Here is a 60,948-nt window from a genome sequence, read left to right on the forward strand (position 1 = left end):
TTTTAAATAGCTGTGTGGTTTAAGGGCTGATTAAAATAAAGCATTTGTCCCTCTCCCCCCACTACCGGGAACACGAAACCTGTTGGGCTTATTAAGGCCTAGGCCCGCGAACAACCCTCTCCAGGATGCAACCCACAACCATTGGCTAACCTAGTCGGGTACTAACCGCATTAAGTAATAAGGGTTATGGGCATGAGGATGCCTCTCCACTAAACAGCTTCAATATTCCCCCATGACAACACATTCGAAATGACGAACCACGTTAACAAAACAGATTTTGGGACTTATTCTCACAAATATTGATTTACAAAGAATGTGCAGTGTGTGGGATGGTGTTGAAGCTGAGGAAGAAAGCGGGGGATTATTTGGGTTTCAACATGTAGCATGTTCTTAAAGCAAAGCTGTAACTAGAAAGTTTTCAACAGCTATTACATACCCATGTTTGGATCTCCCATGTCACGGTGCTGAGGGATGCCCTGAAGCTTCTCCACATAGCAGCTAGTGTGATAGACGTCCAGGTCGTAGCCCATTCCCTTGGAGTAGCCCGCCCTTACTGCCAACTCTGGCACCCAGATCTCCTTACAGTCGAGGAAGTTTGCCTCCTCCGTCAGCTCCCAGTATTTCATACGATTCTCGTACCACTCAAACACGAAGCTCATTTCAATGGTCACCTTCCCAACTAAGGTGTTGATTGGACCGATGGAGTGCACAGCAATGTCAAATGTAAGTTTGTTGTGTCTGTCAATAACATTGGGCTTGTTGGTGGTCTTGCTTTTGGTCGGGCTGACATATTTGTTATAACCATTGACTCTCATCATCAAGTTGCAATAGGTTTCGTCGCTATGGTCGTGGCATTGCTCAATGCCATCACATTTCTGCGTTCGGGGAATACACGAACCGTCATCACAGGAAAATTGCGCTGCCCCACAAGGAGTCAAAGTAAGAAGTCCGGTCTCCTCTGGCGTCTTCCAGTGATGTCGCCCTACTGGTAGCAGAATGTTTTCGAGTTTCATTTTATGAGCGTGAAGACTTGACTGCAAAATCCACGAATTATTGATTTGCAGAATTTCTGAAGCACCATCGCCCTTCAGATACATTTTTCCTTCGGGTGTAGAGCTTAATGTGTAAAAGCGATCCATGTAGTGGATACGACCATACAGTGTGAACTGGAGTGCTCGAGGCAACAGACAGACGGAACACTGGAGCTCGGAGATACAGTACCTCTTCCCAACACTGCCGTCTGTCAGCAGGACAGAACACTTCGACCAGAGCCTCATGTCCGAGTCGTTTCGCACACCAAGCCAAGTCAGAAATGTTCCAGTCGTATTGCATGTCTCCGACAATGTAGAAGACATTTTCAAAAATGGTGCATTGATCTCGTTTTCTGACGGGAACCTTCCCCCAAGCAAATGGCATCTCTTAAGCATCGTAGCATGACCGCCGTCAAATTTCAGTGCAACGTGAGTATATAAATCCTCACACAACTCCTTATCGTCGAAATGAATCACATTTACCTCTCCAGAGCTCTGCCAAGAAGAGTCCAGCTTAATAATATCGTTGAGCGGTACGAAGCTGGCACAATCAGCCGAGTCAAGCTCGGGCTCTTGCTGACTGAGGGCGTCTCCAGGCACCACGGACACCGCCAAAATAGTGCCAGAGAATGAGTCGCGTCCTTCCTGAGATGTACCGAGACAGAAGCCGAGTGGGACGTCTTGGGTACCATTGATGTAGTCATCGACAGTTGTGCTTCTGAGCGCCACAGCCTCCCGCTCGCGAATGTACGCCGTCATCTGCTGGAGGAAAGAGGTCTTATCTACAGCGCTGAGTGACGATTAATTGTCATGTTTTCGCTCATTCGAGTCGCTGTGTTTCTAACACTCAAATAACCACAAATATATTTTATTTCACCTAAATTGTCGATAACTCTCTGTGTGTACTAAAATATTAATATTCCCTAATATTTACCTCAGTTCAGGTAGTTAATTTAGGCTCCAATTTATCGAAATCTTTAATTATTCCATCTTCAATTACAATATAAAGCTCTAATATGATCTTATGAAAGTCCTCCTTATTTAACAGAAGAACAGTGTAGATTCAGGGACTCACCTTAGCCCCGTCAAGATGGTGTTTGAAGCAGAGTCTGCGCCAGACTTTTGTGGACAGAACGTCGTCAAAGGTGTAGCTCTGTCCCAGGTACACCACTCGTGGGTGCCAGGACTGTGTCACACCTGGGGGATGGTGGGGAGATGAGGAGGCTGAGAGAAACTTTAGCATCGTTATTCTGTCTGGATATTTGTGAGAAGAAGCTGTGATTTAAAATCCTGCCTTGTGATCATATTCACTTTCCTTCCTGAAAATGTACAGAGAAGTGCCCATTGCAACCTTCTGACAAGTTAATGTTTTGGCTGTTTCTTAATGTCCATTCCGCCGCTATTTCAAGAATTCGATCTCGACTGGCACTTGACTCTGGAGTTTACCTGCAGCGTGTAACTTCCTGATTGTCAGGCACGCCACTCAGATAACACATCAGTGACCATCCACCTCACTACTCAGGACACATCCTCCTCATCACGTAATGCCCATCAACCACATCACTAAATGATCATCCAGAATATCAAACAAAAAATAAAAAACTACAGAAATTTGCAACTAAATTAGTACCAGTGCTCAGCGGGTTAAGTCAAGAGTATAGGCTAAATGAACTGGACCTCTCATCCTTGGTGGACAGAATAAAAGAGATATGATGACAACGTAAAAAATACTGAGGGGGATTCAGCTACTCAGAACAATAAGTTCCAGTAGCACGGGTTATGGTGAGCCCGTAAGTCACTGACAGATAAGTACCACACAACACACAGTGGCACAACCACCCCCATCCCTTAGTACCTGCTCACCACACGACACTTACTTCCAATCATGACCTCTCCCGCGACGTTCAGAGAGAAGATAACCAGGTCATCATCCGTGAGGTTATCCTGGCCGGAGTGGCCCGGGGGCAGGAAGGCAGGGGATAGCGTGACACACAGAGTGTAGCTAGTCAGGTCCTGTGGAATCCCCTGCAGACAGTACGAGGAGTTACCGCCTCCTAGAACAATTCCAACAACACCAGCGCCTGCAACACAGACAATTATTATTATTTTAAATATGTCTTTTTTAATTAATGTAAGACGGCATATTTTTAAATTTTACATAAATAAGAAAAGGCTTAATATAATTGATATGGTCATTATTTGATGAGGGGATATGCTGTATATAGGACAAATGCCATATATTTAGGATACTATTTCTGTATGTGTGATATAATAAACCAAGGATTATAAGATTTTTTGATAAATATATATCTGATGTCAGACAATACGGTATAGGTTAGCGAAATATGATGGTTTCATATATTTAGAATGCGTATACATGTTTTGGTCATTGGGGGGGGGGGGGAAATATATTTCAGCGAAAATCACATATGACAGAGAGTTATATAGGCTCGATTCACAAGTTCAATAAGCCCAATTGAAATTTTTTTTACAGATATAATACTAGTCGTATCGAAAAATATACTTAATAAATTTTAACTGTTACGTAATACTCTGGATAAAGGAACTTACCTGGAACAGGTAACGAAAGGAGCACCGCCATACTGAAGACAAAGATCACACTCGCCCGTCTAACACCACCTAACACACTTCTGTCGTCACAACACCACACACTTCCACCACGAGTCCACCTCACAGGGCCACCACCACACCCCACACGACGACCACCACACCACCCCATACGACCACAACCACCACCACACCACCCCACACGATCACCATCACTACCACACCACCCCACACGACCACCACACCACTCCACACGACCACCACACCACCCCACACGACCACCACCACTACCACACCACCCCACACGATCACCATCACTACCACACCACCCCACATGACCACCACCACTACCACACCACCCCACACGACCACCACCACTACCACACCACCCCACAGGTCTACCACACCACACACATACTGCAGGCAACGCCTTCTGCATGCTGTCATCCATCATGCTGTCTGCTTTCGCCATCGCCAATTCGTCTCTGGAAGCAAATAGAAAGACCGAATTTAATTTATTTACTTGTGAAAGCAAGACCTGGGATCCCTGTAAACACTTCAGATTTCTTTTTCACAGAAGGTAGAACTGAAAAACTGAATGTTCCCTTTTTGGCTCTCACTAGAGACATAAATTAAGATGCATGAGAATTTCCCTGTGATTTAAAATTTTCATAAGGTAACAAGATATTAAGTTGTTTAACTTAATTATTATTGTCATTCACTATTAATGTAGTGCTACTGCCACTTCAACCTAGTTAGAACCTAAATGGTAGTTAGAGCCCCCGTATTTGCTCCCTTCGATTTGAGTGCCCTTAGATTTTCTGTGGTTAAAATCGAGTAGGAATTTAGCAGACCGTGTCTGCATTTTTGGCGAGGTCCTGCAGCTCTCGTCAGTCCTGACCGTTTTCACCAGCTTAACATCATTCACGTACAAATACGAGTTCACACATTTGGTGTGTAGTATACAGGCACAAGATGGTTTCAGGTGATGAATGTTGGATCATACACTACGACAGTTGCATTCCAGTTCTTCAACTCTCCTTTATTGCTCAGTCGTCTAGTTATTCCATGATCTAGTTCAGAGCCTGACATGACCTGAGCCTGACATGACCTGAGCCTGACATGACCTGAGCGTGACATGACCTGAACCTGCTTTCCAAAGTTATATAATAATATTTTGCTGGGTAGTGTATCAACAATGCTTTGGATGCCGAGGATGATATTGTTTACTTTAAATCCTAGTGTCTACTTTTTAGTTCCTTGACATCGCCTTACTTACAAACATGGGTGTACTAACTACACCCATGCTGGCCTTCTGTTTACAAACATCTTCCTTTGTTTGGTGTTTCACTAACAACGCCCACAATGTCCCCTTCCCCTAGTATCTCACAGGGTGTACGGGTTACTGATAAAGGTGTACAGCTTAGTGCATCCTTTATACATCTATTCATGAGTAACGGTAATCTATTGCTCAGTTTCCATTTTCCTTGCTGCTGTCTCATCTCTGGTAATGGGCCGAAGACCATGGTGTTTATAACACGTGTTGCTGTTTTCAGACCCCGTGGTGCCTACCGTCCTTGTTATATATATATATATATATATATATATATATATATATATATATATATATATATATATATATATATATATATATATATATATATATATATATATATATATTTCTCAGTTGTTTCCATACCTCATCCGTGGGCATTTTTATGTTGCCCGGAGACGTGCGCAATTCTGGATTTTTTTTTTACACAGGTGGGTATAGGAGCAGACGAATTCAGTCCCCGAGCCCATTATGTGCCTCTGCCACCTTTTCCACTATCTCCCACAGGCTGGGTATAGGGTCAACTACCCCCCTAAAGCTGGGAATCAGTATGGGGGTCCACTACCGCCCACAGGCTGGGTATAGGCACTACCGCTCGCAGGCTGAGTATGGGGTACATTACCGCTCGCAGGCTGGGTATGGGGGTCCATTACCGCCCTAAGACTGGGTATGGGGGTCCAATACTGGCAAAGGCTGGGTATGATGCGCATAATAAATGAACTAAATGACAAGTTTTAACTTTTGTTAGTCGCCTTTGAGCTGCCATTGTGATCGGTAATCTTAAGCTTGTGTAGCTGTGTGTGTGTCTAGTCCTCGCCACAGTTGCTGGTGTGGGTACCAAGTGGGTCGAATACTGGTGCCATAATTATGTAGTTAATTAACCAAATCTAGGTACTGATCCATTATGTGAGGCTTCTACCTTTGCCTTGTATTCCTCAACCCCCCCCCCCCCTCCTCATCCTTTCCCCAGTTACCTAGTCCTTCCCTTTCCACATTCTCATTCCCTTTTCCCCCTATTTGCGTCCTATCCTTCCCCCTCTTCCTTCTCCCACTTTCTACCTCCCCTCTTCACCCATCACCCGCCTCCCTTCCCTAAGGCAATTCAACCACCCTCAACCTTATCATTTCCACCACCATTACGTCTTTCATTTCCCCTCTTATCTCGTAGACATTCTTCCCCTCACAAACAATTTCTCAAAGGTAACCCTTCGACACTGTTGCTTCTCTACGCAAACTTTTTTTTTTATCTCCCTATCCACCGCCAGGCCCAAATCTGCCAAGAATCTCTCTCTCTCTCTCTCTCTCTCTCTCTCTCTCTCTCTCTCTCTCTCTCTCTCTCTCTCTCTCTCTCTCTCTCTCTCTCTCTCTCTCTCTCTCTCTCTCTCTCTCTCTCTCTCTCTCTCTCTCTCTCTCTCTCTGTCCCCTCTCTCTCTATTATCCATAAAGGAGGCAAATTGGAATAATTGGCGCTTGTCTGAAACGTTTAGCACTTATAACTCTCAGATCGGAAGTGATACACAGGTAATGCAGCTTAATGGGGGTTCAATAGCCGGCTTGAACTATTATCGACCCGCCATTAACGACAAAAAAGGAAGGTATGAAATCGTTGAGCATGAGGCAAGCATCGTTTATGATGAATCGTCGTTATAATGAATGTTAGAGAAGAGGCCGTCGTTATACTGGGGGTCAAGACAGAGGATGTCATTATAGCGGGGGTTCAGAACAGATATTGTCGTTATATTGGGGTTCTGAACAGATATTGTCGTTATATTGGGGTTCTGAACAGATATCGTTGTTATATTGGGGGTTCTGAACAGATATTGTTGTTATATTGGGGTTCTGAACAGATATTGTTGTTATATTGGGGTTCTGAACAGATATTGTTGTTATATTGGGGTTCTGAACAGATATTGTTGTTATATTGGGGTTCTGAACAGATACTGTTGTTATATTGGGGTTCTGAACAGATATTGTTGTTATATTGGGGTTCTGAACAGATATTGTTGTTATATTGGGGTTCTGAACAGATATTGTTGTTATATTGGGGTTCTGAACAGATATTGTTGTTATATTGGGGTTCTGAACAGATATTGTTGTTATATTGGGGTTCTGAACAGATATTGTTGTTATATTGGGGTTCTGAACAGATATTGTTGTTATATTGGGGTTATCACATTACTGTAGAGTAGTGTCAAAGGTTTTACGGTTATCAAAATAACCTCCGCCCATGCACCATGCTTTCCACAATAGCCTCAAAATCACGGCGAACCAACACCACCACAACTTCGTCAGAAGGAAGAAGGAACATCTTCCTCCAGACGTCGAAATCGAGGCCATTGCTCTCTCCCAAGGCTCTCTACACATTTATAGTGAAGTCGTAGACGTGTCTAGCCTTAGCCTTCCCCTCCCCGTAACCCATTAACTCCCCCCCATCCCCCATTAATACACTCTCCTTGTAACCATCCCCACTTTCAGACTTTATTGACAATTTGTCCTCTAGACTTCGATTAAAGCATTATTGCAACCCATTTCACTAATTGTGAGATAATGGACAGTGTTGAGCATTTGCTTCGGTTATTACAGTGTAGAGGTGCGTGTGTGCAACAGTGTCAGTATTGCTAATGGGGCAAACTGCTGATGTTGCTACCTGCTGATGTGGCCACCTTAATGTCCACATGTGTTGATGTGGCCACCTGCTAATGTATCCACGTGTTGATATGGCCACCTTCTAATGTATCCACGTGTTGATGTGGCCACCTGCTAATGTATCCACGTGTTGATGTGGCCACCTGCTAATGCATCCACGTGTTGATGTGGCCACCTGCTAATGCATCCACGTGTTGATGTGGCCACCTGCTAATGCATCCACGTGTTGATGTGGCCACCTGCTAATGCATCCACGTGTTGATGTAGCCACCTGCTAATGGGGCAGCACTTACAGCCAATAAGTATTATTACGACAAACAGTTTATCAGCTTTCAGGAATAAATTGGACAGGTACATGGGTGAGAGGAGGTGGTTGGAGTCCTGTATCAAGCTTTGTATCACCCTCTGTATCACGCTTTGTGTTTATGTATCGCAGCACGTATCATGTCCTGTATCATGCCATGTATTACACCATGATACATGTATCATGTATGTCATTATCAGCGTCCCCTGGGTTATAGGGGACTCGTCTAGTATTACCTAATAGGATTACTGTGGTGTTCTCCAACTATCATGAGTAGAGGGATAGACGGCATAGCGAGGACTTTTTGTTTTGGGAAAAGTTTAAGCTATGCCGTACCCTTTTTTTTGTAGTGGGTCGTTCCTTGAAAAGGGCCTTGATATGCCGTCTTCTTTTAAAGGGTGGGTTTTGGCAGAGTCCCAATTCCTCGCTGCAGGTTTGAGGAATTCTTATGGAGAAAAAGTCGTCTTAAAGAATTGTTATAGAAACAAATTACAGTCAGAGGTTGACCATTTTCAGAGAATATGTAAATTAAAGGTACGTGATGTATTTTTCGGTGTCAGATGTTAGTTCTTGAACCCGCCTCTTAACGTTTATAGGTGTAGTTTCGTTACTATCAACATAATTTTCATAAGTTGACCAGACCACACACTAGAAGGTGAAGGGACGACGACGTTTCGGTCCGTCCTGGACCATTCTCAAATCGATCTTATTTTCATAAGATTTAAAATCGCTGTATTTCAGACGCAGTAAACGAGACAAAATTAGTTACCGAGTTTCAGCTCGTGTCCCCCGCCTTAGTTCCCTTCTGTATTTCGCTATTTTCAGCCCAATTTTCGCGGAATTTAAAACAGTCATATTTCAGATGTATTAATATGAGATTAAATTAGTTACCGAGCTCCAGCTTCTGTCCTCTGCCTAAGATGTCTCGTGTAGTTTTGCTAATATGAACTTAATTTTCCTGAAATTTTAAGATATAGTTATTTCAGACGCATTAAGAAAAGAAAATAGTTACCTAGCTCTGGCTCCTGTTCTCTGACTTAGTTCTCTCTCGAAAATCGTTAATAACAGTTCAATTTACCTGAGATTTAAGAGTTTTTTCAGACGTAGTAAAATGGATCAATACAGTTACCGAGTTTCAGCTCTTGTCCTCCGCCTTAGTTCAGTGTTCGCCAAAACACAGATTTTCAGAACATCAGGCCAGCTCTTATCCCTCGCATTTACCAAATTAAACATGTTTCCCAGATCAAAGTACATACTAAACATTGAAGATAAATATGAGTCATGACCTCTCCTTCAATAGTCACATGTGCCAACGTATGTATGTGTGTAAATAAACACTCTCCAGGTAGGGTTACCCTCCTATAATAGGCCTTATCTCCCTCATTTGCAATAATTCTCAGCTCATGCCAAAAGAAATCATTCTCTCTCTCTCTTATCAGTGTAGATAAACATGAGACATCTCTTATCTTGAGGTTGTCTTGTTTTAAGATGATTTCGGGGCTTAGCGTCCCCGCGGCCCGGTCCTCGACCAGGCCTCCTTTTTGTTACGCACCTGCCAGGAAGCAGCTGTCTAACTCCCAGGTACCTATTTACTGCTAGATGAACAGGTGCATCAGGGTGAAAAAACTTTGCCCATTTGTTTCCGCCTCCACCGGGGATCGAACCCGGAACCTTAGGACTACGAATCCCAAGCGCTGTCCACACTCTCAATACAGTTTATCAGCAGGCGTGCGTATGTAAATACACGCTTATGTAGGATGAGTGTCAGGAGGCTTCTATCCTCCCATAAGGGGCTTATCATTGTGATAATTGACAGGTCACAGCAAATAAAATAATTATTTATGTCCGTTCCCCTCCGCTCTCACTACCTCACTCACCCCCCAGCTTTCCCTACGCCTATATTTCCCTCCTCACACTCTAATTTCCCTGCATCTCACCCCCTTCTCTTCCTCCCTCTTTCATTTAATTTCAGAGGTATTTACCATAAGTAAGTTATTATCAAAAGAAGGCACCAAACCGGGAAGGCTATGTAGCACAAGTAATAATAATAAATCATTCAATAAGCCCTCTTTACATTCTTACTCAGAGGTCTAGGGGGGTAGAATTATTACGGGCATGTTCTCTGAGTTCTTTGCATGTTCTTACATGTTCTCTGTATTGCTTTATACCAAAATGTACGATTGTTTCGGTTACATCTTTGCTTACTCTTGTCTTGTTCCAAATGTTCACAGCAGGTTTTCTATGTTCAAAGCATGTTCTCCGACAGTTCAATTCATGTTCTCTGTGTTCTTCACGTGCTCTTACATATTCTCTGTATATTTTAGAACAATCGACTTGAGAATGGTCCAGGACGGACTGAAACGTCGTAGTCTCTTCACTTTCTAGTGTGTGGTCTGGTCAACATTTTAGAACAAAATGTACACATGTTTATGTTACATCTTAATGCAATAACTAGTTCATTGTTATGTATGAACAACCCGCATCTCTGTTTTCTGTATCATCAAATATGATTAGAGAAATCTTTCATAGAATGTCATATTTATTTACTTACAAATTTATTTATCTATTTACAAATTATTTACTTTATTTAAAATTATTTACTTTTATTTACAATTATTTACTTTTATTTAAAGTTATTTACTTTTATTTAAAATTATTTAATTATTTATGAATTGTTTAGTAATTTACAAATTATTTTATTTACTTGCAGCTCAATTTCTTTCTAAGTATCCTTAACTAAGGATATTCGTTATGCTGTAACAAATTTAATACGACAGTCTTTTCCCCCCGTCCCATCCCAGTTCCTTATCCTGACCCCTTCCAAGTGCTATATAGTCGTAATGGCTTGGCGCTTTTCCCTGATAGTTCCCTTCCTTTCTTTTCTTAACGTTTCTTAACTAAAATAATTCTTCATTTAACTGAAAAATAGTCAAGTGAATCATCTTTGCATCATTTCTTAACAATAATAACTCTTCTTTCAATAAAAAAATAGTCTAGGGAATCTTTTGTAACGTGTCTTAACTAACATTATGCTTTGTGAAGTAAGAAAATAGTCAAAGGTAACTTTCTTCATAATATTTCTAAACTAAAGTTACCCTCTGAGATATCTTTACGAAGAAAAGGATACGTTCCGAGCCATCAGGGAGAGTCTTCCTTAAGACTTTTCTTAAGACCGCAGCGAGGAATTGGGACTCTGCCAGAATCCACCCTTAAAAGGAGGACGGCATATCGAGGACTTTTTCAAGGAAGGACCCACCACAAAAAAAGAGTACGGCATAGCTTAGACTTTCCCAAAACAAAAAGTCCTCGCTATGCCGTCTATCCCTCTACTGTCATGTTCAAATGTTGTCATATATTCTATTGCTGGTAATTTTAGAGGCCCTTCTCTTGACTTGCCACAGCGTACGAAATAAGGGATACTAAAACGCATGAACCAAAGCCACTCGTCAAACGTAACCAACCCACTCACAGAAAACGTGGATATTTGTGAACCGCTACTTTTCATAACTCCACGTATTTTGTACGTTGGGGACCAAAGCGTACAAAATGAGGCTTACTTGTTGTGAGGACGGGTTGAATATGGTAATTAATGACTAAATACACGGACACGTTTCTCACCACTTTCAGTTATATGTATATGTGATTTGCAGGTAGGAAGCTCCAGTGGTTCTTAGAGGAGGGGGCTAGCGTGACAGAGTAAGAGGAAGCGTTAGAGTGATAATGGGAGTGTGAGAAAAGAATGGCGTGAAAGAGTGAGAGGAGAGAGTGGCGTGACAGACAGGGGGGAGGTTGTGTAACAAAATGTGAGAGTGGGTAGCATGAATAGTGAGATGAGCGGGCAGTGTAACTGAAAAAAAAGTGAGGTAGCGTGACAGTGACAGCAAGAGAGGGGGGAAAGGGACGTAGCGTGAGAGACAGAGAGGAAATTTATTTATTTAAAACCATTTCGAAAAAAACAAGAAGCTGGTATAGGCGGGCTTCCAAGAATACTCTCCTCTTCTACATCTAGTGTTATGTTTTCATCTAATATGTTTGAATAAAATATTACTTGCAGCACGATATGCAGGGAGCAAGGGGACCAGGGTATTGATTACAGTAGTTAGTGAATACAATAAGAGGTAAATTACGTCGTCGGATAGTTTGCTGGTGCTGCAGCTAACTGGTTTGCCTGCCTGGGGCACCAGTTAGCTGGATTATTAACTGAGTGCCAGTAACTGGTAGGCGAGCCTGGAGCATTGAGGATACCCAGTGGAAGGAGCATTGAGGATATCCAGTAGAAGGAGCATTGAAGATACCCAGTGGAGGGAGCATTGAGAATACCCAGTGGAAGAAGCACTGAGGATACCCAGTGGAAGGAGCATTGAGGATACCCAGTGGAAGGAGCATTGAGGATATCCAGTGGAAGGAGTATTGAGGATATCCAGTGGAAGGAGCATTGAGAATACCCAGTGGAAGAAGCACTGAGGATACCCAGTGGAAGGAGCATTGAGGATACCCAGTAAAAGGAGCACTGAGGATACCCAGTGGAAGGAGCATTGAGGATACCCAGTAAAAGGAGCACTGAGGATACCCAGTGGAAGGAGCATTGAGGATACCCAGTGAAAGGAGCATTCAGGATACCCAGTGGAAGAAGCATTGAGGATACACAGTGAAAGGAACATTGAGGATACCCAGTGGCATTTAACTTGATTCAAAGGTATAAAACAGTTTTTTACATAATTATGAATCAGTTTTTTGTGCTATTATATTTTGATCTCGTTTGTTGTTATTGTTTGATATGACTCTGTTTTATTATTAGTGTTTGTAAAACAACGTGTCATACCAGTGATCGTTGGGAACGCTTTAAACAGTTATGAATGATTACTTCAATCCTAAATTTTGTGAACAAATGCGGAACAGATGCATGTTACTAGCGAGCTCGATATAAAGGAATAAGATGAGGTGTATAAGGAGATAGATCTCACTACCCTGGAGTTACTGATAGGTAATCACACACACACACACACACACACACACACACACACACACACACACACACACACACACACACACACACACACACACACACACACACACACACACACACACACGCACGCACCCACGCACACACACACACACCCACACACACACACACACACCCACGCACGCACGCACACACACATACACACACGCACGCACGCACACACACACACACACACACACACACACACACACACACACACACACACACACACACACGCACGCACGCACGCACACACACACACACACACACACACACACACACACACACACACACACACACACACACACACACACAATACCTAACCCATGATCATGTCCCAACATTTAAGAAAATACAGAGGGGACGCTATTACAGTGCTTGGGGAAAATCGTCGTTCGAAAGCATTTAGCAACAAGAATAGTTTTCCCTGGAACACGAGAAGCCAATTGGTTAACAACCAGGCCACCAACTACTGCTGGGTGAACAAGGGCCAAAGAGTTGGCAACTGGCACCCAGTTAATCCTTTCCAGTCCTGGTTCCAATCCTTAATTATTCACTTCTTTGAATAACCGATTGGCGGGTCGTATTTCAGGGGAAAACTAGTAGGCTTACCATAAGCTCTGGGAAGGCAAAGCCTTAAGCATACTAACAAGCGTCAAAGGTCTGATTGTGGCAGTTATTGTTTAGGAAGTTGTTAACTGACTCCAGAGTCATTCGCTGCGTTCAGAAGCCTACTGGCAATCACATTACATCAATTGTTAACGTGATGTAGCCACCGGTGCAGCAGTCATCTCGACCGCCACGTTCCGGGTTCGATCCCCGGGAAGGATGAGACATTTAGACACTTTTGTTTACACGATGTTTACACGACCTAGCTGTGGGTAGACACCCGGGATTTAAAGAACTGTTGTGGGTTGTATCCGGCAGAAAATTATTCGTTGATGTATTGATGCGTCAAACATTCTACCTCTCCCCGAAAATGGTAAACCCCTTCATATAGTGATTTACAAAACAGGATATTCACTACATTAATACAATAGACGAAAATATCCACCTGATAAGCACAAGTCCAGATTAACTTATTTCTCCGGATTTTCCTAAACATAAGCTGTGATCACAAAAAAAATTATCCAAAATAAAACCATAAAAACAAAACAAAAAATTATAAACTACACAAGCAAGAGAAATGAAAAAAAAAGTGTGTCAACGCAGGCGAGAATGAACATGAAAAGTGCACAACAAGGTGGCGGAGGCAGTGTGCGATACGCAGATGTAACTGACCGAGCACGATCTGAGTAACTGATCTGAGGACTAGAGTCGTGGTGGGGACACACAGCTGTTGAAGCCAGAGTGACGAACGGCAGACGTGTTAGTATGTGTGTCACTGAGGTACTCCGGTTCGAGGCCCCGTGTTGCTGCTACTGCTGCTGCTGCTGCTGCTGCTGCTGGTGGTGGTGGAGATAATCACTCTGCGCAACTCCCTAAAGTCGACAAATTAAGTTTAGTTGCTGCTATTGATAACAGTCTTACCACTGCCATTACCCTCGCCACCATTGTCAATACCTTTGGCACCACAGTCACTAATATCAGCACCATTACCAGCACTGGTAGTGATAATGGTAGTCTCCCATACTACCATTATCGTCGACGGCATTATTACCGCAATGGTAATATAACACCTAGAAACACTACATAAATACTAAAAGACAAATATATCCCAATGAGCTTTGCCCAACACACGTGGAGATGGTGTAGGAGAAATACGAACTTGGAGGTGAAGACACAGTGAGGACATGATCGCGACACACAAGATATTTACAGATAATGACCAGGTCGGCACAGACGAAATTACTTACAAAACGGTTACCATTTCAAATCAAATACTCAAATGAGTCAGAGATATCGGAAAGATTTCATCTGATTCGTTGTGTGAGACTGACGAGACAAGCTCCACACATGGATTTAAAAGTAAATAAAACAAAACAAATGGGTTTGATGATGTTTAATATGACCCAGTTTAAGGCCCGGGAGCTGCATCTCAACCCCTGCTAACACACAGTGAAGTATAAGAATGTTCAGAGAGGTACCCTCACCCCGCTCCTGTGCCAGATAAGTCCACTACGGGTTCACCATAGCCCGTGCTATTTGCACCCCTCCTGTGCCAGGTAAGTTACGGGCTCACCATAGCCCGTGCTACTTGCACCGCTCCTGTGCCGGGTTAGTTACGGGTTCACCATAGCCCGTGCTATTTGCACCCCTCCTGTGCCAGGTAAGTTACGGGCTCACCATAACCCGTGCTACTTGCACCCCTCCTGTGCCAGGTAAGTTACGGGCTCACCATAGCCCGTGCTACTTGGAACTTGTTCCGAGTAGCTGAATCTATAACAACAACAACGTCCTCCCACCAGACTGAAGTAGGTCGGTAGTTGGACTGAAGAGCAGCCTGTCCTCCTAAGATTTCCCAACGTCGAAAAACTGCCGTACTATAGTGCCCTCTTCCTAACCTACCAGAGGACGCAAAACAGAAATGGGATGTGGGCCTGCGGGCCGCTCCAAGCAACAGCCTGGTGGACCAAACTCTCACAAGTCGAGCCTGGCCTCGGGCCGGGCATGGGGAGTAGAACTCCCAGAACCCCATCAACCAGGTATCAACCAGGGATAGTATGACAATTTCGCGAGCCGCGACCATTTTCTAGTACGACAATTTTTTGACCTTTGGTAGAATTAGTTTAGTTCATTTATTATGCACCCCATACCCATCTTGTGGGCTGTAGTGGAAAGGGTTACAGAGGCACATAATGGGCTCGGGGACTGAACCCCACAATTCATTTAGCTAAGCAAGTTTACAGTCTTGATGAGCTAGTTACAAAATTCAGTATAAGTCGTCACATCAACCATACGTCAAAATGCGACGTTCTATTAGGAAGACGGGTTGTAAAGAGTGGACCTTGAGAAGTCTGCAGCTTCCTGACCTCGATAACGGGAATTATTAAACAGCACACAGACCCACCTTTTAATACCCTGTAATACCGACTGAGACGAAGGAATTATATTTAAAGAGAAATAATTTGTTATCATATACTAATCGTTTTAATGTTGCGATTCTACCGACAAACATTCCTGGACGACCTTCAAAATAATTTTTATTACGTTAATGAGGTTAATTGTGCATTAAAAATATGAAATTCTACAAGCTTTAACGGTGTTAGGACCTGACAGAATAGCAACATATGAACTATTTGTTGAAATGAAGACAAACTGAATTCTAATGATGCAAACACACACACTGTGTGTGTGTGTGTGTGTGTGTGTGTGTGTGTGTGTGTGTGTGTGTGTGTGTGTGTGTGTGTGTGTGTGTGTGTGTGTGTGTGTGTGTGTGTGTCAAGTCCATCCTCCTGAAATAAAAGTACCTAGAGTAACTATATGGTCGAAAGAATCAGTATATCGTGATTGACCACCAGAAAGCTGACTTTTGTCCTATTGAATTTGGACAGACCGGAAATTTCTTATCAGCAACACAAATAAAGGACCTAACCTATCCTTTCCTAGCAATCCTAGGCCAAATATAATACATGTATGTGCTCTCTTAGGCCTAGGAATATTTGAGCTTGGAGTTTAGCTACGTTTCTCCCGACTCTTATCAAATTAATAGTACAAAAAATGAGTTACTGGTGGTCCATCACTACATATATTGGTCCTTTCAACCAAATAGTTACTCTAAGTACTGTCATTCCTGGAGAATGGGTAATCTCCAATTCCAGATAAAATACTGACCACTTGGGCTGCACGGTAGAGCGACGGTCTCGCTTGCTGCAGATCGACGTTCAATCCCCGACCGTCCAAGTGGTTGGATGTTGGGCACTATTCCTTATCTCGCCCCCACCCCCGTCCCATCCCAGATCCTTATCCTGATCCCTTCCAAATGCTATATAGTCTCGCAATAGCTTGGCGCTTTCTTCAGTTACACAGCACCGCTCCTGTGCCAAGTCAGTCCACTACGGGCTCACCATAGCCCGTGCTACTTGGAACTTGTTCCGAGTAACTGTATATATAACAACAACAACTTGGCGCTTTCTCCTAATACTTCTCTTCCCTCTGGGTAAGTGAAGTATTTCCAAGTGTGTACTCACCCAGTACTCACAGTACACACAGTACTTACAGCGCGAATATGTTTGCACTTCCACGTGTTGCTACATGATATAACAGACCATAATATTGATTATTATTTAAATCAACAAAATTCTGCTCGACTAATTGAGTCATCTGAGGGAAATGAACTTGGAAGTAGAGCAGCACTCTAAATCACTCAGACTTACACAAGTCAGGATCATAACTCTTACACTGATTGGCCTCTTAGGGCAATATCCTCGGATAAACATCTCCAAGTTTTCCTAAACCTCTTAATCCCCCCCCCCCCCAGCACTTATTTTAATGCATGTCTAGCCATGACCAGACATTGCACCCAACTGAGCTGACTGGGGGGACAATGAAACGCCTTGCCAAAAATAATAATAATCTTTATACATAAACAGCATGAAATTACTGTATACAAATTATACAAACCTCTCTGAAGCTCTTGTCCCATAACCATTCACTTTGTCACCATAAACCTTTGTTGCAACTCGCTACTTCAAATACTTGGATATGTCTAATGACAGGTTATACAATGTCCACTCTATATAGTAATGGTGTAGGCTAGACTCACACAGACTAGTGATGGTTTAGGCCAGAACAAATTGCGGAAAATACATTGAATTTGAAAATAATAGTCTACCTAAATATGTCGTTTTCTTCTTTAGTTATTTTCAGAAAACTTTTATGTATGCAGTACTAAAGTAAACATGGAACTTCGGTACACACATAACTATACTCTGCCTGAGACAACGTTACCCAATCTTAGCGTAAGGGGTAGAAAATTACAAGCCAGTTATGGTATGGGATGATTCGGAGGAGTATTAAGCCCACCACAGTAACTAATTGATAGACCAGCGAGTATACTTTATTCCTGAACATCGTCCAAGACCCTCCTTTAGATGCAACCCAACATCAGTTGCCTAACTCCCAGGTACCTATTTACTACTAGGTGAAGAGGTTCATTAGGTGAAGGAAAATATCCCCACCCACTCACTACGGGCTCTCCATAGCCCGTGCTGCTTGGAACTTTTTGTTCCAGGTAGCGAATCTTAAACAATAACAACAAACCCACCCATTTCTGTCCCGCCAGGTAATTGAACCCAGGATTCCCGATTGCGAGTCGAGAACTAAGCCAGATTTCTTCTTCTTTCTTCAGAAAGTTATACATCTCAAAAATTGTGAAGGAGGCCTTTCATAAGCCGCCAGTTTCAAGTCCTCTTCGATGCCACTAGAGAGATAGATGGTGGCCCTCAGGTAAATTCAAGAGTTGAAAAAATGTGACTTCTACACACTATTAGCACACAGGCGATTAATTGTATGTATTAAAAGTATGATAAATTCACAGCTCTTTATTACCTTAAACGTGATATGAGGTTTGGAAACACAATTTTTTTCGCGATAATTTATTTATACAAGACAAAATTATTAGTATGGCATCCTGCTTCTAAGCAGTAATTGAAGAAATACACGTAAGAGACCAATATTTCAGTGTTATAATGAGAACATTCAGTATATAATTCACGTGACGATTCCTAAGTTATCTTCGCTTTCCCAAAGTCAGATAAGCACATGAATATGGCAGCTAACCACAGACTTCATAAAACAGTAAAGCAGGACAATAAATAAAGCATGGGAATTGATATTAGGCAAACAATTAGGGATAAATAAGTTTGAGGTACATATTCATATATATACTGACTGATAAAGACCGAAAATAACTGTCTCATACCACCAATTTATGTTCGTATACAGAATATATTTAAATACAGAAATATGGCAAAATAGTATATAATATAAAGGATGAAATAATAATTTGCACAGCAAGTTCACTGTTTCTGGAAACATCTAAAGCTTATTACTTAAAAAGAAAAATATTTGGGTCTCCATTCATGTGATTTCATTGGCAACAATCTACTTAGAAACGACTGTATCCCTGCTGAATATAAGGAAGTTGGGGGGTACAAAACATTGACTGTCAACTGATAGTGTAAGTGGACTCCCTCACAGCGGTCGTAAAGGAGCCCCAGCAAGGGCAGCAACAGTGAGAGATATAAACGAAGTTTAATCAAGTGGAAGTCGCTTTATTCTATACTCAATTTCCTTTCTTTAGGAGACATTTTCACTCTCCAAAACTTGTTCCACCCATACCCGAATTACATATTTAAGATATATATATATATATATTGAAGTAAATGAGAAATGCGAGAAATTTATTGTATTTCATTTTTTTTTTAAGTTTCTGGACATCCCCTTCCCTAGTACATACATCTCCACACAAAATATTAAACAAAATAGAATCATAAGAATCTCTGACTGAGAGGGAGATTAGGAGCAGGAGGAAGATGATTATCACAGGGTGACGTCACGTTGTCCCAAAAGCCCAGTACTGTGTGTAGATCCATCAAGCATTTAAGTGTCCAATGTTACGAAACCTGTACATCTTTTCTCAGAGACGCACAGGTTTCGTTAATGGACGCCAGAAGTGCTTGATCAATCTTGACTCTGGTGGAGTCGCGCAAACACCCTCCATTTGGCCAGTTGATGAAGTAGCCTCACACCAAATATCATAATTAACCCAAAATACTTAAAATGCATTAGTAAGCAACTTATTTCTATGTCATTAAACGTCGGTGCGTAATGAAGATACTGTGAAGCAATACAATTCGGTGTGTTTACATTTATAAAGAGTCCCTTGAGTATATAACAAACCGCTTGCATGGACCCTAGCCGGAGTGTATGCAATTCGCTTACATGGAGCCAAGTCATATTTATTCGCTGCATAAACATGATATATATCTTATTATTTGTTTGAAAAACTTTAATATGATCATTGCATAGCTCGCTAAATCATCTGGCCAAATGGTTAATCATAAGTCATATGAACAGCACAATATAGCTGTAATTAATATCTCGAATTGTACACAGTTTTTTTTATATTTTTAGGCTTTTTATTGAAATCCACACAACACACTGCTCACAGTTAACTACTATAAACTAATGATGTGAAACTTCATATTAATCTTTAAAAATAACTTTGGCTACAAAGTGGTTTATTGTGATTGATTGATTGATTGACTACACTTGATTGTGGCTCCCCTATATTTACCCACATTTCACATCATGACATACAAACACTTTATTACCAAACAGAAGGGGGGAGAGATTACAGGTTAGTTATAGCAAAATATTTGCAATGCATTTGGAATATACTATATGATGGATGCTTAGAAATTATAAATAATTTATAAATATTCTGTTCTTATTTAATGAGTCGAGCAAACATGACATTGGCAATCTTCAGACCTGTCTTCCTCAACTTGAGTCTACTTCTTAGCATTCTCGCTGCCAGGAGGATTGAGTCGCATCTGACGGGAGGAGAGAGGTGGTCAGCAGACCTGGCTAGTATATCAGCAGGCCAGGCTAGTAGATCAGCAGGCCTGACTAGTAGGTATCATGGGTGTTTAACTAAGCATGCACCAAATGTGCGATGGTTTGGCATCAAGCTATATCCTCGTTACTTGGGTTACTCTGCGTGTTTCTAGGGTGATTAAACAATTGGTTATGTAGGTATCAGATGTATAACCTGTTATTTCTCTCTGTTATTGTTTTGTTCTGATATAATACCCGGGACTTTAAACCACATGTACAGTGTTGTTTACATATATATAACAGTTTCTAACACCATTTAATTATGACTTTGCAATGCAGATAACTGGGCTAACTTTTTGCATTTAAGAACACTATGTTGGACAGTATTATTGATAGCCACAACATGCAAGAAATAAGTTGTATAGTTTGGTTCGCAAACGTCTTAGATTCACTGTGTTACATCAGTGTATCTAAGATTGTTATAAGGAAGAAGGACGGTGTCAAAAATTTATCTCATCATTTTAGTTTTTACAATTCAAAATGCTACTTTTATTATTGATATCTGAGCCTCAATCATGAAATCTGAACAAAATTGTATTTCTTTTTATACTTGCAAATTTAGGCGTTAAGATATATATGCTTTTAGCGATGATACGAATCGACGACGCGTCCTTATCCTCGTGTCTGCGTTTCGGTAGACACTAATATTTCTGTACGTGATTTTTTTTTTCCATATGTAACTTGTATTCCCCTGCTCGTTAACTTGTGTTCTCCGAACGTGGTTCGTGTTTACCGAATGTGGCTTGTATTTCCTGTACGTGGCATGTGTTTTTGCGTGCATGGATACCGTTTTTCCTTGTACACTAAGAGAGAGAGTGAGTTAACCTTTTGTCCGGTGGCAGGATAGGTTGGTGTGAGAGGGGGCGGCCCGGGAGTTAGTGTGTCTTTTAAACACTGTTGTTGTTGTTAGCCTGTTGCGTAGCTTCAGCCAGGGCCAGCTCCTGTTCCTCAGTCTCCTCTTCACTCACCTTTCGCATCTGTAATATTAGTTGACTGGAGGTCAAGAAGAGGTGTGTGGGGGCACCTTCCTTTTAAACGTCACAAAGAGTATATTGGTCATGTATGGAGACACACACATTAAAGGTTTGGTCACTTGGTCACGTTCAGTGAATAGCAGCCACTGTTTATAACCTGAAAGTCACTTGGAATATTTGAACGTAATGCTAGAAATATTTCATAGTCATATGAATTATATTGATTGAGAGATTTTAGGGATAGGGACTACGGAAAATACTAAGAAATATTATATTTAATTAATATTTTAAGAGTGCTGTTCATGCTAAGAGAAAAGTTTTAGGGATAACTACGTAATATATTAAGAAATGCTTTAAGGTTAATGAATATTTAAAGGGTGCTTTTCATGCTAGTTTTATAAAAGTTTTAGAAATAATTATTTTTTAACTTTTTATGGTAAGTATAATGAATGAGAAAATTATGGGGTATTGAATAAGTAGAGCAGCAAGTTGTGAATAAGTCAAGGTGAGTCTACGTTGATGAGCAGGTAAGGAGGCATGCTAAGGTCAAAATATATTAGGATATTTTAAAGTAGGTCAGCAGGTAATGAAGTATATAAAGTTAGGTCAGCAGATAATAGAGTATATCCAGTTACGTCAGCAGGTAATGGAGTATATCCAGTTAGGTCAGTGGGTAATGGAGTTTATCTACATAGGTCAGCAGGTTATAGAGTATACTTGGGTCAGCAGGTAACTGAATATATCATGTTGGGTCAGTAGGTAATAACATATCTCAGTTTGGATCAGCAGGTAACGTAGTATATCAGGATGGATCAGCAGGTAAGGGAGTATATCAAGTTGGGTCTACAGGTAAGTAATACATCAAGTTAGATGAGCAGGTGATGAAGTATATCAAGTAGGCTCAGCAGGTCTGTAACCTAAGTCGATACAGTACGACTAGGTAGCCCATGGCCCTTCGTCTGTAACCCACATCGGTAGTCTGCATCTCTATAACCCACGTTGCTAGCTTACGTTCATTTATTACGTCGCTACCGTACGTCTACGTAACCAACGTCGCTACAGTACGTCTATGTAACCAACGTCGCTACAGTACGTCTATGTAACCAACGTCGCTACAGTACATCTATGTAACCGACGTCGCTACAGTACGTCCATGTCACCCACGTTGCTACAAGTATGTAACCCACTTTGAGGGTAAACTTGACATGCATTTATTCACTTATTCCAATACTTAAATCTAGGTTTCCAGGTTAGTTGGCTCATTTATGATTAGTTATAATGCCACATTATACGGTATTAATGTACTCTAATGCATTAGTCATCGCTATATATATATATATACAAAGGGGTGTATATATGTACAGTATAACCTTTTGATCACGTTTCATTGAAGTCTGTGAAATCGCTTATTAGAGGAGCATTCAGTTTGATTTGTTATCCCTTAAGGTGGCATTATAGGTCTGAAGAGGATAGAATATGGTGTAGCTGCCACCACGAGGCGCGTGATGTTATATAGGATTATAGGGAGATCTCGACGGAAAGTTAATATTGAGGCAGAAGATATTTTCCAGTGTTGGGCATACGGTTGATTCAAGTGGTTGATTTCCATATCTCAAACTGGTGTTTTGATACATACATACATACATACATACATACATACATACATACATACATACATACATACATACATACATATATAGCTATATAAATTTAAGCTATTATAATTATTATTATATATATATATATATATATATATATATATATATATATATATATATATATATATATATATATATATATATATATATGTCAATCATCTGATGCAACGTTTCGCAATTACACAATTTGTCACCAAATGGTTATAATGTTAAATTTTAATGCTAATTTTACTGATTCAAGAACTGGAAAATATCCTCTGCTCAGGAACTTGACCACTTCCTGTTGTGATAATGCTGCTTGTTAGGACTTGTATTATAACTGTTGCTAGAAATGGTTAGAAGCAAGTGTCAAAGCCAGTAAAGTTTATTATGTCATAATTAAAATTAACAAACATGTGACACACACACACACACACACACACACACACATATATATATATATATATATATATATATATATATATATATATATATATATATATATATATATATATATATATAAATCTGAAAATACACAATAACATTAAACTCAGTTCAGAAGAAATACACGTTCCATACTGGAATAATAATAATAATAATAATAATAATAATAATAATAATAATAATAATAATAATAATAATAATAATAATATAAAACGTGGCTTAACGTGCCACTATGATGTCCAACAATTAGGTGAAGCTGGATTCAAAATAGTTACTAAGGTTTAAGACGTATCTATTGACAGGGGCCATAAAGACCACAACCCACCTGGTTTTCAACTCTTAAGCTACACTGTTGTTCATATCAAAACTAGGGATTAAAGTATAGTTGCACTATACACACACACACACCGAGGAATATGTGTTCAAGTGTATGTAATCTAGCTTTGGACAATTTAGGTTCAACGACGTTAAGTTTAAGGTTTAATTCAGCTTGTTTATAAAAATGTCAACTGGTCTATTTTTGAACGGTTGTGGGAAGACATTCGGTGGTGGAGTGAACTAGGAAATAGCTTAGTACACACTATGCACTTGTCATCTCCTGTTGTACCCCCCTCATACGAGGGTATTAGGAGGAGGAGCGACACACTGTATGAGCGTATGTTTACCTGGGTGGGTATGGGGTATGCAAAAGTGAAGTCTAGATATTTGATGACATTTTGGGCAACAATTATATAGTCTGAGATTTACCCTATGAGATCCCTAGGTGGACACAGCGGGAGTGATCAGAAGTAGCAAAGCACACGACATTAAACATCTTGAGAACATAATTGAGATACGGCAGATAAGGTGAAGTTCATAAGTACGGTGCAGATATCTTGCGATACTGAAGGACAAGGTGAGGCAAAGAGCAAGAGAAAGAGCTAAATCAGTGCGACTATATAGCACTTTGAAGGGATATGAACACAAAGATAGGACAGGAAGAAGGAATGATGCCCAACCACCTGAATCATCGGGTATCGAACGCAGTCTTACAAAAGCGTGGCCATCGATTTACCGATCAGTCCAAGCATGAAGGACAAATACGTCCTCGCACTACTGAGCAACAAAATTGAGTTACAATTTTGTTAAACGTTATAATTATAGGACAGCGAGTAAATATTTCATATATTCAGCTAACTATATCTGAGTAAAAAAAAAACAAATTCTCCATAAAATACTACATCTCCGACTTGACAGGGAAGAGTGGAATATATGAGATAAAGCAGAAGTAATATATAAACCTGTAGCATAAAACAAATATAAAACTATACCATAGTCAGACAGACGTTTATAATTAATTTAAATGGAGAGTTTCTGGTGATGTAAGCTAAATAACTTATCATAATACCTTTGTTAATATTAATAATGGCTGGTTAATACTGAAAAGATTAGAACAAATGTAAATTATAAATTCATATGACAATGTTAGGTTATTCTTTTCATTCTCAGCATTGAAAATAATTCATTTACGAACAAATCTATTACTCCAAAAATCTTAAGACTGAACTTATGGCTTATAATAGCTTATTATTATTATTATTAAATATCAAAGCTAGTGGGCAGTAAAATAATTAAAGAGACAATTTAAATGTCAAAAGAACTCAATTATAAGAATATTTAACACCATCTAAACAATATAGAAGAATGGAACAAGGGAATGTAGAATTGTGAGTGAGCATGAAGTCCACAGTGTGTGGGGGAGTAGGGGGTGGGCGGGAGCCAGTGTGAATGTGAGGGGGGGGGTGAATGTGGGAGTGAGAGTAAGGAAATAACAATTGTTGTAAAGGGGTGGGGGGTGAATGTGGTGTTAATGGATGAGTGTGGGTTTGAAAGGAGTGTGAAGATAGTATGGGTATGTGTGTGTACTCACCTAATTGATGAGTACACACACACCCATACTATCTTGTGGGTGAGGGTGTTGGATGAGTGTGCGTGTGGCTATGAGGGATCTTGTAAGTGTGAAGGTGAGGAAAGTGAGTTCGAAAAGAGTGGGTGTAAAGGGGATGAGTGTGGGTGTAGGTGAATAAAGGGGTGGGGGAGTAGGTTTCAGTGAGAGTGAAGACGTATGAGTGATGTTGTGAGGAGAAAGAGCGTGGATGTGAGGGAGGGAGTGTGGGGTATGAGAGACAATGATTATAGACCCGAGGGTCAAGTCTCTGGGGGTGGGGGGATGATCATACCATGATACGTTTCTTCTCCTTGCAGGCATACTCGCTCTCGTCAACATCGTTGTAACAGTCGCTCTTGTAGTCCTCAGGCAGCTGTGGGGCAAGAAGGTGCTGTCAGACTACAGGCTTGGCAGGAAGTATTGACTAATAAATAATTTATCCGGAGCCGTAAGAGTGGTGTATAAACACACATTTAGCTCTAACATTCACTGCCCAACCTCTAGGCCGTAGGGATTAGATCATGTGTACTCAACAATGCTCACAAAGTGTTCAGCCATAAAGTCCATCATGCTACTGGCAAGGTAAACCCTGCGGGCATTGCCAAAAAGGAGTTTATTTAATAAATTGTTTCCCGACTCCCGCTTGGTGGAGCGAACCTGGTCCTCGAACTAGGTGTGACAGCGAGCATAATATAGGACCTACAGTGATGAATTTATGTAACAAGGATTATACGACAGCCATACAACCACACCCATCCGGTAAGTCAGCGATGTGGCTGACTATATCAAGCCCATAGAGATCATTGATCATATATAAAATATGAGAGAAAATGAGGTTTCAACAGACTGAGACAGCTTAATGTTAGAGACAGGACAAAAATACAGCAGCATGGACCCCGAAACAGACTGTTAAATGATCCAGTTGCATCCAAATAAGGTGTGCGAAATGTCTGCTCGATTTTAACTGAAGCCAATGCTGTGATTATATTTTTGCCGGGAGTGAGGCAACAGAAATAACATAAAGCAGATAAAAAGAAAGTGAGCCAGAAACTGAAAATAAAGATCTGGAAGAGGACACGACTCCAGGCCTATAACCGAAGGCACATATTGACAAGATAACATCAGCGGTGTATGCAAAGCTGGTGAAAAGAAAACTTACAGGGGGTCAGACATACCCTATGTTAGAGCAGCACTAAAACATATAGCCACAGCGTGGAATCCTCAGAGGATGAAACACCTTTAGTCTGTCTACTATCCTTTGGCGACAAGAAGAGCCTCACAAGTCATTCTTAACTGCTCTCAGGACCGCAGAAGCAAGAAATAACTACCACCACGAAATGACGTCGTTTCAAAAGGGGTATGAAGAAAAGCTGCCTTTTTTGAGAATCTAACAATTTAAATGAAATAAATGGTATAACATTCATTAATGCATTCACACAATAATTCATGCATCTGTACACAATAAGGGGTACAATTGTTGATTACATCACTTTAAGACAAAATTATATTAACTTTGGCAATGTCATTTTTATATGTTGATATTGTAACAGACAAATGTAGGTTATAAAACTTAAAATGACAATTACATAATTTACAACATTTACCCCCCAAAAATTGATTATATATGTATTGTAAACCCTACGCCTCTAGAATTTTTTAAACATGGAATATATAGCTAGCAATTTGTTGCAATTACAACAAATATCACCTCGTTATCGGCGTTAGATACTACGTAGCATACTTTACATATGGTGTACTAATGCGGGACCAAAGAGTCAGAACTCAACCCCCCGCAAGCACAATTAGGTGAGTACTAAATGCAAGAAATGTGCAAAGTGTATTATTGTATTCTCTTTTTAGTCTCCCCCAGCCAAGTCTTCTAGAAAACGGAGGTTTAAAAGGCATAACTACACAAATTTACTTATATTTATAGTTCTCGCTGTCAATAAACAAAATCTGAAAGTATACATTAATATTACCACAAGTTCAACTGTCTTACCCGTTTCCCGTCGAACTCGCACAGCTTATTGAGAGGCCTGGAGCGGACGTACATCTTCTCGAAGGAGGTGGGCTTGTCGATAGGGCAGTAGAACACCTCGGGCGTCGCCTTGTCGAACACGATCGACTTCCTCATCATGTCACCCGCCAGGGCCGCCCCGACCTGTCGACACCAGACTCTTTTTATTTTTGGAAAATAAAAAATTAATTACTTCTATACATATATATTTTTAATTCGTTCATTTATTTTTTTTTCTTGCAAGACCTCTTTGTTATTTCTGGTTAGAAACGACGATAACAAAATAGTAATTAATTGTGGTGAAAATTAACAATAAAACGAAAATAACGACAAATATAATAAATTTCACCGGTTATGAGTTATGTGTAATAAACCGGTTGTGTTTATCTACTAATCCGATAAAGTACAAGAAATGAATAATTAGGAATATCATAGATCACTCAGTGTTCCGGAAACTACAATTACTAAAATCTTCCCAGCATTTATGATCATTAATTATTCACAATGTAAGCAAAGATGATATTTTTAAGTGGCTTAGTGATTCCATAGGTTTCTTACTGACTGCCTTTAGGAATTATTACCAGAATATGAGATAGTGTTCAATATTAACACTTGTGTTGAAACAACACTTGTTGACCAAACCACACACTAGAAAGTGAAGGGACGACGACGTTTCGCTCCGTCCTGGACCATTCTCAAGTCAATTGTGAATGATCGACTTGAGAATGGTCCAGGACGGACCGAAACGTCGTCGTCCCTTCACTTTCTAGTGTGTGGTTTAGTCAACATACTTCAGTCACGTTATTGTGACTCCTCGTCTGCAAACAACACTTGTTTTGGGGGTAGGTCGCTAGCAGGGTTATATTCACCGAGAGACGTAAACCCCTTCTCGACGGTGTAGTTCAGGATGAAAGTATACTTACTGGTTGGTCAGTAAGCTATTAGTGGTAGCCTTAATAACCCTCGAGAGGTTGATAATCCTTAAACCCAAAGCCAAACCCAAAGTCGCTAGCGAGGATAAGCAGCAGGAGTGACCTCGTCACTCAAGTTCAATCTAAAACAAGTTTTTACTCGATATAAATAATTCAGTATGGTTTATGTCCCACCGTTCTCCCTGAGGGGAGAGTACCAAGTCTATGTCCGTACCAATGGTTTACCTGAGGTGAATACCGTGTCTATGGGACATAGTCCTCATTAATACAGCCTTTTTTCAGCATCGTGGACTACTCCCTCACACTATCGTTATTTAACTAGATGAACATACACATTAGGTGAAAGGAAACGCCATTTCTGTCCCTCCCTGGAATCGAGCTTCCCGAGTGTAAGTCCAGAACGAAGCCAACTGTACTACGAGACCCTGTCACATATACCGGGGGTTGAAAATCGACATCATAGTTCTTCGCTGTGAAGGAAGTAATTATATTATTTGGCTTATTTAACCTAACAACAGATATGTTCTCCGTTTCCGTCTGTTGGTAACGCCTCTCGTTACTCCGTTTACGCCTCGGAGTCCTGTAGACTGTATACCACCACTGTACCTACAACAGGACCGCCCTCGGAGTCCTGTAGACTGTATACCACCACTGTACCTACAACAGGACCCCCCTCGGAGTCCTGTAGACTGTATACCACCACTTTAGCTACAACAGGACCCCCTCGGAGTCCTGTAGACTGTATACCACCACTTTAGCTACAACAGGACCCCCCCCTCGGAATCCTGTAGACTGTATACCACCACTTTAGTTACAACAGGACCGCCCTCGGAGTCCTGTAGACTGTATACCACCACTGTAGCTACAATAGGACCCCTTCGGAGTCCTGTAGACTGTATACCAACACTGTAGCTACAACAGGACCCCCCTCGGGGTCCTGTAAACTGTTCATCGACCCTGTAGCTACAACAGGAGTAGAAAGTTACAGGTAAGATTGCTTTCGATTTTCCGCGGCTTGGGGCGAGGCCTGAAACTTTGTGTTGAGCTATGAGTGGTGGTGGTGGTTATTGGTGGTGGTGGTGGTGGTGGTTGTTGTTGTTGGTTGTGGTGGTGGTTGTTGGTGGAAGGTGATTGTGGTACGTGGGGATGATTTTGGTTGGTGCGTGGTATAGTGGTTGAACTAGTAATAGGAAGGTTGTGGTGACACAGGTGGTAATATGGTGGTAGTTGATGGTGGCATGTAGTGGTTATGACAGGTTTTAATTGTAACATAATAGTTGTGACCATGGTGATTGTTGTGGCGGCAGTAGTGATAGTGGTTATGACGGTGGATATTGGGATTTTTTTTGTGACTGGTGGTAGCTATTGTAGTGGCGCTGATTGTGATGCAGGTGGTGGTGGTGGTGATTGTGGTGGTGGTGGTGGTGATTGTTATGCAGGTGGTGGTAGGTATTGTGGTACGAGTGTAGCGGCCGTAACAGTGATGAAAGTGACTGGAGATTGTGACAATAATTAAGGGTGTGGTTTAACTGTTAAGAGGTGTGACGGTGATTGATAGGATTGTTCTGACTTTGATGGTGAGGAATTGTTATTTCATTACGACACCCATCAACCAAACCCCGTTTTCTTTATTTGCCACTCCGTAAAAAATCCAACCTAACCTGACCTAACCGAAACAACCCACCTTACCTAACATTCCGACGTATAGAAAACGTAGATATTTGTGAGCCGGTACTCTTTTAAGTAAGCTGCATTTGTAACGTTAGTTTCCAAAACGTACAAAATACGACCTATTATTTGAGCTGCGGGCTTAAAGGCCAAACGTGGCTTACCCACCACTCTCCCAATTAACAAATACACAAACACGCAAATAAAATCTATTTTATAATCAAAATATTTATCGATATGTATAATGAACGCGTCAAGAAACTTTCATGATATTTTGATTACAAAAATAAAGTAAAAAAAGGTTTAACACGTTGATACAATAGTATTATTTTGTTGTCTTGTGAAGTGTATAGTTAAATTACCGATTATTCCATTAAACGTGTTGTAAAGGGAATGTAAATACTGCAGTTGCATTCAGCAATAAACAATATTAAGTGAGTGAGAGTTGGGAGTGAATGAGCGTGCGTAAATCTTTGCTTAAACACAACATACACAATGGAAACAATTTTACACTCGTGACTAGTATGTGTATATACACATTATGCACCCTTCCTCCGCGTATCGTTGTTTGTATACTATCCACACACACGACTCTCTCATCCCCCCACACACACACACACATACACATACGTGGCCTTCCCCTAAACACATACACACACATACAAAACAAGGAAGCAACAATCATGTTATGATACACCTGAAGAAGGTCTCTATGACTTGACAAGGACGACGCTATGAATGACAAATGGCTAAAAATACAGAAATCAAACATCACCCCATCATCATCTATCCATCCCCCTCCCTCCCCTCCCCTCTCTCTCTCTCTCTCTCTCTCTCTCTCTCTCTCTCTCTCTCTCTCTCTCTCTCTCTCTCTCTCTCTCTCTCTCTCTCTCTGAACACAGTGGATATTGTATCTCTTCCCACGTAGACAAAGTTTTATCTTATGTGCTCCTGCAGGATGCGATGGAGAAAGTTATGAAGAAAGTTTTGCTTTCCCTCAGGCATTGTATTTTAATATGAAACCCTGGACAGAAAGTGGAGGATTCCTCGGTTCTCTAAGGGGAGATCACGTCACCCCAGAATCAGGATAAAATGTTAAAAAACTCATTGCTGATCAACAATGTAAAAATATCAACTTGATCAACAAATTCGAAGTCCCGAGCGCGCAGTTAAAAGGAAATTGAAGAACTCTCCCTCTCCTTACAAGGCCACGATGACGAGAGAGGTCAAGGATTGGCTAGAAGGATCAGGGGGGGGGGATGGGTTCCCTGGAGGAGGGGAGAGGGGGGGGGGTTATTGCTCCGGGTGGGAGGATAGGTGGAGGAGGATGAATCAGCGCGTCTACGTGAAGAGGTGATGACTAGGAGCTGGAATGTTAAGGAGAATATTGCTGAACATTTGTTAAGAAGGGAAGCCAGCCGTCCCTTGTGGGGCGAGTTGTCCCTTGTGGGGCGAGTTGTCCCTCGTGGGGCGAGTTGTCCCTCGTGGGGCGAGTTGTCCCCTTAATAGAGAGAAATGTCGTAGATGAACCTTTGTCAGCACAAAGTGATGAGTTAGAGGAGGCGGGAGGCGGGAGATGAGTTTTTAGGCGGGTCTAAGATCGAGGGGTATATAAAGGCTGATGTTTTTGGGGTAAATTAAGACCCAAAGAGAAATAAAGCGAACCGCATAAAAGAAACATGAAGGAGGTTTAGTTTACAGGGTACTGTAAACTACCAGTACCAGAGGAAAGTTTACAGGGTACCGGCAAGGCGATGAAGAGGGAAAGGTGCAGGGGAGAAATATTAAACTAAAGACACATTCTAAAAGGTAAACCTCACGATAACATGTCATACTCGGGTATGTTCCGATGGTATACCCCCAGTTTACGGCCACCTTCGTAAACTGTACCCTCCCCCCCCCCCTCCCCAGTGTATCCTCTACAGGGGACAGTGGGGGAGTGTAGACTGTTGTCAACAACATTAGACTGTATCCTCAGTAATAATGACGAGGAAACCTCTGACAAGTCGCCGGCTTCCTGTCCCCCGTCGAGGTCACAATATGGAGCTTGAGGCAAATTCACGTAAACTCATCGTGTACTCACCATCAGCACCGCAACACACACACACAACTTATCTGAAACAGAAAAAAAAATTAATAGACAGTTAACACAACAATTTGTTGACTAGAAATATCATCGTGCTATTGATTGGCCACTCCGTAAAAAAAACGACCTTTCAGCCTAGCCAGAAACGTACTAACCCAAGCAACCCACCCAACCCATCGAGGCCGTTGCATACAAAAACGTTAAGTTTACGGTGTTTAATTTTTACTAAATCGTCGTATTTTTGGAATACGACGGAATATTTTGGAATACGGTTTTGGAATATTTTGGAATACGACGATTTTGGAATACGGAATATTTTTGGAATCAAGCTCCATATTGTTAAAAAGGCGACTTAGTCGGTATGAGAACGGGATGCTCGACCAAGGTGATACACAACCACTTGCAAGATGCTGAGAGCCGGACGCAGAGTAAACAAATATGAATTGTTTAAGCAAGGATTCGAAAGAGAGGTCAAGTGGGAAATTAGAACCCCCCCCCCCCCCGAAACGAGCTCCTGGTCAGGGTTGGGACTAAGAAACTGGTTTAGAGCTCAACAAGCTGTTTTTCTGGCCTAACATGCTGGTGACTTGTTTAATAAGTTGTTTACTGGCTTGACAAGCTGTCTACTGGCCTAACGAGTTGGTTACTGGCCCCCTCCCCCAACAGTTTGTTTTCCTGATCTGTCAAGCTTGGGACTGGTTTGACAAGCTGTTTACTGATCTAACAAGCTGATTACTGGTCTAGCAAGCTGTTTTGCTGGTCTAAATTGCTGTTTTATTTATCTAACAAGTTGGCGTCTCATTTAACAGACAATTTTACTGGGCTAACAAGCTAGCTATTAGCCTAACAAGCTGGTTTATTGATCAAACAAACTATTGTACTGGCCTAACAGGCTGTTTTATGAGTCAAATGAGGTGGTGTGATGTCCTTCAATTGCGCTGTTCCGGAGCTGTTGTAGAGGACTCGAATAATGTTAAATGTGTGAGTGAACCCATCAACGTGTTGACTGTGTCTTCGGCACGGCCTTGGACCAGCCCGCCTGCTGCTCCCCACATGGCCACCCACCACAGGCTGCTTGGTCTGTGTGTGTGTGTGTGTGTGTGTGTGTGTGTGTGTGTGTGTGTGTGTGTGTGTGTGTGTGTGTGTGTGTGTGTGTGTGTGTGTGTGTGTGTGTGTGTGGCTAGTTTCCTCCAAAGTCTTTCCTCATAATTCAGACTTTGAATTACGTTGAGGGGGACCAGTATCGTAGCAAATCTCTGGATTTTCTCTAGATTTGTAATGCTCTCTTTGGGCTAGTCTAGATTAGGTTAAGATTACGTTAGATTAGGTTCGATTAGATTATGTTAGGTTTGGATTCCAGTCTAAGAATACAAGTCTAACATTTGTTGTTCCATGGTTTGAGAACGCAGTCGGGGCCTCAAATATCTCAATAAGTTCCCATGGACACGTCAGCCAACTCACACCATACGGATGTGTTCTCATGAACTCATAGGAACTCATCCTCACTCGTGGAACTCATGGAAGCCAGAGTTAAGGTAACATTTCTGACACAACTGAGCTCATCATTGATTTTCTTTTTTATATACAGTTTCAGCAACAACCCCGAAGCGGTAATTGCATGAAGAGTCTTGAAGCAATGTTACTGGGTTATTTCTACAACTCCCAGATGCTCACAGTAGTGTTAGTGGTGGGCGGTATGTGGCTTACATATGAGCTTACATATGAGCTTACATATGAGCTGTAACCCACTATGTTGATTACAGCTCCACATAAGTTAACACAACTTCGTAGAGGGAAGGGCTGTGGTCGGGCAGATCGTGAGCATAAGTAGTTAGCACGGTTAGCAGTTACCGGTAATGAGCGTGGTTAATGAGCACGGGTATAGTGATCACGGGCAGTTAGGGAAATAGGGTCGTTAAGGCTGGTGCGCCAGTGGTTTGTACGAGCCATTATTATTAAAGGCGTTGCCGGGGACGTGTGTCGTCGAGGTGGCACGAAATTGGCGTCGTTTTAGCGTCGGACTGGCATACTTTTAGCGTCGGATTGACGTATTTATAGCGTGAGTCTAGGCGTCATTTTAGCGTAGGATTGGCGTCATTTTAGTGTGGGGTTAGCGCGTGAATAGAGGAAGACGTATATTTGTGTGGAGATAGGGAGGGTGGAGATAGGGGGGGGGGGTGGAGTCGACATGAAGGGATAGAGAGGGAAGGTGCTAGGGTAGGGACAGAAGGGTTTAATCGACACGGATGGGTACGAAAGGGAGAGAGGGAGGTAGGTATCGGGGGACGAACGGGAGGGTGGAGTCGACACGGTATCGTACTAAAAAAAAAAAAAGAGAGACAAAAATCACTAGTTAGCAAAGGCGTTGCATATCTCTCCGCGACGTAGTGATCCGTCAGGTATGGCGAGAGGTCGTTGACGTGCCAGGAGGAGGAGGAGGAGGGGTACTGATGAGGGGGGACAGCACATAACTCAGAAGACAGACATGAGCATAACGAGATATGTAAATATGACAACTTTGACAGGAATAACCAGAAAGTCAGTTTGCTAGACGTTGTCAAAGAGTTCATTGAGTTTGTATAATTCTCCCATCCATCATTCCCAATTAATATAATACTGGTAGCTGGCTCAGATTTAAAATCTCATAGCCGGATTAAAAAATCTGGTGGGCTGGTAGGCTGTGTGGTACTGGTAGGCTGTGTGGTACTGGTAGACTGTGTGGTACTGGTAAACTGTGGTACTGGTAAACTGTGGTACTGGTAGATGTGAGACACTGCAGAAGGAAATGCCAGAGAGAGAGAGAGAGAGAGAGAGAGAGAGAGAGAGAGAGAGAGAGAGAGAGAGAGAGAGAGAGAGAGAGAGAGAGAGAGAGAGAGAGAGAGAGAGAGAGAGAGAGAGAGAGAGAGAATACGAAAGGACCGTATGAGCTGAACCTCACCTCATCCCAACGGATACAATCTCCCTCCTCATCTCAACCGGGCATATTCCTCATACCTGATCTCCAAAACATATATTACCCCACAAACATTTCCCCGAGACTCTAAGACTCTAAGAGGTGTGAGTCTAGACTCCCTCACACTCAACACCTTCCCTCCCCCCATATATCAAACACCTTCCTTCACACTACTGCAAAGCATACACCTTCCGAACTCCACCAACCGGCAGCCACCTCTCTCTCTCCCTTCCCTCCCTGTTCCATCCACCGCATCAACCCCCCACCCGTCCCACCCGCCACGGCTCTCCTATTCCGCCCTTCCTCCCAACCACGACCGTTCTGGCTATTGTGTTGGTTACGTCCCATTCGTCCAGGATGGTCACGGAGGCTCCAATCCCTTAGCCCACTTTCTGTTATTGTTGCGTGGTGTAACGTGTGAACTTCCCCGCCGCAGTGATGATTGCTATTACAAGCGCACTCCTTCGTGCGCGTGAGCACAAGTGCACTCATTCACGCACAAGTGCACACGTTACAGACGCATCGCTACAAGCGCACTCCGCGCGCACACACACAAGCACAGACTGATGGTAAAGGGAAGCATATGTAGGGGATGAAAGCGGAGGCAAGTGTAAAGAGGAAAGGGCAGACAGACAGGTGAGTAAGCACCGGCCTTTCCCAGGTGAACCAAGGCCAACCCAGGTGAATCAAGTCCCGCGGAAACCCAAGGTCCAGCTTACAGATCTCGACGGGACTTTCATTCCACTGTTTAACTCAGACCAGCACCGCCACAGGCCTGTGCAAACTAATGAGTGTGTGTATACGTGAATGGTTGTGTGCATTCTCGAATACTTCTCCACAGGGGGCGAAGCTGAGATCATTCTGTGGATATTGGTTCACAATCCGGAACTCTGGCCGGATCAGAACGTCCAGCCAATCGATGGTCGCAGAACCCCCACACTGAACGACTACAGTAGCCACAGAACCACACACTGAAAGACTACAGTGGTCGAAGAACCACACACTGAACGACTACAGTAACCGCAGAACCACACACTGAAACACTACAATAGCCGCAGAACCACACACTGTAGGACTACAGTAGCCACAGAACCCCACTGAACCACTACAGTAGCCGTAGAACCACACACTGAATAACGACAATGGTAGTGGCGAATATAGTAACTATATACAACTACTGTAGTGACTACAGGCGGCCGGGGCGTATATTGTCATTCGTTTTGAGAACAAGGTGTTTGGGCTAGGTGTTTATACCTGTATTAAAGCTTGTGAGTTACGTCATGTAAGACATACATACCTGGAGGCAACAAAGCTTGCAAAGGTGTGATGGTCTGGTGGCTGCGAGAACACTGTCCCACTACACCTCTGTCATGACGACCCCTCTTCCTGTCCATTCTCCTCCTTCCTTCCTTACCCTTTTACTGTCCTCCTATTTCCTTTTCCCTTCCCTTCCTTCTATCTTTTGCTTCCTATCTAATCTCTTCCAGTTTTTTCCTTCTCTGTTTCCATCTTCCTCTTTCCTTCCAGTCGTCTCTTCCTCATTCCACATCGCCCTCGAAAGGGCGGGGGTCCACACCCTCGCCAGCGCAGGGGTCCACACCCTCGCCAGCGCAGGGGTCCACACCCTCGCCAGCGCAGGGGTCCACACCCTCGCCAGCGCAGGGGTCCACACCCTCGCCAGCGCAGGGGTCCACACCCTCGCCAGCGCAGGGGTCCACACCCTCGCCAGCGCAGGGGTCCACACCCTCGCCAGCGCAGGGGTCCACGCCCTCGCCAGCGCAGGGGTCCACACCCTCGCCAGCGCAGGGGTCCACACCCTCGCCAGCGCAGGGGTCCACACCCTCGCCAGCGGGCCACTGACATCCTGCCCTTGTGGTGACGACCGTCAAGCGAGGGGGGATGGACGCTCCACGATAATCATACGTCCAGAACATCGTATACACACACACACACACACACACACACACACACACACACACACACACACACACACACACACACACACACACACACACACACACACACACGTTACACCGCGTTAACGCACAACACAACACACATACGCACAGTACAACGGATATACGCACAGGACACTACTTGTATGTACAGTACACCATATTTACATATATTACATATCCATATCCTACACCGTTCGGAGCGCACTTAGCGTGAGTTACAGGAGTGAGAATGGAATCAAATCAACTATATAAGGATGAAAGTAAGATCTTGGGGTCGAAAATCCTTAATTTAAATGAGCAAAATGAAGTAACAGTCACACCGGCTAGAATATGATTGGCTGGATAGCAAAAGTCCTTCAAACAAGAGATGACAATCCAAAGACATATTCCTCATAAAAGAGTGCTCTCAAAGACACTAGTGCTCTCTAGGATGAACTATTGTTGCACACTAGCAGTCTCGTTCTAACCTGGAGAACGAGCAGAGATCTTTTTAATGCCCAAATACATTCAATAAAAGGCCAAAATAATTGAGACTACATTAAATCCCTTAATCTGTACTCCTTACAGGAGCCTGTAAATGCACCTTGAAAATAATCGAGGGATTTTTTTTTCCTTCAAATCAGCAAACTGAAAACAATCTTTACGATATATTTTTTTTTACACTAGAGATGCTTATTACGTCTCTTGAAATTCAGGTTGTGAGGCATTCTGTCGCCTTTCCTTGGTTTCCAATCTGTTCCGGTTTGTTGGTCTCCTGGAACCTCTTGCTGATGTACTTCCCACACTTCCTTGTCATTCTTCAAGTGTGTTCCTCCCTCTCCCGGTAGTCCGATCACGTGGTTTCGAACTGTTGCTTTCCTGTGTATAGTAGCTACTTTACCTTGAGGTTACCTGGAGGTGGTTCCGAGGATCAGCGTTTCAAACCGCCTAATGGTTTGGCAGTCTGAACAACCAGGCTGTTTGGGTTGTTTTTTGCTTTTGTCACACTATCATTTTTAATCTGGTGCTCAGCTGATCTACTAACTTTATTAAACTCGCGTTCGAGCCTCACTTTTAGTGTTTCCCTAATTGCTTATGTACTCAATTCCCAATACTATTTCCGTGCCTGTTTTGTCTCCTCGTTTTTATTCGGGTTTTTCTCCTTCTCGTCCTCTACGTTATTGATAAGGATGAGGTGTTCCGTTGCTTCATGACGGAAGGTATGGGGGGAGGGGTGCGTGACGTGAGGTTAGAGAGGTGGCGTGGGAACTTTTGAGGGGTTTGGGGGTGGCGTGTAGGCATGGTATGGGTATCTGGCGTCAGGTGGGCGTGAGATGACAGTCGCAGTGTGTGTGTCGCAACATTGGCGGCCGTGGCGTATATTGTCATTCGTTTTGACAACTAGGTGTTTTCTGCACCTTAGCGGGTGTAGGTGTTGGTTCGTCCAGGAATGTATAGCCGGATGGCTCACCTGATCCTACTTCCTCTCCCACCACCCTCCCTCTTCCATCGCCCTCTCTCTCTCTCTCTCTCTCTCTCTCTCTCTCTCTCTCTCTCTCTCTCTCTCTCTCTCTCTCTCTCTCCCTCCCTCTCTCTCTCTCTCTCTCTCTCTCTCTCTCTCTCTCTCTCTCTCTCTCTCTCTCTCTCTCTCTCTCTCTCTCTCTCTTTCTCTCTCTCTCTCTCTTTCTCTCTCTCTCTCTCTCTCTCTCTCTTTCTCTCTCTCTCTCTCTCCCTCTCTCTCTCCCACCACCGTGTCTCCCACCACAGGAGATAAAAGGCTGGGTAGCTTATTTGTCGATTTCCTCCATGAAAGACTGGTGAACAAGATGAAGAAGCAGGCCGGGATAACTTGGAAACACATTGAACTATGTAGAGAATACCTGATTGGCGGGAAGCAAAGACTCACGTCAGAGAAGAAGTTTCGAACTGAAGGAATGTAACCGGTAGGATTCAACAAGGTTTCAAAAACTAGGTTTTTGTTGTTATAAGTTTTTTATAGAAGTTTATCTAAGATGATAGGTTGAATCATTGTAACATCGTTTAGAAACCTGAATCAGAACTTTAACAAGGTAATCTCCACAACTTTTGTTAGAAAAATAATGGAATATGTAGCACTGGCCTGGAATCCACAGTCAGAGACGCGCAAAACTAAAACTTAAAAGTACAGAGATATGTAACAAGACTGGCACCAGAGCTAAGAGAATTGAGCTATGAGGATAAGCTAATCGAACTAGATTTCATAAGCCTAGAGGACAGAAGAAACAGAGAAGATGTGATAACGACATACGAGATACTGAGGAGAAAGACAAGGTGGACAGGGACAACGTCTTTAAATTGAGAGAGAAAGTTGGACAAGAAGACATAATTAGAAGTTAGAAACACAAATGAGCCTAAGAAATGTTAGGAAATACTCGTAACCTGTACGGGTGGTCAACAAGTGTAATACAATGACAGACAAAGTTGTGGAAGCCAGTTGTGAAAGATTCGAGAAAAGAATTCAGACGTCAGAATAGTTAGATCATAACGCAACAGGTACAACTAGGTTAGTAGGCGGCTCACAAAGAGTTAGACCTCACTTCTCTGTAGTCACTGGTTAGTAAGTAGCACTCTTTCCTTCTCCCACCACCCTCCCTCTATCTCCCCCTCTCTTCCACCACCCTCACTCTCCCTCTCCCTCTCCCATCATAACCACACGTACTGGCAGTGGAGAAAACCATTAAAGCTGGAAATGCCAAAAACGATCACCTCGGAACGCTGTTAAAATTATTAAGCTCGTGTTTCTGTGTTGTGAAACCCAGCGTTTTTTCCCCCGCAACCCGCCTTTTATATGAGAATTTATTTGTTTTGATTCTGGGAGAGGATTTGTTGCGTGGGTGTTCCGTTGTGGGTGTTCCGCTGATTCCCGTTAGGTGGGCGTTGCGTCGATTCCTGTTGGGTGGATGATGCGTTGACACCCGTTGTGAGTGGTGCAAGTGCTAGGCAGGGTTCGTGACCCTACCCTCCAGGAGGCGCTCAAGCAGCTCCAGGGGTGGAACTTGACCTCCTGACCCCACACCTCACCTCCGCCACCGCCGCTACTGCAGGGGAAGTGATCCTGCGTAAGTTGTCTCAAGCAACGCTACCTTGCAACCCCGCTGCTGCTGTTGCCTCTGCAACCTCTCACTCACTCTCTCTCTCACACACACACACGCGCAGTCTCTGTCCTCGTCTCTCTGGCGGAAAATAATACTAATAACGGAATGTACGCTACAAGAATTGCGGTCGACAGAGGAAAGCCTTGTGACCTTGGAAAGACTTGTTTAGGCTTTGTCTGGTTAGGTCTTGGTTTATATACGTTTGGTCTTGGTTAGGTTTGTTTTATATTGGTTAGGCTTAGCTTAGGTTTGGTTTGGTTTGTATAGGTTAGTTTCGATAATGTTTCCCATTGTGGGATACAGGACGCCTGTATGGCTACTGACCCTCCCCAGGATGCAACCTACAACAGTTCCCTAACTCCCTAGAACTTCCATTCACCTGGGATCAGATTCACGAAGCAGTTACGCAAGTACTTACGAACGTGTACATCTTTCCTCAATCTTTGACAGCTTTGGTTACATTTATTAAACAGTTTACATGCATGAAAACTTGCCAGTCAACTGTTGTTATTGTTATAAACAGCCTCCTGGTGCTTCGGAGCTCATTAACTGTAAACAAAGCCGCCAAAGATTGAAAAAAGAAGTATAGGTTTGTAAGTGCTTGCGTAACTGCTTCGTTAATCTGGCCCCTGGGCTGTAGGAGACTCGAACCGTGGACCCCACGTGTGTGAGGCAGAAGCTTAATTTCCCCCTGGAACTTTTTTACTACTACGTGAACAGAGTCGTAATAAAACGTGCCAAAACGTCTCGTCTTGCAGGGGAATCGAACCCGAGACCTTTCGGGCGTGAGACGACTGAGCTGAGCGGTGAATTGAATCATTCCGTCTCAGAGACGAGGCCGCGCATGCGTAAGATGTCTGATAATTTTGGTGGTAATATTCGAAAAAGAAATTTTAAGCCATTATGCAAAGCAAAATGCAAAAGGTACTTATTCGGTGAAAGTACCGAGCCACTATGACTATATAACATTTGTAAAGGAGGCGAAGACAGTCTGAAGGAACGCTGGTCAAGCACTTGAACCATCGGGAATCGAACACCGGCTCCGTAAGAAAAAAAAAGGCCTTCGCTGTGTCGACCAGTCCAAATGGAAGGGGAAAAAAATTAGGACCACGTCATTACCACGAGAAAGTTGTTAGCATGAAAATGTAGTGTCAATGCAAAATGCTTTAGTGTCTAACGCCATATAAGCACAACTTAAGGCCAACTTGACAATCTCTCCTGAGCGCTGGCAATTTTTTTTTCTGGAAAGTACAAGGATTCGGGTCAGTTGTTTTTTTGCTTCGTGTCTGACCGCTAATACACGTTTGAGTAGCTCGTCGAGTCACCTTCCCAGGGTCGAATCCCATCCCGGGTTGCACGTCAAGGTTGATTGATTGATGAAGATTAAGCCACCCAAAGGTGGCACGGGCATGAATAGCCCGTAGTGGTGGCCCTTTTGAGCCATTACCAGTATCAAGAGCTGATACTGGAGATCTGTGGAGGTGCGACTGCACCCTGCATGACGGGAGATGTCTCCCCTGGCTCGTCAAGGATTCAAGTTGGATTTAGATATTATTCAAAGGTTTGATTTGATTTTCATATAGTTCTGGTTTATTTAAATAAATTAGATAGCAAAGGTCGCTCCTCTTTTGACAACGAACTTATTTTCTAATACTCAAAATTCCGGAGGGCAGGTTGTGGGTGGCTTGGGCTTGTGCGTTTTAGTACCCCTTATTTTGTACGCTGTGGCAAATCAAGAGAACGAGATGATCTACGACATTATGATCGATGAATCCTATATAAGAAGACAAGTACATAGGAATAAAGGAAACCCCAGAAGGCCTATTGACCAAGACGAGGTCGCTCCTATATATATATATCCAGCCAAACTCATGCATACATGTCTAACCTGCGCTTGAAACAATACAGTGTTCACACAATTATTATGTTGCAGGTAATTTGTTCCATAGATCAACTATATAATACGGTATCCATACAGAGGAGAATCTACAGATCCCTACTCTATCCCTAGTGGGGGAAAAATTTGTCCCTAGTGGGGGAAAAATCTGTCCCTAGTGAGGGAGATAATTCAGTCCTTAGTAGAGAGGAAGTTTATCCCTTGTGGGGGAGGAGTTTATCCCTTGTGGGGGAGGAGTTTGTCCCTTGTGGGGGAGGAGTTTATCCCTTGTGGGGGAGGAGTTTATCCCTTGTGGGGAGGAGTTTATCCCTTGTGGGGGAGGAGTTTGTCCTTTGTGGGGGAGGAGTTTGTCCCTTGTGGGGGAGGAGTTTGTCCCTTGTGGGGGAGGAGTTTGTCCCTTGTGGGGGAGGAGCGTCCCACTACAAGAAAGCAGGCCCGCCCACTCTAAGGTGAATGACTGAGAGTGGTTGCCTCTGCTAGGGGTAGCCGAAACCTCATTTGATTTCGTATATTCTCTTGTATTCGTTCAGTTGATCTGGTGTTTGGGCTTGAGGCCTGCTCGTGTGCCTGTATGAAAGGTTCAGAAATGATTATTAAACGTATTGACGTACTTATCGGAACTCATGGACTCTTGGCAATCATTAATACACACACACACACACACAGACACACACACACACACACACACACACACACACACACACACACACACACACACACACACACACACACACACACACACACACACATATACACACACACACACGATACGTAGTCCACATGATTTAATAGGTAGTCATGTGGACCGGGGTTCGATTCCCGGGACCGGCAGAAAGAAACGGGCAGAGTTTCTTTCACCCTGATGCCCTTGTTACCTAGCAGTAAATAGGTACCTGGGAGTTAGACAGCTGTTACGGGCTACTTCCTGTGTGTGTGTGTGTGTGTGTGTGTGTGTGTGTGTGTGTGTGTGTGTGTGTGTGTGTGTGTGTGTGTGTGTGTGTGTGTGTGTGTGTGAAAAAAGTAGTTACTAACAGTTGATTGACTGACAGTTGAGAGGCGGGCCGAGAGAGCAGAGCTCAACCCCCGCAAGCACAACTAGATGAATACAAATGGGCGAATACACACACGCTAGGGTGCTTGTGGCTTAGTGGACAGCACGTTGGATACGTCCAGCGAGGTCCTGTGTCCGGGGTTCGATTCCCAGCGGGGGCGGAAACAAAAAGTTTATTTCACCCTGATGCATCTGTTCATCTAGCAGTAAATAGGTATCTGGGAATTAGACAGCCGCTACGGGCTGCTTCCTGGGGATGCATATATGTGCGTGTACGTGTGTTAGAGAGAAATATATGTTGTAGATATGATAAAGGACAAATAGATTGGTTAGAAAGGCGAGGTCCAGGAGCTAACAGCTCGATTCTACAAACACACATAGTAAATGCAAACAATAAATACACACACACACACACACACACACACACACACACACACACACAGAGCTGCACTATGACAGACATATTAAAGCATCAGTAAGAATTAATGTGTACCAAATCGCTTTATCATTGGAAGGTCACTGGAGCATGGCAGTAAAGTCTAAGTCGTTTCCCCAGAGCAAACACGAAAAACAAGCACAGACGGCGGTAAATGATACAAGTGTCCGGACACACGGCGGTAAATGATACAAGTGTCCGGACACACGGCGGTAAATGATACAAGTGTCCGGACACACGGCGGTAAATGATACAAGTGTCCGGACACTAGCCGAGCGGGAAGTGACTACCAAATAAGCTCAACATAAGGCCGACTTCTCTTATGCCTCCATTCATACATGGATATAGGTCGATGTATCCACCTGTATCCATGTACTCTCGTTTCTATTCCTTGTGTTACTTACCTGGTTGTTCCTGCCTAAGTGTTATTCTTTATCTCTCCCGACTGTTGTTTGTCCTTATCTCTTCCTTGTTGATGGAGCCGGTCGGCCGAGCGGACAGCACGCGGGACTTGTAATCCTGTGGTCCTGGGTTCGATCCCAGGCGCCGGCGAGAAACAATGGGCAATTTCTTTCACCCTATGCCCCTGTTACCTAGCAGTAAAAATAGGTATCTGGGTGTTAGTCAGCTGTCACGGGCTGTTTCCTGGGGGTGGAGGACCGGGCCGCGGGGACACTAAAAAAGCCCCGAAATCATCTCAAGATAACCTCAAGATCTCAAGATAACCTTCGCGCCCTGTTATCTATACTCTCTATCTTTCAGGACTAAGATTCATTAGGCATCTACGTAACCATTTAAGAAACTTGTACATCTTTTCTCAATAATGGAGGATTTTTTTTTAACATTTATTAAGCAGTCTATGGGTTCTGGAGAGCTACGAGGCTGTTTGTGACAATAATAACTTTGAGTTGTTTAGTTTCGAACCGTCTGTTGAGCCACAGAAACTCTCGCTTCATGCAGGTCGGCGTTTAATCCCCGACCATCCAAATGGTTGAGCACTATTCCTTCCTCCCTGTCCCATCACAAATCCTTATCCTGGCTCCTTCCAAGGGCTATATAGTTATAACGGCTTGGCGCTTTCCGCTGATAATTCCTTCCTTCCTTCACCTCCTTAGATATTTAGGGGGATAAACTTGTGTGTGTGGCCTCGGTACCTCCCTGAGCAACACAGCCCATCACCTCACTACGCTGCTTGGCTCACTAGTGTGTTTACTTACGGGGGTTCTCTGGGGGAAGTACGGGCTCACCATAGCCCGTGCTACATGGACACTTCGTCCCCAGTAGCTAAATCTTTAACAACAACAACAACAACTGGCGGAAGTCTCCTCTCCTTGGGTTTCCTGTCCTTTTATCTCGTGTTCTCGGCTAAGACCAGGGGTTTATCAAGGTCTTAAGTCCACTTACGATACTCGCACGTCTTTCCTCGGTCTTGGCTGATTTGTTTGCGTTTATTAAACAGTTTATTTGTTCAGAAGTGCTGTGAGGGTTGAGAACTGTCAACAGTTCGTATTCTGTATACAAGAATACGAACCCCATCACTGGACTCCTACGGTCCAGCTGTGAGGCCCATCACTGGACTCCTACGGTCCAGCTGTGAGGCCCATTACTGGACTCCTACGGTCCAGCTGTGAGGCCCATTACTGGACTCCTACGGTCCAGCTGTGAGGCCCATTACTGGACTCCTACGGTCCAGCTGTGAGGCCCATCACTGGACTCCCACGGTCCAGCTGTGAGGCCCATCACTGGACTCCTACGGTCCAGCTGTTGCTCAGGGGCGACTCCCCACCTCCTGAAGGCCGTCCACATCGTTCCAGTTTGACTCCTCCTCCCTTCAACACTAATAATATTTTTCTCTGACCATGTTAACAGATGCAATTAACGAAAGAAATGTCTATGTCAGTATGTCTATATAGCCAACATGGCAAGCAAAACCGTGTTTTACATCACCCTCATCACTCACCATCACCTTTCCGTGGTTGGAATTGAGTGTGGCTGGTGAGGCGCCTCTGTTGATCAAAGGGATAGGAGATAGACTAAGAGTGTGTGTGTTCCTTTCCCCAATGATGAGCCCCGTGGTTTTATTAGACCACATAACTCTATTTCCTTCGGCATGATCTTCAACATAACTTTAAAAATGATTAGCCAAAACTCTCAAATCACTGAAGCGGACGAGTGGTAGAGAAGTGAAATCAAAGCCGTCAAGTTGTTTAAACAAATCAGGTACAGGTAAGATGATTATCTTGAGAAAGTAGTGTAAACAAAAAATGGCCCAGCTGGGTAGGTGTCTAGGACCATATATGCTCAAGCTACGGCCTACTGCGCTCCTGCTTTCCACATCACGTGGTTTATTTTGCGGGGAGAACAGGCATCCACTTTGTGTGTGATCTGTAGTTAAAAAAAAACAAGGTCACCTTGGGAGGGTCATGTGCCGAAGCAGCCGGTCTAGACACTGGTGATGAGAATTCTTTCGACGACATAGATTACAAGTCTTGTCATTAGAGTGTTTAAACTTCATATATGTTACGCTATATTGTCAAGTATATTACAGACTATATATGCAAAAGAAGCTGAAAATCTCATGTTTTTTCCCTGATCTCATCTTTCTCAATAACACTTGTGGTAGAACCAAATGACAGTTAAGTGATTGATGGAAGATTAAGTCACCCAAGAGGTGGCACGGGCATGAATAGCCCGTAAAAGTTAAATGGTGTCGACAGAATTCCTTCATAAATAGACCTTGAGGCCTTCTGTGATAACGGGCTATTCATGCCCGTGCCACCTCTTGGATGGCTTAATCTTTATCAATCAATCAATCCTTCTGTGAGAAGTATTGATCTTCCCCTCTTCCTGTGGCCAGGATGTGTTCCACACGCTCATACATACACGGACCAAGATCCACCAAACCCCTAAGCATGCACTTTCGAAACCTGTTCATCTTTCCCTAAATCACGACGCCTTTATTAAACCGATTATGAACTCCGAATCACTACGAGGTTGTGTATAGCAACAATTACCATGGGTTGTGAAGTTTCCATAACCCAAAACCATGGGTTGTGAAATAACCAAATCGTGTTTGATAATGGTTTCCTTATCATCTACATACACATGTCCGAAAACCCACACATACTAACCGAACACACACTACTCTATCTAATTCACTAGCACTATTACTAATACTCATCTGTCACTCAGGCAAGTCATATAATAAAATACTCTTTGACTCATTCCACCAGTCACCCATATTCACCAATGTAACTGCAAGAGTGGTAGATCATTGGAGGGAAATTTGACACAGAACCAACCACATGTTTGTGACTTGCCTAATAATGTAGGGGCAGTCACAAACACCCCCCATACACGGAGCTTAGCAAATATAGCGGACACAAACACTCTCATACACGAACCCTAGCAACTAGTGGGTCACAAACACTTCCTATAAGAATCTCTTAAAGAGAATCAGAGAGCGTTGACGAATAATTCCCTCCCCTCCCCCAACTAGTCAAGCCATATCACAGTAGTCGTCATAACCATCTCCGTTACTGCACAGTGACTAGCAAGATCTTCGTATTTAAGCGAGTTTGTAATCGTCATCATTGTCACTTGTAAGACCCGGGGGATGAACGGGCTTGGCGCTCGTCTTCTCTGATAACGGTGAAATTTAATTAAGCCGGTTTTTTTCAGAGCCGCGAACCAGGTACAGGTTAATTTACTGTTGGTTCCATGGCCGCAATAGGCTGTCCACACTCGGACACGTTATTTTGAAAGTATATAGATATAGGTCATTTTTTTTTCCCTGCAGGCACACTTACCCTATTTGTGTCGTTTGTGGAGTATATCTTTCGTTCGAAACTTTCGTTCGAGTGAAGCTTTCGTTCGAGTGAAGCTATCGTTCGAGTGAAGCTTTCGTTTGAGTGAAGCTTTCGTTCGAGTGAAGCAACAGCCCACAATTCATTCACTTGTAGTCTCTCATATTTACATTCAAACTGGAAGTAGTCTGCAATGCTACCCTATCTTAGTCCTTTTAACACTGATCCAACACTAAAGAAATGCTTTATTGTATATCTCTGACTCTTCTCTGTCCCTAGTTTCCACCTGTGCCTTTTCGTTCTTTTCTCACATTGAGGGTCTTACATTCACTGGGGTTATGAGATTTTATTCATTGGGTTATGGGATTTTATTCACTGGGTGGCTTCCAGAGTCACGACAACGAAGATGAAACTAATATTAATGCATAACACAAATCACAATAATAATAATAATAACAATGGGACTGCCCACCGCATAGGTTCGAATCCTCTTGACGGCTCCTACGGATTTTCTCATTGATACATTACGTTACTGTGATTACTCTCTGTGTAATAATAATAATAATTATAGTAACATTAAAGATGCTAATTATAATCATTTAATTTTAGATCAAAAGTAATAGTGTGTGTGTGCAGAATCGAGCTATTAGCTCTTGGACCCCGCCTTTCTATATTTCCTCTATTATGTCTCCTACATATATTTCTCTCTAACACGCACACACAACCACACGCAGATACAAGCAGACCGTAGCAGCAGTCTAACTCCCAGGTACCTGTTTATACCTGTACCTGGTACCCAGGTACCAAGAACATTGGCGTCGGGGTGAAAGAAACTCTGCCCATTTGTTTTTGCCTCGGCCGGGAATAGAACCCGGGCCCTTAGGACTATGACCCCAGAGCGCCGTCCACTCAGCCGCGAGGTCCCTCGCGTTGTGTGTGTGTGTGTGTGTGTTTTCACCTATTTGTATTCACCTATTTGTGCTTGCGGGGGTTGTGCTCTGCTCTTTCGGACCGCTTCTCAACTGTTAATCAGTCAACTGTTACTAACTACTATTTTTTCACACACACACACACACACACACACACACACACACACACACACACACACACACACACACACACACACACACACACACACACACACACACACACAGGAAGCAGCCCGTAACAACTGTCTAACTCCCAGGTACCTATTTACTGCTAGGTAACAGGGGCACCAAGGTGAAAGAAACTCTGCCCATCTTGTTTCTGCCATCAGCCGGGATCGAACCCGGACCCAAGGATTACGAGTCCAGACGCACTGTCTTCTCAGCTATCAAGGCCCCCCTTGTGTGTGTGTGTGTGTGTGTGTGTGTGTGTGTGTGTGTGTGTGTGTGTGTGTGTGTGTGTGTGTGTGTGTGTGTGTGTGTGTGTGTGTGAGTGTGTGTAAGTAATAGAGACGTCAATCAAGGTCACGCGTTCTTTGCAAGGGCGCTTTTTATTACACAAATTATACATATTTAGATATATATTTGCAAATTCATGTCTCTTTACAAAATCATTGTATTCTCGTTTTCTGTTGTAAGCTCGTTGCTAACGGGGTGACTAGACAACCCGACCTCCTAACAGAACGTCGCAGTTTGACGTATACTTTACCTAAGGCTAAAAATTGTCGTATAAGAAAATGGTGGCGTCTCGCGAAATTGATATACTGTCCCGTTTTCTGTTTTGGGTTCTCTTGTAGGTTAGGATAAGGGCACCTTACTACGACAGTTTCTTGACGTTGGGAAACCTTATATATTAATGCATAGCACAAATCGACCACAGTTAGGAAGATGGAAGGTGAGGGAACGTGACAACCCTTTGGCAACGTGACAGCCCTCGCGAGTTGTCAAGTCACCAAAAATGTAGTAAATTGCCCGAACCTAACCTAACCAAGGACCCATGAATAGAAAACGTAACAGCCCGTAAAATTTTTTGCTAGCCGCTATGATTCGTCATATGTTGACCGCTTGGGGATTTATACGTCAAAATGCAATGTGTGCAAATGCAAAATGCAATTCGAGAGGAGAGGTAGCCATGTATTGATCATTTTTATAAACGTTTTTAGACATGTGTCTCCCTTAAACGTTTTTCTTTTTTGGGGGGATCACAAGACTCCGAAGACACCAAAACCAGATTACAAACAGCCCTCGTCACCGCGTGGTGTAGCACGTCACTCCATAGCGACGTACGACGTTTATTTACAGGTGCTACGTAAAGAGGCGTCTGTATGTAAAGGTTTGGGCATATTGCCACCCCCCCCCCCACATAACTACGACTACACCTTGCGACACCACACACCAACGACCACACCTTGCGACACCACACACCAACGACCACACCTTGCGACACCCCACACACCAACGACCACACCTTGCGACACCCCACACACCAACGACCACATCTTGCGACACCACACACACCAACGACCACAGCTTGCGACACCACACACCAACGACCACACCTTGCGACACCACACACCAACGACCACAGCTTGCGACACCACACACCAACGACCACAGCTTGCGACACTCCACACACCAACGACCACACCTTGCGACACCCCACACACCAACGACCACACCTTGCGACACCACACACCAACGACCACACCTTGCGACACCACACACCAACGACCACAGCTTGCGACACCACACACCAACGACCACACCTTGCGACACCACACACCAACGACCACACACCTTACCATCCCACACCCACCAACACCACCACGATAGCTTCCCACACCTGTTTTCTCACGCCCGTTGCTCCTGACTTAACTGTTAGAAACACAGATGTCATCCCATCCTGGCCAACGTGATGTGGAAGAAGATGGAATGGGAGGACCAGACAGAGTGGAATAAGATGGAAGGGGCAGCAGGGAGGGTGGAATAAGATGGAAAGGGACGCTACGAGGGAATAATGTTGGTTACTCTCTCTTCTGACCCACTAGTACGCCTCCAACCAGCGCCAACACTGCTAGCCTTCCCTAGCTTCCCGAGCTCACACTCTCACTCTAACCTGCACTCTCACTCTGCCTGCACTCGCACTCTAACCTGCACTCTCAATCGTACTCTTTTTTATATACTTTTTGGTAACTCTGAAGTTCTTATTTGTTATGTATATTCGATGCGCTAAATGTCTCTTATGATTGGAAAATAACAAGATAGTCAAGATCCTTGCAGACAGGTGAGATCAGAGTGCGCAGGTTGCAGCGTGGTGGGCAGAGCCAGGATGTTGCGGGTGCGCAGGTGCGGCAGCACCTATTTGTTTTTGTCTCAGCCGGGGATCGAACCCGGGCCATTAGGACTATGACCCCCAGAGCGCTGTCGACTCAGTCGCGAGGCCCTCTGTGCGTGTTCTCACCTAGTTGTGCTTGCGGGGGTTGAGCTCTGGCTCTTTGGTTCCTCTGTGTGTGTGTGTGTGTGTGTGTGTGTGTGTGTGTGTGTGTGTGTGTACTCACCTAATTGTGCTTGCGGGGGTTGAGCTCTGGCTCTTTGGTCCAAGTGTGTGTGTGTGTGTGTGTGTGTGTGTGTGTGTGTGTGTGTGTGTGTGTGTGTGTGTGTGTGTGTGTGTGTGTGTGTGTGTGTGTGTGTGTGTACTCACCTAATTATACTCACCGAATTGTGCTTGCGGGGGTTGAGCTTTGGTCCCGCCTCTCAACCGTCAATCAACAGGTGTACAGATTCCTGAACCTATTGGACTCTATCATATCTACACTTGAAACTGTGTATGGAGTCAGCCTCCACCACATCACTTCCTAATGCATTCCATTTGTTAACCACTGTGTGTGTGTATGGTGTATGTGTGTGTGTGTGTGTGTGTGTGTGTGTGTGTGTGTGTGTGTGTGTGTGTGTGTGTGTGTGTGTGTGTGTGTGTGTGTGTGTGTGTGTGTGTGTGTGTGTGTGTGTGTGTGTGTGTGTGTGTGTGTGTGTGTGTGTGTGCGCGCTTGCTTTTAGCTTCCCCCAATATGGTCTTGTACAGTCAGGTCCCTCAAGAAAAAATAACCCTGGTTTTCATTTGCAATATTAAAATCTTGATCGCAAAATTATCGTATAACATTTTGTATCTTATTAAACTTCAAGCATTTTCTCCAGTATTTACGACGAGAAAACTGCTGTTTATCTCGTTGACCTCCGGGAATAATATGGTTATATTATGACACAAATAATGCAAATTGTATTATTATAACTCGCCAAGGTGAAAGAAAGATCCAATACACCAATAAGTGTATTATAAAACCCAAATTGTAATACACTTACACATATATATTTTGGATGTATTCTTCACCTTCATTCAAGCCCTACGGCGCTGTAGAAAGTTCCTTCGATATAACTATTATTGTTGAATAAATCCACTTGAGCCTTAATGAGTGTTCGAACCTATGCCCTAAGTCCATTGATATATCACGTTAATGCGATTTATCTGACTATTATTATTGGCATTTGTATTGATCATGAGTGACGTATATACGAAGGTCATGCCCGATCATCCCACGCTGACTTGCACAATGCGCAATAAGACACTATATGTTGCGCATTGTGCAAGTCAGTGACAGCTTGACCTTTGTAAGAGAAGAGCTTATTGGTCTTGGTAGAAGGGAAGAGAATCAGGAGGAAGCGCCAAGCCATTAGGACTATATAGCACTTGAAAGGGGAGGGGGAGAAATGATGCCCAACCACTTTGGGACGGTCGGGGATTGAACGCCGACCTGCGTGAAGCGAGATCGTTGCTCTACCGTCCAGTCCAAGTTCTTTGGTTCTGAAGACCAAATAGTCTCGGGCTTGGTAGATGAAATAGATTATTTTGTTTTGTATTGGCCAGTGGTTGAAGTTGCTATTTGGCTGTCATCTTTGCTATCAACTAAAATGGTAGACGAAAATGATACAAGGAGCATGAGGGGAAAGTGATGCACGTGACGGGGGGAGAGGGATAATGAGGAACATGAAGAAGCGCAGGAACACGATGAAGGAAATGAAAGTTAAAGACGGAAGAGCAGAACAGGAAGAAGGAAGAGATTCAATTATTTCAACTTAATACCACCCGGTATCACACGCACACACGCTTGAATGCATGCGTGCACACACACACACACACACACACACACACACACACACACACACACACACACACACACACACACACACACACACACACACACATTCACACACATTCGGGACCAAAGAGCCAAAGCTCAACCCCCGCAAGCACAATTAGGTGGGTGAGTACACACAGGCTTGCTTGTGGGGGTTGAGCTTTGGCCTTTCGGTCTCGCCTCTCAACTGTCAATCAACTGGTGTACAGATTATTGGCCCTACTGGGCTCTATCATATCTACATATGAAGCTGTGTATGGAGTCAGCCTCCACCACATCACTCCTTAATGCAATCCATTTGTTAACTACTCTGACGCTGAAAAGATTCCTTCTAATATCTCTGGCGCATTTGGGTACTAAATTTCCACTTGTATTCCCTTGTTCGTGTTCCATCCGGGCTTAGTAGTTTGTACTTTGTCCACCATGTTAATTCCTCTGAGAATTTTGTTAGTGGTGATCATGTCTCCCCATTACTAGTCTGTCTTTCAGGGACGTGAGGTTTAGCTCCCGTAGCCTTTCCTCGTAACTCATACCTCTCAGTGCTGAGACTAGTCTGGTGGCATACCCCTGTGTGTGAGTGTGTGTGTGTTTTGCAAGCACGTGTACGCTGACTAGAGGAGCAAGGCAGTGTCCAATCTGCCTTTCTACTCTCGTACTTTTGCCATTCCAGCTTCATTCCTGAAGGTCAGGCAGCAGCGAGGGGAAAACAAACAGACCCTAATGACGATCCAGTCGTAAAGAGGCGGCGAATCGGAACAAATGACTAAGTCAACAAATGGCAGATCTCATTTGTCATCACGAAGCGTGAATTTGAGTTTGGTGGAGAAACGCTAGTAAATAAGGTGACACGGCAGCTTAGACAGTAGCAGAAGCAGCAGCAGCAGTTACAGCAGCAACAGCAGCAGCAGATGTGTTACGAGGGAGGATCTGCGTACGCTTACACCTGTCTGCTGCCTGGCTAGAACCCCCCCACCCCTGTCATTACCAACAATCTGTGGTGGCTGTGCAAGAAAAAAAGCCCACATTAGCTACGATGATTGTGACTTGAAACCCGCTACTGAGTAACACATGGTTCAAAGGATCATGGCCGTAGCAGTTTATGAATCGTATTTAGCGTTCATGATCATGCTTTTTTGGGCGAGAGACACATTATGATACTTGGGGATCAATGATGCGATGTGAGAGCTGGTCACAGTGTTGGAGATGGACTAGCAGCAGCTGCTGGTGGAGAGGGTTTAACAGCAGCTGGGGGAATGCTTGGGATCACAGATCTGTTGCAAGTGCTAGCATCCTGTCTCGAGCTTTCCATTGTACTCTCATAAGTGATCAAAATATACCCACCTTTCCCAAATTTAAGCCCATTGTTTAATTATTTGGGTCTTTCATTAATGAGTTGAGAAACACAGTGAGAGGCGGAGTTCAAGCTTTGCTTCATTGGCTTGCTTACGGTAAGGAACCTCTAGCCTTCCAGAACCAAGCTTGGGTTCGCTGCCTTGCTTACGGTGAGAATCTATGGCTTTCCAGAACCAAGCTTTGGTTCGCTGGCTTGCTTACGGTAGAGGCCTCTGACCTTCCAGGATAAACACCCTGACCGCAGCGCCTTCGTCAGCCACCGCCAAGGACACCGCCAGCTACCAACACCCAAGTGAGAATGTAAACTTAGAGGAAACAGCAGAAGGCCAATTGACTTTCGCTGAACATAGCCTGTACACACGCATTTGTCCAGACTTTTGCTTTAAACTTACTATTGACTTTGCTTCAGTGATGTTGCATGCTTCCAGCCGTTATTTACCTGTTTGTTAAAGCTTAAGCCGCTACTCGATAAAGTTCCAGGAGGGATCGAAGCCTCGTCACTTTCTTTTCATATGTGTGTGGATTAGGTTATGTATTTCCAGTCAGGTTATTGTCATTAATTATCTACAAATCAAAACTTTTTTTAACTTGGATCGAGTGTTTTGATTATTATATTGGATTAATACTATTAGCAGCTTTATTAAACTCTCTCAAAATTTATACACTTCATGTTTTTACTCGACAACTTCTTAGAAAAGGTAAAATTCATCTTACAAGATGCTCTTCATAATGGGGATTCTTAATGTACGGAATTTAGTTAAATCATATCTGTATACTTTCAAAAAAGTTTTATCCATGATCCAACTGTAGTCCGACTTGGGTAAAATAATCCAAGTAGGGCTTCAGATGAGTAAGATAATCCAAGTTGGGCCTCAAATGGGTAAGATAATCCAAGTTGGGCCTCAAATGGGTAAGATAATCCAAGTTGGGCCTCAAATGGGTAAGATAATCCAAGTTGGGCCTCAAATGGGTAAGATAATCCAAGTTGGGCCTCAAATGGGTAAGATAATCCAAGTTGGGCCTCAAATGAGTAAGATAATCCAAGTTGGGCCTCAAATGGGTAAGATAATCCAAGTTGGGCCTCAAATGGGTAAGATAATCCAAGTTGGGCTTCAAATGAGTAAGATAATCCAAGTTGGGCCTCAAATGGGTAAGATAATCCAAGTTGGGCCTCAAATGGGTAAGATAATCCAAGTGGGTCTCACATGAGATTATTCGAACTTCTGTCACTGATGCTTCTTAATATGAGTCCTATTACGTTTTTCATCTTATTTAGAATATTTATGCAATTATCTTAGATGCAGATTCTTACTAATCGTAACTCAAAATTTTTTCACACACACAGCCTGACTGAAATTTGAAACATTGTCTCGCAGATATTTAGCACCATTCTTTATATTACAAAGCAGAGAATAAATCATAATAACGTCACTGAAACAAATTACAACGCCAAAACGTGAAATTATAAAGTGACGACGTTTCGGTCCGACCTGGAGCCTTATCAAAATGGCGACGTTTCGGTCCATCATGGAGCCTTATCAAAATGGCGACGTTTCGGTCCATCATGGAGCCTTATCAATTCGTGATACAACAAGAGTTACGACTTGTAAGGGTTCAGGGTGGATCGAAACGTCGCCTAATTCATTTTGTGTGTGCGTGAGTGGGTTGTATTATTTGGTATATGTCACAGGCTTAGAATTATACAGTTGTCTGCATTTAAAGGCTTTTATTCTATTTAAGTTCATTTAAAGCCAGTCTCAATCTTCCTGTAACGTTTTCGATTGAATTTACCACTTTTTGTATTGTACTGTCATGAGAGTACTTGGTAACATTAATGTTCACGCCTGTATCTAAATCATACAAAATCATGTTTCCCAATTATGAGGTAATTATGAGGAGAAAACCCTAAGCCAGTATGACTATACAGCCCTCGAAAGGGACATGAGGACAAAGTCGCTGGGATATAATAGAGAAGGAACGGTGTCCTAACTCCCTGGAATCATCGGGGATTGAACGCCGACCCCGCAAGCTACAAGGTCGCTGTACCGACCAATGCAAGTGGGTGGGAGTAATTCCGTTATCTCTTCCCCCCCCCCCTTAGTTGATATCAGAGCGATCGCTAGGGTAAAGAAACACGGTCTTATTACTAACGGCCTTCCTGTCCCTACCCACACGCGTGCGTTCTTGTATGCCTCTGGTGCTTATTATTAGACGCAAAGGCCAGTTTCCTGACACCGTAAGAGGACGGGAGCCTGACAAGGTTAGATCCGTGTCCCCCCCACCTCCCCCCCCCTACCCTCCAGGAAGCAGTCGTGCCCAAGTCTAACGCAATATACCCCACACTTCAGCCTTTATTCCCATCGAGTATGTAACTTTTTGTCCTACATGGCACGCTTGATACCCGCGGGGAAATATATGTAATTTTTTTGCCAGCTTGGGTTGCAAAGTTCACGGGTCGGCGGTGAACCTTCACTCATCTTATTTACTAAATAGGATCACTACCTCGACGCGTTGAAATCTCCACAAAATTATCCATTTTTTTTAATTTGTTAGACTTTCACTGTTTGTATGAAGATAACTTTTGTCCCTCATTACGTACCGCGCAGAATATAAACTATATGGATACTTACTCATTTCTCTGGAGTTCTCTGGAGTGATATTTCTTAGAGTGATGAGTATAGAGAGGTCGAGCACGTCCTCCCTCGTCTCCTGCAGCTGTGTGACTAACCAAGCTTAGTCTCCCCGGTCCTCCCACGCCCAACAGGTGAGGCGACAGAAAACGGGAGGTGGCAGCGATATCTCGAGTTGAAATTTACAAATGTCTCGCTGTGAAGACATTAGTATTACTTTCCAATCAATTAATATAAGATACAAATCACTTTAAAAAATCATTTAATAATCAAATAATGACATATTTTGATAATCGTATTTCCCAGGAAGGAGTTTCGAGGGGAAATTATCATTATTGAAATTAGAAAATAAGCTTATTTACTGGAAGACAATAATCAAATATAAGAGAGTTTCGCTCTTGATTCGTACGGTTCAAAGTCCCAGGCGATGCAATGGTGGAAGACGCCTTACGGTAGATAACCGCTGTCCATCTGTGTGAGGAGTGCCAGCTCACCTGGCTTAGATAGGCCAGGTGTAGAGCCCATTTTCTTGATTTCTCACACGTTAAATTTGTAGTGCTTTTGCCTAGCCAGGAGCGTTCGAACCTGCGCAGCTCATCTAACCTACTGAGGTCAAGGGTCAATAGTCCCAGAAAGCGTCAAAATTAGGGGGCTTTCATTTGTAATTAAGCATTGCAATTTTGACGTTGTGATCGAACGCGTTGAGGTGGATTTAGAGAGGTCAAGGTGTATCAGTCTGCTGGGACTGTTGCTAGGCCAGCTGGTGCTGATGCTGGGGTTGTTCCTAGGCCAGCTGATGCTGGGATTGTTCCTAGGCCAGCTGATGCTGATGCTGGGGTTGTTCCTAGGCCAGCTGGTGCTGATGCTGGGGTTGTTCCTAGGCCAGCTGATGCTGGGATTGTTCCTAGGCCAGCTGATGCTGATGCTGGGGTTGTTCCTAGGCCAGCTGGTGCTGATGCTGGGGTTGTTGCTAGGCCAGCTGGTGCTGGGGTTGTTGCTAGGCCAGCTGGTGCTGATGCTGGGGTTGTTGCTAGGCCAGCTGGTGCTGATGCTGGGGTTGATCCTAGGCCTGCTGGGGTTGTTGCTAGGCCAGCTGGTGCTGATGCTGGGGTTGTTGCTAGGCCAGCTGGTGCTGATGCTGGGGTTGATCCTAGGCCTGCTGGGGTTGTTGCTAGGCCAGCTGGTGCTGATGCTGGGGTTGTTGCTAGGCCAGCTGGTGCTGATGCTGGGGTTGATCCTAGGCCTGCTGGGGTTGTTGCTAGGCCAGCTGGTGCTGATGCTGGGGTTGTTGCTAGGCCAGCTGGTGCTGATGCTGGGGTTGATCCTAGGCCTGCTGGGGTTGTTGCTAGGCCAGCTGGTGCTGATGCTGGGGTTGTTGCTAGGCCAGCTGGTGCTGATGCTGGGGTTGATCCTAGGCCTGCTGGGGTTGTTGCTAGGCCAGCTGGTGCTGATGCTGGGGTTGTTGCTAGGCCAGCTGGTGCTGGGGTTGTTGCTAGGTCAGCTGGTGCTGATGCTGGGGTTGTTGCTAGGCCAGCTGGTGCTGGGGTTGTTGCTAGGTCAGCTGGTGCTGGGGTTGTTGCTAGGCCAGCTGGTGCTGATGCTGGGGTTGTTCCTAGGCCAGCTGGTGCTGATGCTGGGGTTGATCCTAGGCCAGCTTACAAGCTTGTTTGTTGTTTTAGATTTGGCTACCCAAAACAATATGTCCATATAGCAAGGGCTATGGTGAGCCCGTGATGTAGGGGCCTTACAAGATTGAATGATTGATAAAGATTTAGCCACCTAAAAGGTGGCACGGGCTGGAAGATTAAAAATTAACTCTCCAAAGTTCATTTTTACTTATTATTTGGGTCTGACGCCTAGCGAACTTTGGAGAGTTAATTTTTAATCTTCCTGCTTCAGTGAAGAAAAACAAGAAATATCGAGAAGATTCGTGTCAGAATCATAAATCTAAAACTTTCTGTAGATTTCAACGATATATATATATATATATATATATATATATATATATATATATATATATATATATATATATATATATATATATACTATTGATCGGTCACTGTTGCCATCTAAACTTTGAAAGACTACCATTGTCCAGTCACTGAGTGCATGTCAGTTTAATAATTCAATGGCTAACTGTACGTATATTTCACGTTAGGTAAAGCAAGTAAATTTGCTGTCATGTAACGAGGCAGTCAGAACTGTGAAGCAGCTGTGAAAACAATCACTTTAACGCTAAATCACCACGCAGCTGCGCGACACAAACACACACGGGATAGATTCCCCGTTATTGCGTCAAAAACATTCTAACTGAAATTGAAATTGAAATAAGTTTATTGAGGTAAAATACACACAAAGGGATGAAGTAGCTCAACTATTCTCACCCCGTTCAGTACATCGTGTTAATACATACATATAAACACATCACAAACAATAAACATATTACCAAACATTCTGAGAGATAAACTTCTACATTTTCTATTCTAACTGGGAATAAACTGATCAACTAAAATCTTTCTCGAAACGATGGGCTATACGCCACGAGCGTAGCTCTCATCCTGTAACTACACTTAGGTAATTACATACACACACACACTCATATATATATATGATTATGCGTATATAATGTACATAAACATATAATACCATTCTAGGGAGAACCCGCTGATCCCCAGAGCCAGACGAGGTACTTGTCAACGTCTTAAAGGATACAAAGATGAGCTCTGTGACACTATTAATTGTTTCGATAAAAATACAGAAATCGGGGATGTAAATGTGGGACCAATTTTAAGAAAGATCACTTAAGATGAACTATTCTGCCAATTAACTTGTGTCTATTGTAAGAAAATTGTTTGAATCGATAATTGCAAAATCAATTTGTATATATATATAATATATATTTAAAAGCATTGATGAATACTTGAGTCATAACATGGCTTTACTAAGGGCTGTATGTGTAAAAAAAAACTGACTCTCCTGCTTTTCCAGCCTTTTTGAAGGTGCTAATAGTGGAAGAGCTTACCAAAACGGGAGTAAACAATAATGGCCAGATCTCAATCCTTTACCTACTGCACAAATACTTTTAATCATTTTTTTTTGCTTATTTTCACACTAAAAAAGTACCTATTAAAATTCAGACACTTTAAGAGGTCACGTGACCTAGTAAACCAAAGGGAGGAGACATGACTTCAACAAGACCTTAGTGATTAAGCTAAGTTAAAACACCAACGTGGAGGACAGCTGTTTAAGGCTATAACATAAACACAGACTCGTAACCACCTTGACTAAAAAATAATTTAATAAATGCCTAACCACGTGGACTCACCAGTGGGTGCTCTTACGAGTGTGTGCTCATTATCTTCAAGTGTATTTGAAGCAGCTGACAATGGTAAATTATTTGATATTCAAGGTCTTTTGACACTGTTCCGCTTGAGGAGTTAAGGAGAAAAGTTGAAACGCTTGGCATTGCAGGTGATGCGTTAAATTGGATTAGGGCAAGGTTGGCAGGAAGGAGACGGGGAGCTGGTATAAACGAGGGAAAATCAAGGGGAGAGTACCAGTCGCAGGCGGAGTGCATCAGGGCTCTCTCTTGGGACCTTCACTAATACATGTTGCTTGAGTACAAGTTGGAGTTGGAAGCCTTGATGGTACTGAGGAGGAGAGAGAGAGAGAGAGAGAGAGAGAGAGAGAGAGAGAGAGAGAGAGAGAGAGAGAGAGAGAGAGAGAGAGAGAGAGAGAGAGAGAGAGAGAGACAGAGAGACAGAGAGAGAGACAGAGAGAGAGAGAGAGAGAGAGAGAGAGAGACAGAGAGAGAGACAGAGAGAGAGAGAGAGAGAGAGAGAGAGAGAGAGAGAGAGAGAGAGAGAGAGAGAGAGAGAGAGAGAGAGAGAGAGAATTAATGGAAAGTAGAGGAATTAGTAAAAGATAGGAAGAATTATTTTAATAGAGTATAACAAATTTTGATAGTGAAACATGCTGGAGGTCGAAAACGGGAATCACTTCATTACATTATGCAATTCAACCAAATCATCTCTAGTTATGATTTTTTATACAATAATTATGGTGATTGTTGTTAAAAAGATTCATGCTCTTGTCATAATACCATACAAGATACACCATATGGTCTCCTCACACTGAACAGTGTTCTTTAACAAACACTACTAGATACAACGTAAATTATCCTTACTCTGAACAAAGTTCTTTACCACATATTATTATTTGTGCTCTTTTTTAGCCTTATTTGAATCACGTGACTCATTTTTTTTCCATATATCTGGTAAGACAATGACGAGCTCTTGATGTCACTATCAGTGACATCACCTCTGTTCCTACATGGTACTAGACACTACAGATCTGAGACGTCTAGACTGGACTGAGTAAATTCCAGTCTCTCTCCAGCACAGATGTGTGCCTTGACTCCGTTAGACCGGTGCAGGATGTTGATCTGACCTGACCATATTAGGCCAGTGAAGGATGATGGATTGACCTGACCCTACTAGGCCA

General features: G+C 43.2%; 1 protein-coding gene across 3 annotated transcripts; it reads right to left on the bottom strand.

Moving 5' to 3' along the window:
• Positions 1–18,352: 18,352 nt before the first annotated feature.
• Positions 18,353–56,563, bottom strand: LOC123754018 (uncharacterized). Of its 3 annotated transcripts, XR_006772345.2 has the most exons (6): positions 56,446–56,563; positions 32,130–32,161; positions 27,429–27,590; positions 25,722–25,802; positions 21,273–21,424; positions 18,353–20,383 (listed from the first exon to the last, which is right to left on the bottom strand). XR_006772345.2 is itself a non-coding variant. In XM_045736131.2 (5 exons), exons 1-5 carry the CDS (start codon positions 56,447–56,449, stop codon positions 20,342–20,344), a joined length of 321 nt encoding a protein of 106 aa, XP_045592087.1. In that variant the 5' UTR covers positions 56,450–56,563; the 3' UTR covers positions 18,353–20,341. The 3 variants fall into 3 exon arrangements, 2 of the variants coding, with proteins under 2 accessions (XP_045592087.1, XP_045592085.1); XM_045736131.2 differs by lacking the exon at positions 21,273–21,424; XM_045736129.2 differs by having other exon boundaries at positions 18,353–21,424.
• Between the last annotated feature and the right edge of the window lie 4,385 nt (positions 56,564–60,948).

This window comes from Procambarus clarkii, chromosome 6 (genome assembly GCF_040958095.1).
Source record: "Procambarus clarkii isolate CNS0578487 chromosome 6, FALCON_Pclarkii_2.0, whole genome shotgun sequence".
In the NCBI taxonomy this organism is placed as follows: Eukaryota; Metazoa; Arthropoda; class Malacostraca; order Decapoda; family Cambaridae; genus Procambarus; species Procambarus clarkii.

Excerpts from the sequence above, each read along its gene's own strand:
- LOC123754018 (XM_045736129.2), bottom strand. Across the intron at positions 27,591-32,129 it reads TGTGTGTTGCGGTGCTGATG|GTCGGGGCGGCCCTGGCGGG; the intron begins GTGAGTACACGA and ends TGGTGTCGACAG. Across the intron at positions 25,803-27,428 it reads GCGAGTTCGACGGGAAACGG|CTGCCTGAGGACTACAAGAG; the intron begins GTAAGACAGTTG and ends CTTGCCCCACAG.